Below are 72089 nucleotides of genomic sequence, written 5' to 3'. Positions count from 1 at the left end.
AAGTGTTGCTATCTATCCTAGTGACACTCACTATTCATCACAAAGTGTTGCTTCTATCCTAGTGGTACTCCCTGTTCATCACAAAGTGTTTCTCATATTTGCACTCCCTGTTCATCACAAAGTGTTGCTCCTATTGGTACTCCCTATTCATCACAAAGTACTATGTCTTGTTACTCACTGTTCATCACAAAGTGCCTCAATCTATCCTATCCTAGGGCTATACTTGAGTGTATCCTCTTGAGTAGTTTCCTAATTGGCAACGTATGTTCTATCATAGAATTGTCAATCCTAGCCCTATCTACTATCCTAGTCTTCCCTAGAGGACCTGCTTGAGTGTATCCTCTCAGCAGCTTATCCAATCGATAGCGTATGTTCATCACAAAACTGCCGATTTGACCTTGAAGACATAAATGCACTTACAAACTGCACAAACACACTTGCTCTGCATAGACACGCCTGAAATACACAGACGTGCCTATGCTCTGCACAGACGTACCTATCGTAAACAAACATGCCCACATTGCACAAACATGTCTGGACAACATAGATGTGTTCGCATTTGACATAGACACTGCTAAATTCATAGACGCACCTGGCACAAATGCAGACGCGCCTAGCCAACATAGACACGCCTACACGTTTTTGACATTTTTTGACATTATCCTAAAAGCACATTTATTGCACTACATAGCATGCATTTATGACAACAATTAATGCGACAAAATACAAGGAGGTTTTGTGGTACTTACTGGCTCTCCTGCATCTACTGGTCTCTAATATCGGCGAATGCGATCGAATCTATGCACCAATGCCATCGCTGTTGACTATTGCTGCTCTATTCTCTCTCTGCACTCTGATCTCTTGGATGTGTGGATGACAATGAGGATGTATTCCCCTCATGGTCTATCTTATAGACTGCCCTAGCCCTCATCTCCCGAGTCAGTCTTCTTTATCCCGTGACTCTGTCACTCTATTCTATCTGGTCAGTCCATTCTAGCCTTTCTTTCTTATCGAGAGATTGTCTATGATCTTTCCAGAAATTTTCATCCAATCTTTGGAGGGGGTATATCATTCCCATCTTGGGGCAACTTTGTATCAGTTCATATTATCTTCTTTGAAACAACGCGACAAGCTGCATTGTCTCAAAGAGGGGCAAACTGTAGACACCTAAAATTGCCATGTCTAATTAAATAAATATTTTTATTTATTTAATTATTTTAGCCTAATTCTTCTATTAATTAAATAAATCTTTATTTATTTAATTAATTCATTTATCCTCTTCTAGCCTTATTTCTCATTTAAATAAATACATTTATTTATTTAAATTATCCTTTTCTTAAATTAAATAAATATCTTATTTATTTAATTAATCCCAATTCGTCTATTAATTAAATAAATCTTTATTTATTTAATTAATTCATTAGCTTTTTCTACTTATGACACATGTCATTCATCTCTTAATTCATACACTACCTACCCTCTTATTATTTTATTATTTTCTTTACCTACCCTCTAATCATAGCCGACTGCTTTTACACCTCTCAATCTTATCCCTCCATTTCTTATAGTGTCTTCTATATAAGGAGATGCTTCCTTCATTATCAAACCCTAACTATGCATCCTGACTACTTGATCAATTGACTACACCACGCTTTGCACTTTCATATGCGATCCTACTTGCAACCACATTTCCGTTCTTTGTTGAGCTCTTGTGCACATATAAAATCTGAGAGCAAATATATCAAGCAAGATCAATGGAGATAGGAAGAATGGAGATCCAAACCCTATTGGACATGTGATGGTATAATCTTTGTGATTTCATTTGATTTGCATTGTCTTAGGTAATCTTCATATGTTATGGTGGATCTTTGTTGTTGTTAGGCTAAGGTTTTGTGGTTGAATTCATTTAGTCTTTCATCGTTGTTGTTATCCATTTTCACCGTATACAACCCTGATAAGTCTTTTAAGTTTTATTCATTATTGATGCATATTATCTTGTTTTATGGACGACCCAGGGGGTTGTGGCCTGAAGAATTCAAATTAAATTTTCATGGTAAAGATGGGCAAGAGCAACCAATACAATTATAGGTATCACTATGGGATTCTTGGTTCATGAGATCCCATTATGTCAAATTTGAAGAGTTTTTTGTTCAACCATTATACAGAGTTTTTGGGGTTTCTTGTGATGGATCATTTTTAGAAGAAATTAAAAGATTTCTTAGACCCCATGAGCATGGAGATACAAGGGTTAATCAAAATTGGGGTGATTGGTATGTATGCCATGAATTCTCATATGTTACAATTTTTGGATTCGAAGGTGCTCCCTATGTGCTACCAAAGCTTTCGCCAAACCGAATTGCTTACCTAGAGATTGTGAGACAAATGAGTGTCTCTAATGCACATCATTTTGGGAGTGCCCACAAGAAAGTCCTCTTACCTGGAACTCTGCATTTTGGTGATTTCACCATTTATCAACAAAGGCTTATGAAGTTATTGATAGAAGGTTAATAGAATATTATAATTTGTATGAGCGCAAAAGCATGAAAAATGATGGCCCGGAGGGCTATATACACCAGAGCAGAAAAAAGAAGAATCTTGGTGATTACTTTCATGACCATATTGAAGCCTTGGATATCTTCAGAAACAAATAGTCTGAAGAAGGCATGCAATTTTTTTAGGAATTAGAAGAAAAAAGATAGAGATTGCAGGAAATGGAGGAAGAAGAAGAAGTTGAAAGTGAATCAGGTGAAAATGAGGTTGTCTCAAGATTTAAAATGCCTAAAAAGGAAGGGGAACCCGAAGCACAAGACCAAATTGTTGCAAGGATGAACGCTGATTTGGATGCTAGGCTAGAAGAGCATACATTATTTTTGTCAGATGATAAATTTATTAGGTCAAAGGAGTTTAAGTCCTTCTTGTATCATTTCAAAGGAAAGAGGTTAAGAGAAGCAATGCCAAATGTGACACCAAAGAATGAGGCAAAAATACTCAGAAAGATGAAGGTGAAGATTAATTTAGAGTTAGAAGGCATGGCCTCTCAAAGGGGAAGGCAAATTCTTGTAGAGGAAGGAATCATTCTTTTTGTAGGTCAAAGATGAAGATGTGCCTTTGTGGGCCCTTTATCCTCTGAATAAGAGGTTAAAGATTATAGATGTGGACAAGGCCTTTGGTCACATGATGAAGTTAAAGGTTGGCGAAGTAGATCCCATGGTCACAACGGATATGGGAATTGATATTTCCAAATTAAATAAGGCACAGATGAAGATGTTGGCAAAAGAAGCAAGGAAATACAAGTCATTGTATGTAGAGCTTTTGAGAAGTATAGGTCAGCTTGTACCCCATATAATAGAGGAATCAAGATTAAAGAAGAAGTGGGAGGAATTGCATAAAGATAACAAGAAGTTGAAAGAGAAAATGCAGAACATAAGGACAAACACATCATGTGTGTTAAGTTAAATGGAGTTCTCGAAGACTTCTACACACTTTACCTAAAGAATATGGATAACAATTTATCACATAAAATAATTTCTGATAGATTACATATGCTCTTGCAAGATAAGAAGGCTAGTCAGACAGACAATGCAATTATTGAAAAAATTTAGAGACTCATGAAAAAGCATGAGAAGTTTGATGCTTCCTTGAAGGTTAAATATGATGATTCTCAGGAAATTGTGCACCATGATATTCCAAAGGTGATAGATGAAGCAGGGAAGATTAAGGACATGAATGTGTGGATTATAGAATGTCATTAATTACTTAATGTTTCCCTAGGTATTGCATGGGCAGACACCTTGGACATGGCAGAGATAGTTGACCTGTTGGAAAGATTTGTGACTATAGCGATGGTAGTGCGGGATATCATCCTCAACTCGAAAACTTACAAAGATGAGGCCTACCTTTGACATATTCAGAAATGTGGCTTGGTCTTGGATGGCCAAAATTAACTTGTGTCAATCGTAATATGTTTTGTAATATTGTTAGTTGTTATAGCAGTTAGGGAGTTATTAGTTAGGTTTTTGTTAGTTTTTAGTTTGTACTAATGAAAGGGTGTGTCCTTTCATTTGTGTATTTTGAGTCACATATGTATAGGAGTCATTTTTGTATACAAGGACACAATTGAAAAAGACTCCTATCTTTCAAATTGTTTTGTTGGGAATAGTAGTGTTATGTAAAGTAGGTCTGTAGAAATGAAGTCATTTTGTGAAAGGAAGAATATCATGAAGTACCCATGAGTCTGTAGCTTTAATATACCTTTTTATCCTAAAATTAATATATAAGATTTGTTGTCTTTATCTTCAGATCATTTTATACTACATGATGTTGATGAATCAAGTTCTTTGGATAAATCTAATTAACATTTGTTGTAGTGTGCCATCACATGTAGTTGTGTAGGAAATAGAATTATTTTTATTATTCTTGCAACACATAATGAAACCTTTGCATTGATAGTCTTGCATATTTGTGAGTTTTTGTGAGTAAATTTGGCATGCATAAGGTCCTCATCAAGGATACATACTTCTTATTCCTATCAATATTGTTTTTCATAATTACTTAAGGTTCCGACAACATTCTTTTATAAGCATTCATTAACTATTAATTACATGCAAGTTTTCAGATTAAAGCAAGTTAAAAGCACATAATAAAGCATAGTTGCAGGAAACATTTTGCCATTCTTGCAAAATAGTTAAATTGATAAGTTTAAATTCAATATAAAGAAGTCTCTTTGTGCTTTGGAGATTAAGGTATACTCGCCTAGGTCTAGTGGAGCCTAAAGTGCAGAGGAATTTGGTCTTTGACCATTCTTGTTTGTTGGCCAAGGATGATTGAGAAATCAGTAGGAGATTTGGCAAAGCTCTAGGATTTTGAATCTTTGGTTATGGGAACCAATAGATTGGCGACTCTGTTGGGGAGTTGTCATAGGAAGTGTTCATAATCTTTGGTGGTTTGTTTCAGACTCTAGTGGAGGAAGGAGCCGAGAAGATTAATAAAATATATTATTCCTCTTAGGAGGAGGCGACTCTACATCTAATTCATGAATAATAATTGGTATTTTGAGAAAGTAAGAGAAACCCCTAGGAATTTATCAATAAGATTAATGCAAGGGAGAAGGTCTCTGCACAAGGGACAAGATAATCTTGTTCAGTTGAGTCCAAAGAAAAGATACAAAGAAAAGAAATCAACACCATGTATGGAATTTGAGGTTATAAAAGGTTTCCTAGTAGAGAGGATGGCTCTTCATCTAGTGATAAATTTGAAACTTTGGAGGAAAATCCTTTCTATACCTTAAATAAAAAAGATAATAATGGCGACCGAGATGAAACCCCATCTGTTGAGGAATAGGAGGAGAGGTAGTGAGATGCAATTATACTTAAAATGGTTTACTTAAATGGAGATGAATCCAAAATGGCAAAGGCTCTTAAGAGACAACTAGATTGGGTATTGCAGAAGCTCAGACTAGAAAGAGATGTTGTTCAAAGCCCTAAGTCAAGCATGACTAAAGAAGAAAAGGGAAGAGGTGAGAGAAGTAGACTAACTACCCCTAGGTATAGTCCCCCTCACATGAGAAGCATGAAACAACTATTTAGGATCTATAATAATCCATTGTCTGATGTTTTGGATAATAATTATGAAAAAGGGGATAAATGGAAAAATATACCCTACAATGAGAATAAAAGAATGTATAGTAATAGACAATGCAATAATCATAATGATGAAAGAAGAAATAGAAGTGGGTGAATGACTAGTAACTAGAATAATAGAGATAGGACCAACAATGTAAGTAATAATAGAGGTAACAATGGTAATAATGAAAATTATGGCAACAATGGTAATGGAAACAATGGAAATGGAAATAACAATAATCAAAATGGTGGTGGAGGCAACAATGGAAACAACGGTAATAATGGAGAAAATGAAAACTATCAAATTAACAACTATGGTGGTAGACCACCTATGACCATTGAAAGGTATAAACAATTGGATCCAGTGGGATAGTTGGATATCTGAATCAGATTTCAAATGATTTAAGGTCAGCCATCCCTAAGTTCACAGGAAATGGAACTGGTTCTGTTGAACAACATGTAATAAATGTAAAAAATACCATAGTGTTGGCATATGTGCAGAGTATGTTGACATGATTATATTGTGTTGTCATTGGTGTCAATATGCTAAAAGAATGAACTGGTAATATGCTGAAGAGTGAACTGGTAATATGTTGAAGAGTGAACAGGTTTATTAAAGTTAAGCAACTGGAAAAGTGAACCGGTATATGTGCAAAAGGTGAAGCGGTACGTTTGTCCAAGTGAACCGGTATATGGAATGTTTTCTATCAAGGTTTAATATGGTATGACTACCGGTTGGTAGTCTCAGCTTCAGGGTTTCTGCTTGAAGTGTTTCGAGCCTGTGTGATTCAACCGATGGCATTGTGTGATGAGTTAGCATTGTAATGGAGATCAGATCATGTTGCCATGTTAGCCTTGTGCACGCGAAGGATCTTGCATGAAGGGGATTGATCATATCTACCTCAAGAATGTGCGAAGTCCCTACAAACAGTGAAGAACGCGTGATGGGTTATCGCCTCCTAGAAGCAGTGAAGAATGAACAATGGAGAATGTATTGAGATCTATTCAAGACTGTTGTATTCAAATGCAAAGTTTTTCATGGTCAGGATTGAACTGATTGAATTTCTCAACCTAATTGTTTAGGGTTTAGGTTTTATGTTACCGACCTATCTGTTTCCTATAAGGTTGATGTTGTGTTTCATATTGAAGTTGTTGGCAAATGTTGTGTGTGTATATAAGTGCAAAGATACACGATTCTTGCCAGACCAGATAAGAGGGTTGATACCTATAGAGTGTGTATGCAAAAGAAAGGAACTAAAGCGGGTTTGCATTGGCATTGAGTGCTATTACCAGATCATTGTAATACCTATTGATCTCTAATCACTTCAACAATTGGAAAATCCCTTAATAGGGTAGCTTTAACTAGCTTGTTGTAAATCCTTTAATAGGGTGACTCAAAGCCATTGAGTTCATAAAATCCTCTAACAAGGTAACCTTTAACAGGGTTTAACCCTTAACCGGGTATTCTAGCCATCCCTGAACTGGGTGATCCCTAATAGGATCGGTTCCTAACAGAACCTATTGTAACAGTCTTTAATCGAAGAAGGCTCCTAATAGAGCGGACTTCTAAAGAGTTCAAAAGCAACTTGCAGGTACTCATCCCCACCATGGTTTTTCCCAATTGGGTTTCCACGTGAAAAATATGTGTGTCATATGTGATGTCTTTTTCATGTGATGCTTTGTTGTTTTCTGTCAAGTGGTGAATCATGTTGATCTAGCATGTTATTATATTTTTGAGGATAGAATATCTATTTATGCACAAGGATAATGTGGAAATGAGGGTGTAGGTTGTGTGGTAAGATAAGTATTTCCAGTTTATATCTTTTACAGTCTCATTGTGCTTAATCGGTAGTATTTTGGTTTATGACTGGTGTTAGTGATTGCCAGTCAAGTTCACTATTTGCAGTCAAACCAGTTCAGGAAAAGTTTTTGTACCTATACTGGTTCACCCTTCCCCCTCTTAGGAACTGGTTTGGTACTCACTATTCATCATTGTGTTATCAATTGGTATAAGAGCGTCCTCCAGGTCCTCTATGTTGTAAGCTTAACCATTTGAGGGAAAGATCCTATTGTAATGATGAAGAGGGAAGGTCCAAAGTTCAATAGAGATAACTTTAAATATGGAAGGACAAAATGAAGATATACATCAGAAGCATGGGTGCTCAACATTGGAGCTATGTTGAGAATGTTTATGTTATCCCTACCGGTACTCTCACCGATGACCAAAAGAGAGAGATTTAGGAGAATGGGAAAGTCATGGAAGCCCTAATTAGTAGTTTATCTGACATTGAGTTTATTGATGTCTAGGATAAAGAAAATCCCAAAGAAGTATGGGATATTCTTGAGAATATCTATGACGGTGATGAGCATGTGAAACAAGCTAAGGAAGAAAGCCTTAGAGGAAAGTTTGAAGACATGCAGATGGTTGAAGGAGAGACCATTCAACAATATGGAATAAGAATCAAAACTATTGTTCGAGATATCAAGAGTGTAGGTGGTAAAATGGAAGATTCCACTATTGTTAGCAAAGTTTTGAGATCCTTATTACCGGTCTATGCAATAAGGGTTGCTGCTATTCAGGAGTTGAGGTCAATAGACAAGACTAAGGTGTCCCTATACTCCATCATCGCAAAGTTGATAGCCTATGAGATAAATGGTTTTGATGGCAATGTTTAGAAGACTGAATCAGCCTTTAGAGCATAAGTTACACCTTCTAGAAAAGGCAAAGAAGCTAGTACCAGTGGCGAACCAAGACAGAGAAGAGAAATGGATGATGAGGAGATCCTGATGGAATTTGAAGCTCGTCTTGCGAAGAGACTTCCTAAGAGAACCGGTAAATACAAAGGTAAGCTTCCTTTGAAATGGTTCTCTTGTAACCGGATAGGACACATTGTTGTAAACTGTCCTAATGGTGATAGCAAGGACAAATCAGAAAAGTTCAAGAAGGTCAAAGGAGGAAACCAGAGAAACTATTTTGTAGCAGTTGATGAAGGTGTCACTAATGAGGAATTAGAAGATGAAGAAAATGAGGATATTGTGTTTGTATCAGTCAAGGAAGATGTGTCAGACAAGAAGGCTCTTGTCTCCTACTTTGATAATTCCAATGAGTGGATTATTGACAGTGGCTGTTCTCAACATATGACTGGTGATTGGAGTAAGTTTCTTTCTCTGGAAGAGTATGATGGTGGTGTGGTTCGTTTTGGTAATGATGCACCATGTATGGTCAAAGGCAGAGGGTCCATCTCTCTGAATGGAAAGAGCAGTGCTGACAATGTGTATTGGGTGGAAGGTCTCAGACACAACATTGTGGAAAAAGCGAGACTAGGCCAACATGTCCTAATCCTACCTTTTGACACACATTGCGGAATACGAAAGAGCCTAGAGGTATCGCACAATTGGCTACTTCTTTTTGGTGAAAGAGAGAGCCACGGGCTACCTATTAGGGTTTCTATTCCTTTGTTGTAATTGAAAGGTAAGATTATGCAAGTTCAATTCCTAACCCCAAAATGCAAGTATGAACTAATAACAAGATTGCAGAATTGAACTTAAACAATGGAAAGCTGCAAACACAAGGACAAGACAAGAATGCAGATGCATACCCAGAGTCAAAATCTGAGTGAAAATGTTCGGGACGGGGGCGCGGGCACCACTGTCCTAATTCTGTTCCTGAAACTACACCTAAAACTGCCACTTTGCAACCCGGAAAACTGTCGGAAATGCTAAAATTTGCTATCTGTTAGGAGGACCAGGGTGCCCAGTGCCCCTGTCCCAGGGACCAGGGCGCCCAGCGCCCCTGTCCCAGGGACCAGGGCGCCTAGCGTCCCTATCTTGGCAGGACCAGGGCGCCCCACGCCCCTGTCCTGGTCTTCTACTCTGAAACTTGGTGTATGGTTTAGTCTCCGTCTGCTTCTTTCAGATCTGCAACTTGCGGCGTCATCTGAATCCCGAAATCTATACTTATATATGAAAAGGTGTTTGGCTGGCTATATAGGGTTTTGCCTTAGTCAAACCCCCACTTTGGTGATTTCCACCTCCACGAATAGCCAAGTTGTATTGTAAAAGTAGTGTGTGTGCAAGATCTAAAATGCAAGTAAGCAAACTAGAGCAACCTAGAAAGTAAACCCTAATTGCTTGTAAATGACAATGTAGATGCTCCAAATCAAGATGTAGAGTGATCTAAAGCATGAATACAAATGATGTAAGGAAGCTTATGCAAAGACATGAAAACAACATGAAATCATACCCAACCCCAAGGGGGGGGTACAAGCCAATCTTCAATCAGTGATCCCTTATTGCTCTTCAATGCCTTCAAAGCCCTAAATGGATGAATGAAATTGATGGATGCTTGATGGATGGATGTTGAATGTTGTTGAAGTCTTCAAAGATCTGCTCTTTCATTGCATAGAAGGTTCCTGAAAACAAAATTTAGATCCTTTCCAATGAAGAAAGAGAGGTCTTATATATGAAACCCTAGGTCTTAATTCCAACTTTTGGCCGACCTAGAGATTGAATATCCCGCCAATTTCTTGGGGTTAAGCTTTATTTTATGATTGGATCACGCTCCTAAAATTTCAGGAAAAATGTCCGGGACCGTGTGCACTTTGGGCGCCATGGTCCCCACAACTTTTCACCAAATTTTTAGGGCCGTCAGATATGATGATTTTAGAGAGAATCCTAAATTTTCAGGTGATTTCGAGATGTTTTGACCCCCGAAATCAAGCCCCCAAGTTCAAAATAGGGCCTAATTAGGGTTTTTGATTAAATGACGTATTGGAGGAATAAAATGAAAGGGGTACACTTTAATGAAAGGGCCCAACTTTATGATGTGGAGGATGATGAAATAGGACCTTAGACCTAATTAATTTGATTAATTAAGTGCTAAAGGAGAAATGCAATGCAAAATGCAAACTGCGCCAAGGTGGGTGCTAAACTAGGTGTGAAATTGTACTGCTTTAGCAAGTGCATACAATTTACGATGCTACATTTAGCCCCCACTTTAGCGATCATATGAGTACTACATGCATATGCAAGCTAAAGTACAGGAAAGTAAACATTATTTGAAAAAGGATATATCCATAAGTTCATCGAACGAAGCCCCCAGCGGTATCTGCAGTACATAGTTAGGAACCGCACCCTACAAAACACATGTTAGATCACAAAATCACCTAATACTTACTAAGAAAGTGATGAAATTTGTGAGTAGCTATATGCCTCCCCTGTTTCGGCTTGCTTATTAGGGAGGTGAAACGGGGTAGCATGTTTACTTACAACAAATTATGTGAACGATTATTGATGAGAGATGTTCACTACAAAGGCTTCATCAGAGCACATTTTGGAACATCAAGGGAGTAAGGGAATGAAAATACAATTCCTACACAACAAACGGTTCGAAAATCACATCTCCCAAACTCAAGTTATGATGAAATAAGTGATAGAGGAAAATTAGGGTTTTGAAAGTAAAGGTAAAGAAATGAAAGTATATACCTTGAAAGTGACTATTGCATTTGTCACTTTGTTGATTCTGAGTATTGTTCATTGTAGCAGAGCCCACATAGCCATCATCATACCTTCATGATGATCGGAGCATCCCACGAGGATTGAGATCATGCGACAGGCCGTGATCGACGACGAGCCACTATACGAGGTGAGTTGACTGAACTTTGACTTTCTGCATTTCTGTTGACTCTGATTTTCTGTGATCGAATGTGGGCCCTGGAATCTGACCCTGGGTCCCACTCAGGGCGCCATGGTCCTTTTAGGGTGCCATGGTCCTTCCAGGGTGCCATGGTCCCTGTGGGGCGCCATGGTCCTTTCAGGGCGCCATGGTCCCTGTGGGGCACCATGGTCCCTAAAGGGCGCCATGGTCCTCTCAGGGCACCATGGTCCCCTCAAGGCACCATGGACCTCTCAGGGCACCATGGTCCTAATCAGGACTTGGCGAGGGTGAGCTTTCGATGTTCGATAGTTTTTGCTTTTGGCATAGATGATTGTGATGATTGATTACTGATTACACTGATGTTTTCTGCATTGCAGGTTCTCCCATACATGAGAGAGCATACGGCGGGGCAGATTCTTCATAGTTTGCGAGATCAAATTCCCCAGCTGACTCAGGAAGAGAGAGACACATTATCTATTGTAGGTTTGTGGTATATGATTCTTATGCCGGCCATTCGATTTCATCTTGTGATGCTGATGGCACTCATGGAGCGATGGAATCCTAACACATGCACATTCCAGCTTCCAGTAGGGGAGATGATAGTGACACTTGAGGATGTGTACCGCATACTTCACCTACCAATCAGAGGAGCTACCGTGACATATGCGACCGATCGGTCAGCAGAGGATCATCATAGGGAGCAGGTATACTGCATAGGGAGAGTCATGCCGAGTGAGACGAGAGGTCACATCATGGTCAGCTGGCTCTTGTATCCTACAGGAGAGGTGCCCCTCATGAGATGTCTTATGATTGCCATCATTGCACTAGCCGTCTACCCTAATGGGTGAGGTACACACATGCATGGGGGTCTCAGATGGTGCATCAGGGCTATGGAGAGACATAGGAGAGTATACGCCTGGGGTCGGAGTATGCTTGCACATCTCTATCACGACCTCGAGGAGTATGTTTTCAGATAGGGTTGCAGCTTGATGACATGCACACTTCTGCAGGTGTGGATATTTGAGCACTTTACATGCACCAGGCCTGTCGGCTATCCGATGAGTGTGGCTAGCGAGCAACCTAGGGTATTTTATTATCCACTTACCAGCGAGTGGAGATTTGGGGATCTACTGTATTGGAGAGTGACATTTGATAGATTGATAGCTGAGCTGACTATATGGAGACCATATCTGCGGATGCACAGATGGGATGGGATGGAGAGACAGTTAGCATGCTTATAGAGGAACCGCCTACTGAGAGGAAGATATCCACATATCATAGTCCCATTCTACTTTGACCGAGTACGGAGGTAGTTTGGGCTAGAGCAGTGTGTTCTAGCCGATGTACCCATCTACACTCGACACTCACGAGTCCTTCCCAGACCCAGAGCAGTAGCAAGACCTACGATAGATGATATCGAGATCACAGATATAGAGGGGTTTGACCAGGATGCGGTCACTGATTATGCTGCAGATCTGGGGGCATAGCGCAGGTATCTCTCATGGTTTATGAGGACATACCCGGGGCCTATCTTTCCACCAGATCACCCGACAGGCCATCCAGGTCCATGGAGACATGGAGACCAAGATGAGGATCAGGGATCCAGATCGGAGGAGCCAGAGGAGGGAGAGGGTCATGAGGAGGCAGGAGGGCCTGATCCACCCATAGGAGATCAGCCTAGAGCCAAGGAGGAGGAAGGAGAGGAAGATGACATAGATAGAGATGATGATGAGGAGAACGAGGATGCGGATGAGGATGAGGATGACAAGGAGGAGGAGGATAGAGATGATGAGGAGGAGTCAGATGCAGCTCCCCATCATTCAGGAGATGATACCATAGCCTTAGATCCTCCCGTTATACCCCAAAAGGGGGAACACGAGGCGATACGGAGACCTGTACCCATCGCACACAGATCATTCGAGCATGGGGAGCCTAGTAGTTCCCAGTCACAGATGCTACCATATCACGATCCCTACTGGTGTGAGGGAGATCCAGGTATAGTAGGTTTATATTGATTGATTAATGTTTTGATGATATAAAATGGTACTAATACACAATCTTTTCTACTGCTACAGCTAATGTGCAGGAGTGGCATTCTCTGATCCAGCAAGCAGTGACAGATATTTCCATGATAGCATAGATCCCTAGCTCCTCACAGGTTGCCTATAGACCTCAAGGGAACGCGGGTCGGCATGATGACTTGTTTTCCCCATTTCGAGTACAGGTGGAGATATGGAGGGAGAGAGAGCGAGCTCTATCAGAGGACCTTCAGCGGGAACAACATGATCTAGCAGCAGCTCAGGCCGAGGCTACCTTGTATCGCATGATCCTTATGGATAGGGATCGTAGGAGTTCCTCTCAGAGTCACTCACAATCTATATCATGCTATACACCTATGGGTCCACCTGCATGGCTGGATCAGGAGGGAGCGTCTAGTCATCACTCTCCAGCCACCAGCCCTAGGGATAGGAGATGATCTTATGATGTAGGGTAGGTCACATTTTGGATGTATAGTGACCTACCTTTGTATATTGATTCACATATATATATATATATATATACATGCTTCTTTGTCTCAAACGTGCTATCTTTAATGCCTAAAACAATGTGTATTTTGATTAAAGTTAATACATTTGGTAGATGTATATGTATGTTCTGAATTTAATTTCCATGTGATTGATTTCTCAATGCTCCATGATTCAATTGATACATGTGTGACTTAATAAAAATAAAATATTTAATGAAGTACTACATTTATGATAGAGAAGAAAATATGTGTTAAGCCTAAGAATCATATAAGTAACATGATACAACTCTACTTAACACATAAAGACATTGTATAATATGCCATCATAATGAAAATGTAAATCTTTTACAATTTACATAAGTGAATTCAAGACAAACCATAAAGTAAAGAAACACGCTTGTCAGGAATGAAGCAATATAGATTAAACAAAACATCATTTAATTCTATTTGCTCTAACACAGATATGCTAACATATTATCCAATTTTGAAGAAGTGCAAAGAAGATACATGAAATAAAAGATAAGGAATGAGGAATTAAGCATAGTATCTATGCAAGTGCATAGCATTTATAGGTTCTTTAAGGGGCGTACCATCTACACCCACTATTTTATAAGCACCTGATCCATAATCTTCAATAACGATATACGGTCCAAGCCAATTAGGACTAAATTTTCCCTTTTCTTCAGGTAAGGCATTCACATTGCGCTGATTCTCATAGAGAACTAAGTCACCCACTGAGAAGGAATGTTGAATAACCTTATCATTATAGCTTCATTGTAGAGTTTTGTGATACGCTTGAATATGCTCAAGAGAATTTATACGCTGTTCATCAAGCATCTCAAGCTGCTGAAGTCTTTGTTCTCTATAAGCGTCATCATCTACTATACCTTTGAGAGAAACTCTAAGTGATGGAATCTCTAATTCTAAAGGCATAATAGCATTAGCACCATAAACAAGATTATAAGGGGTGGTTCCTATAGCAATTCGTACACTGGTCCGGTAGGCCCAAAGAGCATAGATTAGCTGAGTACTCCAATCTTTACCATGCTTATTCACGGTTTTATGAAGAATTTGTTCAATTATCTTATTGGATGATTCGGCTTGACCATTTGATTGAGGATAGTATGGTGTAGAAAATCAATGTTTGATATGATACTTCTCGAGGAATTTCTTCTGTCCCATTATCGGAGATTATAGTGGAAGGTATCCCAAATCAAGAAATAATGTTTTCTAGAAGAAATCGACAAATCACTTCAGCAGTAGTAGAGTGAAGGGGAAAAGCTTCCACCCATTTTGTAAAGTAATCTGTTGCAGTTATAATTAAAGTATGTCCTTGAGATGAAGGAGGAGAGATTTTACCGATAAGATCTAGCCCCCATGCAGAGAAAGGCCAAGAAACTACATGAGAACAAAGTTCTTGGGCAGGAGCATGAATCAAATTATTGTGTTGTTGACATTGATGACATTTGATAACAAATGAAAAAGAATCCTGCTGCATAGTTTGCCAATAATATCCCATACGAAGCAACCTTTGATCCAAGGATTTGCCTCCAAAATGCCCCCCACAGGCACCTGAATGCGCCTCTTCAAGAGCAATAGGGATTTCCGATTTGTTAAGACAATGAAGGAGAAGACCGTTATAACCCCTTTGGTAAAGAACATTAGAAAGAATGATATATCTAGCAGACAGCTTGCGAATTCTAGCCCTAGTGTTCCTATTGGCGGAATCAGGAAAGGTACCATCGGTCAAGTATCTTACGATATGCGAATACCATTCATCTGAGTCTATAAAGTCACAACATGTCACCAAGCTAGAATCATCTACAATAGCTGGAGAAATAAGGTTGTGAATAACAAATTTAAGATCAACCACAGGGTCCTCTAAAGATACCAGAGAAGCCACACATGCCATTGCGTCCGCATGTCGATTATCTTTTCGAGGAATAGGTTCCATGGTGTAAGAATCAAATTTTTGTAACAAAGAGATAGCAAGGTCTTTATATTGTGATAATTTGTCTTGTTTTTCTTGATACAGTCCTGTTACTTGTCTTATAATCAGTTGAGAATCTCCAAAAATATGTACGTGTTTTACATTCAAAGCCAAGGCTGCCTTTATTCCTGCTATAAGAGCCTCATACTCAGCAATGTTATTGGTACATAGGAAATTGAGATGATAAGATAAGGGAATGGACTTCTTTGTAGGAGAAATCAGAACAACACCTACCCCCGATCCCGTACGACACTTAGAGCCATCAAAGTATAACTCCCAAGTTTCATCTTTCTCTTTACAAAGAATGAAGTCATCAGGAAAAGACTCAGGGTTAGGGAAGGAGAAAGGTGAAGGGGCCTCCACTAGGTGATCGGTCAATGCTTGCCCTTTAATTGCTCTTTGTGAAACAAATTTAAGGTCAAATTCAGTTAACATCATAACCCACTTAGCTAGGCATCCTGATAAATCAGTTTTAGAGAAAAGATGCTTCAACGGATCAAACTTTACCATGACGTGGACTTCTGAATTTAAAAGATAATGTCTCAATTTTTGAGTCGCAAACACCAAGGCCAAGCATTGTCTTTCTATCGCAGAATATCGGGTCTCATAATCGAGTAAGGTACGACTTATATAATAAACCAGACACTCCTTACCATCTTTATCATGTTGTGCCAATAATGCTGTGAGAGCATGAGAGGAAGCAGCTGTATAAAGAAGAAAGGGTTTAGAAGGTTTGGCAGGTTGAAGGATAGGAGGATTAGCCAAATACACTTTTAAATCTTCAAATGCTTGCTGACAATCTTCATTCCATTGAAAAGTGATATTCTTTTTGAGAAGTTGAGTAAAAGGAAAAGTATGATCCACAAGTTGAGATACAAACCTACGAATAGCTTGAATCTTTCCTTGTAAGCTTTTGAGTTGAGACACATTTCTAGGAAGTGGCATGTTGACAACAGGATCTATTTTCTTAGTATCCACCTCAATCCCACAATGCGAAACTATGAATCCTAAGAGTTTTCCACTATCCACACCAAAAACACATTTTTGGGGATTCAAGCGCATGTGATATTTATGAATCCTTTCAAAGATTTGATGAAGGATCTTAATATGATCTATGCGGAGAATGGATTTGGCTAAAACATAATCAACATAATCTTCTAAAATCTTATGCATGTAATCATGAAAGATAAGGGTCATCGCTCGTTGATAAGTTGTGCCGATGTTTTTAAGTCTGAAAGGCATCATTACCCAACAAAATGTACCCCAAGGAGTGGTAAAAGTAGTTTTGAATTGATCTTGAGGATTAATGAAAATTTGATTGTATCCTGAAAAACCATCCATGAAGGATAACAAAGCATGTCCTGCTGTAGAATCAACTATCATGTCAATGTTTGGGAGGGTAAAATCATCTTTCAAAGAAGCTTTATTTAAATCTTGAAAGTTAGTACACATTCTTATTTTATTATCTGATTTAGCCATAGCGACAATATTTGAAATCCATGGGGAATAATCAATAGGGTGGATAAATCCAGCCTCCAATAATTTTTCAATCTCAGCCTTAACAAGCAAAGCTACCTTAGGATTCATTTTTTGAATCTTTTGTTTCACAGGCTTAGCATCAAGAATTAAGACAATATTATGAGTGACAATCTTAGGATCTATACCAGGCATGTCAGAATATGTCCAAGCAAAGATCTCAGGGAATTCACGCAATAAATCTTCATATTGTTTTTGTTCCTCTTCGTCCAGACATTTTCCAATTTTAATAACTTTTTCTTCATTGCCAGAATCCATCTTAACATCAATGGTGTTGCTTATAAGAAGATTACTTTGTTGAGGAGTATCCTTTAACTGAGGAAATTCTTTCACAATCTCATCGTTATCAGTCTCTTTTCCAAAATAGGCTTCAGTGTTCAAACAATAAGGGAATCCCCTATTGTGATGATAACGAGGAAGAGTATCATATGCTCCTAAAAACTCAGCTAAAGCATCATTGGTAGGAAAAACATCCAAAGCACAGGCACACGAAGGATCAATATACTCAGGGTGTCTCATTGGTAGAGATGTAGAAATAACATTAACACTAATACATGGTCTTTTAGAAGCTTTAGTGCGCTTGCAGGGATTATAACCAAGTCCAAAGGCATAATCATAAAGATTATTCTCTAGAGGAACCTTTATTCCTTGTTCATGAGCGCCATAGCCATTTCCATTATACCCATGCTTAGCTAGAATACAAAAACCACGACCATAACAATCAGCCATTTCAGAAAGAGAAGGTGGTTTTTCATAAGACAAAGAATCAAACCCTTCAGAATTAGAAGTGTGAGGAGAAGAAGTCTGAGAAGCAGCCAAGAAGTTATTGCTCATAGGCTCAGGTAGTGTTGATTGATTTTTAGCTTCTTCCTTCTTTTCAACTTTAAGCTCTCTAGAAGGAACCTTATATTCACCTACAAAGGTGGGATTAAAATCAAGAGATCCCCAATCGTCTTCTGCGAGAACCTTCTCAGGATCAAAATCCTTCTTATGTGTAGATTCAAGTCGAGAAGAATCTTCTTCAGGAGCTCCAGATTCATCCAAAGAATTTTGATCATCAGAGAGCGAGGATTCATTGATAGGTATCTTGTTTAAAGAGTCATCACTAGACGTGGAAGGCTTAGAAGAACCCCCTTTGGAAGTAGATGTCTGTAAACAAGCTTGGAAGTTAGTATCACCTATCAAGGTATATGTCTTATTATTATAAATAAATTTAACTTGTCTATGCAATGTAGAGGGGATGGCTTGCATACTATGAATCCAAGGTCTCCCCAATAGCAAGTTGTATGTTAGATTTCCTGACATAACATGGATAGGAGTAGGAAAAGTAACAGGCCCCACTGTGATGGGTAAGGTGATAGTACCTAATGAAATTTTAGCCACATTATCAAAGCCTCGAATAGGATGAGAGTCAGGCTCAATTAGGGATGTATCCACATTCATCTTATGCAAGAGATTAATGCTACACACATTAAGACTAGAACCATTATCTACTAGTGTTCGTCTTATAGCAGTATCATTTATGATAACCACAATCATCAAGGGACCATATTGATGTTGAATTTCACTAGTAGGCAACTCATCTTGAGTAAACACAATATGAGCTTTAGGATTCATCACAGAGTTAACCAAAGACACTATATTACTAGATGTATTCGGTGGAGGAACATTCAAATCTTTCAGAGCATCTTGTAACATTCCGTGATGACTAGAAGAAGTTTGAATCAAATCCCAAAGGGATATCTTAGCAGGGGTAGCTTTAAGTTGTTCTATGAGATCATATTCCTTACTAAGAACTTGTGAAATACGTGGAGCTTGTGGAAGAATTGGTTGAGGATTAGGAAGAGAAACTAGAGTAACAGGAGGAGGATTAGGCTGCCTATTATTTCTAGTATGATAAGTATGGGCAACCGCATGATAACTCTCTCTAGTTAATTGCTTGGCATAACTATAAGGACTTATAGGCTTTCTTCCTTGCACAGTGATGATAGGTTTATTCAGAGTAAGAAAGGAATCATACCCCCCTTGGACAGTAAGGAGAGGTGATTTAGGAACTTGAAAGGTGGGAGAAGGACAAGCACCTTGGACTTCAAAGAGAGGCTTATTATGCTCATTCAGGTTTATCATGTTAACTAATTTAGAAGTTTTGTTCTTGTTTAGAGATTTCGATAAAGCCACAAAGTCATCAAGAGCATCATCCAACAAAGCATGATCATATCTATTAAAAGGTTTATCTTTTGATTCAAAAGGAGACATCTCTTCATAGAGGGGATCATTGAAAACAATCATGTTACTAGATTTAGTGGAAGAGTTGATAGGAATGTACCCTTGAGAGGAATCATTCAACTTATCTTTCTCATCACAATGAAATGGCATAGTAACAAGGTTTATGAGTTTTTGGTAAAATGAAGGTTTGGCCTCTTTAGGATTCAAAAACTCATCTAAAGCTTCATCTAATTCATCTTGGCTATACTCATAATCAGCATAATTGCATACATCATCATAAATATGAAGATCTTGCAAATAAAAATCCGACATTTTGAAATGAAAGTTGCATAAAACTTAGACACACAATGCAAAGAAACAAACAAATACACTCTTTTTTTTTTTTCTCTTCCTTTTTTTTTTTGAAAATAAAACTTAAATGAAACACACTAAATCTAGATCTAGATCTAACAAATGCAATGCGAGAGAAAGAAATAATTCGTTTCACGTCGGGTTCACCAAAATGTGTAGGGGAAAAAGCGAGACTAGGCCAACATGTCCTAATCCTACCTTTTGACACACATTGCGGAATACGAAAGAGCCTAGAGGTATCGCACAATTGGCTACTTCTTTTTGGTGAAAGAGAGAGCCACAGGCTACCTATTAGGGTTTCTATTCCTTTGTTGTAATTGAAAGGTAAGATTATGCAAGTTCAATTCCTAACCCCAAAATGCAAGTATGAACTAATAACAAGATTGCAGAATTGAACTTAAACAATGGAAAGCTGCAAACACAAGGACAAGACAAGAATACAGATGCATACCCAGAGTCAAAATATGAGTGAAAATTTTCGGGACGGGGGTGCGGGCGCCACTGTCCTAATTCTGTTCCTGAAACTGCACCTGAAACTGCCACTTTGCAACCTGGAAAACTATCGGAAATGCTAAAAATTGCTGTCTGTCAGGAGGACCAGGGTGCCCAGCACCCCTGTCCCAGGGACCAGGGTGCCTAGCGCCCCTATCCTAGCAGGACCAGGGTGCCCCACGCCCCTGTCCTGGTCTTCTTCTCTGAAACTTGGTGTATGGTTCAGTCTCCGTCTGCTTCTTTCGGATCTGCAACTTGCGGCATCGTCTGAATCCCGAAATCTACACTTATATCTGAAAAGGTGTTTGGGTGGCTATATAGGGTTTTGCCTTAGTCAAACCCCCTTTTTGGTGATTTCCACCTCCATGAATAACCAAGTTGTATTGTAAAAGTAGTGTGTGTGCAAGATCTAAAATGCAAGTAAGCAAACTAGAGCAACCTAGAAAGTAAACCCTAATTGCTTGTAAATGACAATGTAAATGCTCCAAATCAAGATGTAGAGTGATCTAAAGCATGAATACAAATAATGTAAGGAAGCTTATGCAAAGACATGAAAACAAAATGAAATCATACCCAACCCCAAGGGGGGGGTACAAGCCAATCTTCAATCGGTGATCCCTTATTGCTCTTCAATGCCTTCAAAGCCCTAAATGGATGAATGAAATTGATGGATGCTTGATGGATGGATGTTGAATGTTGTTGAAGTCTTCAAAGATCTGCTCTTTCGTTGGATAGAAGGTTCCTGAAAAAAAAATTCGGATCCTTTCCAATGAAGAAAGAGAGGTCTTATATATGAAACCCTAGGTCTTAATTCCAACTTTTGGCTGACCTAGAGATTGAATATCCTGCCAATTTCTTGGGGTTAAGCTTTATTTTATGATTTGATCGCGCTCCTAAAATTTTAGGAAAAATGTCCAGGACTATGTGCACTCCGGGTGCCATGGTCCCGACAACTTTTCACCAAATTTTCAGGGCCATCAGATATGATGATTTTAGAGAGAATCCCAAAGTTTCAGCTGATTTCGAGATGTTTTGACCCCCAAAATCAAGCCCCCAAGTTCAAAATAGGGCCTAATTAGGGTTTTTGATTAAATGATGTATTGGAGAAATAAAATGAAAGGGGCACACTTTAATGAAAGGGCCCAACTTTATGATGTGGAGGACGATGAAATAGGACCTTAGACCTAATTAATTTGATTAATTAAGTGCTAAAGGAGAAATGCAATGCAAAATGCAAACTGCGCCAAGGTGGGTGCTAAACTAGGTGTGAAATTGTACTGCTTTAGCAAGTGTGTACAATTTACGACTCTACAATGTCTTATGGCTAAGTTTGATGATAGTTGGATATGGCATAGGAGACTCTGCCATGTAAACTTTGATAAAATTGTGAAGGCCAGTAAGATCAAGGCAATTAGAAGACTGTCGATGCTGAGAAAACCATAAAATCATCTGTGCAGAGAGTGTCAATTGGGGAAAATGTCTTCCTCAACCTTCAAAGGCAAATCTTTCACTGCAAACAATTTACTTGATCTTGTGCATACTGATTTGTGTGGTCCTATGAAAACTAGGAGTGTGCAGGGAGATAGGTATTTTATGATTCTTACAGATGATTTCTCAAGAATGATGTGGGTCACATTCTTGAAGGATAAGTCTGAAGCCTTTGGAAAGTTCAAAGCTTTTAGAGCACTAGTAGAAAAGGAAAGCAGTAGAAGAATCAAATGCCTTAGAACTGATCAAGTAGGGGAATTCAATTCCGGTGAATTCAACAAATATTGTGAAGAGAATGGCATCAAGAGGCAACTGTCTTCCCCTCAAACTCCATAGTAGAATGGCTTAGCAGAGAGGAACAACTAGACTGTGGTTGAAGTGGCTAGAACCATGTTAATCCAAGAAAAGGTTGCTCACACTTTTTGGAGAGAAGTGGTGAGCACTGCAGTCTACACAATGAACCGGGTACTCATCAAGAAAGGAAAGGATAAGACTCATGAGCACTGGACTGGTAAGACACTAGTGGTAAGCTATTTTAGAGTGTTTGGTAGTAAATGTTATATCAAGAGGAATGAACATCAGAGCAAGTTTGATGCAAAATGTGATGAGGGAATATTCCTAGGGTATTCCACAAAGAGCAAAGCTCTCAAATGTTTCAACAATAGGACTCAGAGAATTGTTGAAAGCATCAATATTAGGGTTGATGAAAACTCTGAGAAAATTGAGGAAACTGGTAGAGAGCCTATAGGAAATAAAGAAGAAAAGTAGGAGGAATCTATTAAGAATGTACCTAGGTATGTAAAATTCAACCATGATCCAAAGTAGATCATAGGAGACAAAGATGTAGGAATTCTTACAAGAAGAGAGGTCAGAGAAAACTCATGTATGATCTCTGAATTTGAGCCTAAATCATTTAAAGAGGCACACAAAGATGAAGACTGGATCAAGGCAATGGAAGAGGAACTTGATCAGAAAGAGAACAATGGTACATGGTCTTTGGTACCTAGACAGGAGCATAAAAATGTCATTGGAACCAAATGGGTCTTCAGAAATAAATTGAATGAGGATGGCACAGGGGTAAGGAACAAAGCCAGACTAGTATGTAAAGGATATTCCCAAGAAGAAGGAGAAGACTATGGAGAAACCTTTTCTCCAGTGGCAAGATTGGAAGGAGTTTGTATGCTTCTTGCATATGCAGCTTTTAAAGGATTCAAGGTATACCAAATGGATGTAAAATTTGCATTTCTAAATGGAATACTTGAATAGGAGGTGTATATAGAGAAACCAAATGGGTTTTCCCTATCAAAAGACAGTGACATGGTGTGTAGGCTATATAAAGCCTTGTATGGTCTAAAGAAGGCACCTAGAGCATGGTATGAATGCTTGCACTCCCATCTTGTGAAGACTGGATTTGAAAGAACAAGTGAAGATAGCAATATCTACTTGAAATCAGAAGGAGATCAGATTCTAATCTATGAAGTATTTGTTGATGACATAATCTTTGGTGGATATGACAAGATGAGTCATGACTTTGCAGATGAGATGAAAAAGGAGTTTGAGATGTCACTCATAGGGGAGATTAAGTTCTTGATTGGATTGCAGATTCAACAAATGAAAGATGAAATATTTATTAATCAGTCGAAGTATGTCAAAGAGGTGTTGAAGACATTTGGCATGGAAGATAGCAAACCAATTGGCACACCAATGGTGACCGGTTGTAAACTATCAAAAGAGGATGACTCAGCATTGGTAAATGAGAAGGAATAGCGATCAATGATTGGTAAGTTGCATTATGTAGTGCATAGCAGACTAGACATTGCACATGCAGTGGGTATTACCACTTGGTTTCAACAAAGCCCAAGAGAATCCCACTTGGTAGCAGTCAAGCAGATTCTTAGATATCTAAAGGGAACTATTGACTATGGATTATGGTATCCATACAATGATGATTTCAATCTGAAAGTGTTCACAGATGCCGATTGGGCTGGTAATGTGGATGACCGGAAGAGCACAACCGGTGGTGCATTCTTTCTTAGTGGTAGACTGGTCTCATGGATGAGTAAAAAGCAAAGTTGTATCTCTCAATCTATAGCAGAAGCGGAGTATGTTGCAACTTTTATGAACTGCACCTAGACTATTTGGATGAAGCATGTATTGACTGGCTTCAAAGTTCCTTTATCTGAACCGGTAAGTATATTTTGTGACAATACAAGTGCAATTAACATTTCCAAGAATCTAGTTTTACATGCTAAAACCAAGCACTTTGAACTCAAGTATCATTTCTTGACGAAAAAGGTTTAGAACAAAGAGGTGGTATTAGAACATGTTTCCAATAAGGAGCAGTTAGTAGACATATTCACCAAGCCTCTCCCGAAGGCTACCTTTACCTATCTGAGAGGTGAATTAGGGGTGCTGCCCCTTCAAGAGGTAATCTAAAGGTTTCTGCTCCACATCAGTCAGATCTTACTTTGGTATATCTTTTTAGGATTGATGTGTTGAAGGATGCTAGTCCTCAAGGGGAGCAGCATAGCGGAACAAGGAAGCTCGTGCCTCCACTTTGGCATTGTTGTCAAAGGGGGAGAAGATGTGAAGCAAATAAGATATTTGCGGTATTAAGGAGAAGATGTGATGTAGAAAGAGAGATATCTTTGTATATTTCCATCAATGCCAAAGGGGGAGATTGTTGGCATATGTGCAGAGTATGTTGACATGATGATATTGTGTTGTCATTGATGTCAATATGCTGAAAGAATGAACCGGTAATATGCTGAATTGTGAACCGCTAATATGTTGAAGAGTGAACAGGTTTATTGAAGTTAAGAAACTGACAAAGTGAACCAGTATAATGTTGAGAACTAGTATATGTGCAAAAGGTGAAGCGGTATGTTTGTCCAAGTGAACCGGTATATGGAATGTTTTTTATCAAGGTTTAATATGGTATGACTACCGGTTGGTAGTCTCAGCTTCAGGGTTTCCAGTTGAAGTGTTTTGAGCCTGTGTGATTCAACCGATGGTCTTGTGTGATGAGTTAGCATTGTAATTGAGATCAGATCATGTTGCCACATCAACCTCATGCGTGTGAAGGATCTTGCATGAAGGGGATTGATCCTATCTACCTCGGGAATGTGCAAAGTCCTTGCAAATGGTGAAGAATGCATGATGGGTTATCGCCTCCGAGAAGCGGTGAAGAATGAACGATGGAGAATGTCTTGAGATCGGTTCAAGACCGTTGTATTCAAATGCAAAGTTTTCAATGGTGAGGATTGAACTCATTGAATTTCTCAACCTAAATTTTTAGGGTTTAGGGTTTATGTTATTGACCTATCTATTTCCTATAAGGTTGATGTTGTGTTTCATATTGAAGTTGTTGGCAAATGTTGTGTGTGTATCTAAGTGCAAAGATACATGATTCTTGCCAGACCAGATAAGAGGGTTGATACCCGCAGAGTGTGTATGCAGAAGAAAGGAACTAAAGCAGGTCTATATTGGCATTGAGTGCTATTACCAGATCATTGTAATACCTGTTGATCTCTAATCACTTCAATAGTTGGAAAATCCCTTAACAGGGTAACTTTAACTAGCTTGCTATAAATCCTCTAACAGGGTGACTCAAAGCCATTGGGTTCATAAAATCCTCTAACAAGGTAACCTTTAACATGGTTTAACCCTTAACTGGGTATTCTAGCCATCCCTTAACCGAGTGATCCCTAACAGGATCGGTTCCTAACAAAACTTGTTTTAATAGTCTTTAGCTGGACAAGGCTCCTAGTAGAGCGGACTTCTAAAGAGTTCAAAAATAGCTTGTGGGTATTCATCCCCACTATGTTTTTTCCCAGTTGGGTTTCCACATGAAAAATATGTGTGTCATATGTGATGTCTTTTTCATGTGATGCTTTGTTGTTTTCTGTCAAGTGGTGAATCATGTTGATCTAGCATGTTATCATATTTTTTATGATAGAATATCTGTTTATGCACAAGGATAATGTGGAAATGAGGGTTTAGGTTGTGTGGTAAGATAAGTGTTTCTAGTTTATATCTTTCACAATCTCATTGTGCTTAACCGGTAGTATTTTGGTTTATGACCGGTGTTAGTGATTGCGAGTCAAGTTCATTGTTTGAAGTCAAACTGGTTCAGGAAAAGTTTTTGTACCTGTACTGATTCGCCTGCCCCCTCTTAGTACCAGTTTGGTACTCACTGTTCATCATTGTGTTATCACATAGAAGAATTTGAAGTCCCTTATGAAGATGTTTTTATGAAACTATTTGTTCAGTCTCTAACAGAGGATGTAGGAGAATGGTATAGAAATCTTCCTGACAAGTGCATTGACAGCTGACAGGAGTTTGGAGACCATAATGATACTTCATTTGCATCTCATGATTTGACAAGCATAAAGAAGAATCAAAATGAATCACTTTGAATTTAATAAGAGGTTTAATAAAGTGCTTAATAGAATACCAATGGATATTAGGCCCGTTGATTCATTTTTGATTGACTTTTATTTGAGTGCTTTTGATAGCAAGACTCATTATGATATTCTATCTCATAAGCCTACCACCTTGCAACAAGCATTTAAGACAACCACTACCATTGAAAATAACATAAAAGCTGTTGGGAGAATTGGCAAGAGAGATGATCCAAAATTATATAATCCCAGAGCAACGAAAAAGGATGAGTTTAGCCAAATAATGGACATGCTGAAAGATATGGAGGGTAAGTAGAATCACAATGAGAAGCCAACCCCATATAGAAGCAACAAGCCAATGAATTACAATAGGTCAAGATTGCACGACATGCCATATAACACAAACAGGAAAGAGGGTAAGCCAGTGAATGCCAATCTAAGCAAAGAAACTCAATAATGGACATGTTGAAAGATATGGAGGGTAAGTAGAATCACAATGAGAAGCCAACCCCATATAGAAGCAACAAGCCAATGAATTACAATAGGTCAAGATTGCATGACATGCCATATAACACAAACAGGAAAGAGGGTAAGCCAGTGAATGCCAATCTAAGCAAAGAAACTCCTGATCCATTGAAGAAAGTAAACAATTTTGTAGAGGAATATCCATGGTGTGAAGTATGCAATTTACCCCATGTTGAAGAACAATATATGATTTCTCAAGGTTTTGTAGAAGAAAAGGACCATGAGGATGAGTATGAGCCTGCAGTGAATGTACTTTCATCAAATCCATTTTGGGGTAGGGATGAGGATTCATCTGAGGATGAGTAGTCATCAGATATACAATGGAGGAGACAGAGCCAGTAGTACAATATACAACAAGTTTTCACTAATGATGATGTGGACACCCCAGCCTTGAGAATATTGTTCCATGATGAAGAGTCAGTGCATTCACTCAAAGGTTTAATAGATGAAGAAAAGAAAGCTTATACTATGGTAGGAGTAGCACAAGCAAAAAGCAATTATCAACTAAGGAACAAAACAGTGAACCCAAAGCAAGGTAAGCCATCCGGGATATTTGCAAAGGTTCCTAAAGCTAGTGGAAACAAAGACACCATCGCCAACAAAGAAAAGGGAGGTGCAACAGAAAAGTTCAAACAAATAGAACCTCCTAAATTGACAAAGCCTATTGAAAGGAAACAAATTAGTAAGCCACTTTCAAATTGTAGATCATTTATGTCTCAGGCTTTATCGCAGGTGAAAGTATCTTTGCCCTTGCTTGAAGTAATGAAATTTCCTGATTACACAAATGAAACAATCAAGATTTTGTCTAACGCTGGTGAAGTTAATAAAGAGGATCATAGGCCAAGAGCTGAAAATCCACCTGTTGTCTATTTGAGAACTTCTATCATTAAGAATCTTACCAAGTTAATCCTTTTTATCTAACCTTGTTGATTAACAATAAAATGGTTAAGAATTGTATGATAGATTCAGGTGCAGCCGTGAACATATTCCCAGAAGATGTCATGAAGGAAATTGAGATGAATGTAGACACTCCCTATGGGAAATGTTATACTATGGATAAGTCCCAATTATTGGAATTATGAAGAATGTGGAGTTTTGATTTCTAGCATGCCTAGATGCATCATATAAAATAGACATCACAGTTGTTCAAGTGCCTCTAAATTATGGGATGTTACTATCAAGGCAATGGTCAAACTGGGTAGGGGGATATGTGTAGTTAGACATGTCATATGCAACCATCCCGGTAAAAGGGGCAAATGTAAGGATTGATAGAGAGCCAAGATCATTCTACCTGATAGAAGAAGTTGATCCAAATGAGACAACATGTTTCCTCCAAATAGATATAGATAAATTTTAGGTAAGTATTTCTAAACCCATTTAATGCAAAACTAATATGCTTGAAGATACTATTGAAGCACATGAGGATAAAATTTGGAAAATGTACTTTGATGGTTCTTGTAGTAAAGAAGGAAATGGATCTGGTGTTGTTTTTATTTCTCCTAATGAGAGATCATTCAAATATTCTTTTTTGTTAGCCTTTGAATGTACAAACAATGTTGTTGAGTATGAAGAACTCTTGTTAGGTCTTAGAATAGCAAATAAACATGGTATCAAACTACTAACAATTTATGGTCATTCAAAGTTAGTTGTATCTCAAATAAGCAAAAAGTTTGCTACTAAAAATGTAAGGCTTTGAAATTACAAAAATGAGGTGTGAGACTCTATTGAATCTTTTGATGCATTTTCCATAACATGGATTGAAAGATCTAGCAATATTTTAGCTAATGTTATGGATAACCTAGCAATTAAACATAATGATATTCCTTTTGATGACATTACCCAAGTTGAAATAAAAAACTAGACCTGCAGTACCAGATAACATAAAGAACTGGCAGATATTTGATGATGACAGGGATCTTCTGAAGTTCTTATTTTGTGATCAGTATGAGAGCCAATACATGGATTTGAATGCATATGTGGAAGAGGAGAATGGTAAGGGTCCTCTATTCGGGAAAGACATTCTCCAACTTAAAACAAACAAGATTCCAAAGGGGTTGGTGGAACTAGAGAGGTTGTTTGATAATAAAGACATGGGAAATTTCAAGCCCAACACTGGAAGTTGTGAAGAAGTAGAGAAAATAAATTTGGGAAGTGAAAACAATCCCAGAGAAGTTTACATTGGGAAGGAGCTTACACCAAAAATTAGAACTGCATTGGTCAATTTGTTAAGAAAATATAGACATGTTTTCACTTGGTCATATGATGACCTTAAGACATACAGAGAGGATTTGTTCTAGCATGAAATCCCATTGAAGTCAGATGCAAAACCATTTAGGAAAAAGAAAAGGCCTATAAATTACACATTGGCTCCCAAAATGAAGGAAAAGTTGATGAAGATGAGGAACTTAGGGATCACAGAACCTATAAGGCACTCCACATGGGTGTCAAACTTGGTGCCTGTTAGAAAGAAGAATGGTGATATCAGATTATGTGTAGACTTTAGAAACTTAAATATATCATCTTTAAAAGATAATTATGCTCTGCCTAACATGGAATCTTTGCTACATAAAGTAACAAGGAATGAGCTACTTTCTATGATGGATTGATTCTCTGGTTACAACCAAGTGAAGGTCAAGGAATCAAAAAAATACAAAACAAATTTCACTACACCATGGGGCACATATGTGTATGCCAGGATGCCATTCGAACTTACTAATGTTGGAGCTAATTTTCAAAGGGCCATGGATGTATCCTTTGAAGGCCTCATTGATTACATTCTAGTTGTATACCAGGATGATTTGACAACATACTCCAAGAAAGCAGAAAACCACTGTAATAATCTAGAAAATATTTTTATGAGAGAACTAGAATATGGTATTTCTCTAAATCCAAAAAAGTGTCACTTTGGAGTCATTCAAGGTAAATTTTTGGGTCATATTGTGCCTAAAGATGGAGTAAGGATTGACCTTGAGAGAATTGCAACCATTGATAAAATTTAGATTCCTAAAACAATCAAATCCATTCAATCATTCTTTGGACAAATTAATTTGGTGAGAAGATTTGTGTCAAATTTTTCTGAGATTATAAAACCTATTGCAAAGATGTTGAAAAAGGGTGCAGAGATAAAATGGACTAATGAAGCAATTGAGTCTTTTGTGAACATTAAAAAGGCCATCAAAGAAGCTCCTGTACTTAAATCTCCTGATTTCTCTAAACCTTTTCAAGTATTTTCTTTTGCTTCATTTCATACTATTGTTGTGGTTATGTTACAAAATATTGATGAAGGTCATGAACAACCAGTGGCGTTCTTTAGAAAATACTACAAGCTTCTGAGTTAAATTATGATATAAATGAGAAACAAGCATATGCCCTAGTAAAAGAAGTAAAAACTTTTAGACCATATTTAGTGGAAGCTAATGTCATTCCCTATGTTCCTATTGCAACAATCAAGGATATTTTCAGGCAGACTAAAATTACTGGGAGAAGTTGTAGATGGATCAATCAAATCCAAGAGTTCAACATTAATATCTAATTACTAAACTAGCAAGAGGTCAAGATTTGGCTAAAGTGATGACATAATCAAATTTGGAGGCAACGCAAATAAATCAAGTAGAGTTGGAGGAGGCTCAAATAAGAATTGAAATGTGTCCTTGGTACAAGAATATTGTTTATTATTTAAAACACATGAAGTGTCCAGAGGATTTAAATGATAATCAAAAAAGAACACTTAAGCTTCAAGCATATAGGTATCTATTACTTAAAGGTGATTTATATTAGAAAAATAGGGATGATATCCTTTTATTTTGGTTGGCTGTTCATCAAGCACAATCTATTTTAAAGGAATTGCATGAAGGTGTATGTGGGGGAAACTTTTTCGCGAAAACCATTGCCCATAGAATACTCAATGCCGGTTACTATTGGCCACAAGTCTTTAAGGATTGTCATACTTATATTAGAAAATGTGAGGCTTGCCAAAAATTCTCAGGAAAGCTTAAATATGATGGATCTCTTCCACTTAGACCCATGCAAACTGAAGAACCTTTTCAGATGTGGGATATTGATTTCATAGGTGAAATTGCAAATAAACCCAATAGAGGAGACAAATGGATTTTGGTAGCCACTGATTACTTTACCAAATGGGTAGAGGCAATTCCTACAAGGCAGGCTACAAGTAAGGTGGTAAAAAATTTCTTTTGGAAAATATCTTGACAATATTTGGCGTACCCCACAAGATTGTTGTAGATAATGGGATGTGTTTTAGATCCAAAGAATTTGCTGATTTTTGTGAAAGTTATGGAATCACTTTGTCATATTCATCACCTTATCATCCCCAAGGGAATTGTTGGTGTAAATAATTATTCATCATGGATATTATTACACCTTTCTTATATTTACTTAGGAAATGCATTTAATAGTAGTTTGGGTATGAGACACTTGGGTGTTTGTTCCACATGGGGATAGTGTGTGTAGGATAATATCCACCTTTTGTGGACTTATCTTGTTGTTACATTCCACATTCAATGGGTGATCCACCTCATGTGGCCTACCCTTGTTTCTTATTGAGCCACATGTCATGTTTGTATACTCACATATCCATATAGCCTTGCCTATATAAGCAGGCTCATATTCATTTTATTTATCGATTGATGATCCAGTTGATCAGTATTTTCATCTTGATAGAATACAGTTTATTCCTATCATCTATTTTGTTCTCTCTTATTTATGCTTTCCATTGCCTCTTGATCTTGGCAAAATATCACATGGTATCAGAGCCATTAGAGTGTCATTGGTTTGCTAATTGAGAGAAATTTGATGCTATTTGGAGTTTGCATTTTGGAGCTTTCTATTCCAGGTTATTATTGAAGATTGATGGGTCAAATATGAGGTTACCATTGGATTGAGGAGGTCCAAGAAAGTTAGTTTTGCCTTTTGTTTCATCCAAATCGGACTTCAGAGGCCAAATCTAGAGGCATTTGAAGTTTGAAGCTGCGACGAAAAGTTTCTAGAAATTATAATTTTGTAGGAAATTTTCAAATATTGATATCTCACTCATCCAAACTCCTGTTTTTGAGAATTTTTTTTTGTTTTGGGGTAGAATTTCATGATCTATATAGTGGTGTATGATTTTTCTAATTTTCGGGTACAAGTGGTTTTGAAATTGTGAAATCCTGATTTTTACAACTTTGGAGGCTTCATTTGGGCTCATATGAACTCCTCTTCAAGTGCCGTTTTTTTTTAAAGTGCAGAATTTTTCATCTATTTTCATAATTTGCAATTTGTTTGTAGTGATTTTGAGTAGAAATTGTACTTTCAGTATTTGGTCATTTTTGGCCTATTTGATACTTGTATTTCGCCTGGATCTAAATTTAGATCACTAGCAGTATTTGTTGAAGTCTCTTATATCTCATTTTGAGAAGTTGTAAATTGAAATTAGATGTCCACTTTGCCTTGTTTTGCAAGTGGCCCATTGTATATGCACTAAGTATAAAGTGCCAAATCTCCATTTTGGAGGGGGTTTCTTGATTGAGTATTTTGGGAGGGTGTCTTGTGTGATTGTGTTGGCATATGGACACTCCAATGAGACATTGTATGTGATTGAAGGTTTTGTCATTGATGGCAACCTTGCAATCCTATGGCACTGGCAAGACATCATACCGGCAAAGCATTACATAGGCCAGACAGTGCACTGACATCAACAACATCACTCTACACTGGCACCGACATCGACACAGAAGAAAAGATGTACACCGGCATAGAGGCCGACAGGATTTTTGAAATGTAATATTTTGTTTATTATTGTAAGTTGACTTGGAAAATTGTAAAATGACTCTTGTATATAAAGGAGATCATTGTAGACATTTAGAGAGGTAATGGAGCGAGTATAAAGAAAATTATTAGGCAGACCTAATATGTGAATTATAGGTCAAGGGTATATGTAAAGAACAAAGTTAGAACCGGTACTGAATCTAGCATTGGAGATGCTATTGTAAAGCAGTACAAGTCATTGGATTAGTATAATCCTCATTGTAAGTCAATGTGACTTCTCATTGAGCAATGAGCTCTAGGCAGTTGGCCTTCCTGCATGTGCAGGCCCCTATTGTAAGTAATATTCTCTTATTGGCTAGTGAGTGAATATTGTGGGTCACAAATCCCACTGAGGTTTTTCCCACACTGGGTTTCCTCATTAAACATCTTGTGTTATGGTGTTCTTTTCATGTGGATGTTTCTAATTTTGTTTATTGCATTAATTCTTGCATACTGGTATACTACTATTTTATGTTCTGCATGTTTCAAATTAAGAAATACTCATTACTGGTTAGATACTGATTCACCCCCCCTCTCAATATATGTGGGAATCCTAACAATTGGTATCAGACCCTGGTCCTCTATTTTCAGAAGCCTAACAACTTGAGGAAGATCTTGACACCGATAAAGATGGAAAATCTGATGAAGCAACTTGAAGGAGCTCTTACTGACTATGATGCAGAGAAGTTGAAAAATATCAAATTAGAAGATGATTTAAGAGTAGCTCAAGATATCATTCAGGCACTTCAAGAAAATCTTACTGTTGCAAGAAATAAGAGAAGAGAACTTTGTGAAAAATTGCAAAATGAGAATGATGAAAAGGAATCACTTAATGATATGTTAAGCAAGCTAAAACAAGAGATCATGACAACAAAAAATGAAATGTAGGATATGACTATGAGATTTTGCAAAGAGATTGAGGATAGAAAGAAGAATGAAGAAGAATTGACCAGAAGACTAAGTGATGCAGCAAATGAGAACACAAGACTTAGCTATGAAAATGACATGTTGAAGACAGATCTGATGCATACTCAGAATGACTCAAATGAACTAATGAGACAAAAAGAAATCTTAGAAAGGGAATTGGAAACTGCAAATCAACATAAAGAAAAATTCAAGAAAAGCTCAGAAGAACTTGGTACCTTATTGAAGAATCAAAAACCTAAAGATGACACTTCTAGAATTGGCTTTGAAGTTGGTGAAAGCTCCGGTACTGCAAATACTCAGGATCACAACAAACTGGTAAGATCACCTAATGCTTATAAATTCAATGGAAAATGCTTTAACTATAATAAGTATGGTCATAGGGCAAATGAATGTAAATCTAGGAATTATCAGAATATCAATACACCCACCGATCAATGTTCCAAATGCAACAAAGTTGGCCATAACTCTGAAAACTACAGAATGAATGTGAAATGTTATGTTTGTGGAAGATTTGGACATTTATCTAATCAATGCAGAACACAAATTGGCATAGGTTATGGGAAAGCTATTCAGAAAAATAATGTAACTTGTTATGCATGTAACAAGATTGGGCATATTGCTAAATTTTGTAGAAGTAATGGTACACCGGTAGACAACAAAAGTGCTAGCTTGAAAGGAAAAGAAAAATTTGAAGAGGTTAAGCAAGAATTCTCAAAGCAATGGATTAGAAAAGTTGATCTAAATATTGAGAATACTCCTCCACTGGTAGAACCAACAAATGCTTCACTGGCAGGACAGAGCAGTGCTCCACCGACAGGAAGTTCTTCATCTAATTGAAGAAAATTTCCTCGAGGGTTTGGCAGTCTAATGATACATATGCTATTATTCCCTCGGTTAGAGATAAGAAGTTGAAAATTACTCATTACCGGCAAACAATGTTAAGTGAATACTTAACCGGCATGCAATTAATTTGGTAGATGGTGAAAAGACATTATAAAAATAAGGTTTTGGCTCCATTTCATTTCACCATGATTTCAAACTTTTAGAGAGCATGAAGATTCTAAGCTAAGGCATTTCGAACAAGAAGCAAGCACACTCCAAGCAATCATCCATCCAAGACAAAAAAAAAAGGTATTTAATCATGGAATCCACCTCTGCAATTGAATACATAGCAAACCCTACTGTCGTGGAAGTAATTAAAAGACCTAGGCTTGTATTTCAATTAGTCCCTGAAATAGCAAAGAAGGATGATACCTTAGGTGCATTTTCTCAAATCCCTAAAGGTGTTGTATATGCTAAAGACCCTAGAATGTACATCCATTGCAACATTGAAGAGTTAGGAGATGAGGAAATCAAAACCTTGTATAAAACCGAGATATGTGATGATACCGACAATGTTAAAACTAAACACAAGATTATTGAAACCTCAGTATTCATTGAAATCCTTAGCATCCCTGAATTTCCTAAGGATGTGATTAGGATAGTGTTAAGCAGAGTTCATGGAGAATTTTTCTAGTTAGATGCAATTCATAAGATCACCAAGGAAGCCGTAAAGGCTGTCATAGGGTTACCGACCATGGGTAAAAGACTAGACAAAAACAAGAAGGTTTCAAATGATTTAGTCATAGACCTAACAGGTGCAACATTTGATAAGAGATCTTTAAGGGTTAACGATGTAAAGGATACAAATGTGAGATTCATAAGCATGATATTAGGTTACAAAGCCACTCATGCTAATAGACTTAACTCAATTTCAAGTTTATGCATTAAGAGTGCTTATGATATGATAACAGACAATACAAAAATTGACATCTATGAATGGTTAAAGGATGAACTGATAGACAACCTTGGAAAGATAAAGAAGGATAAGAAAGGAACTTTCAGATTTGGAAATCTATTAGTATGCCTAATGCTTCATATAACAAAATAGGTTCCCGATATAGGATATAAAGAACTAGGATATGACATACTGGTAGGAAAGCAATTGACAGAACTGTTTAATTCCATGGGTGAGAACAAGGAAAACAACATTCATGACTTTTTCCAAGCACTGAAGACAAAAATGAAGAAAAGGATAAGGTTATCTTAGACAATTGTAGATAAATACAAAGATGATATATGCTTTGTTATTAAAAAGGATGAAATATGGATGGAAGCAGTCATCCCAAGGACAATCTGGGTAACCAAAATGGGTTATGAGATAGATGACCACATAGTTGAAACTTATGCTAAAGCACTTCTGGAAGCCCCCAAAGAACCTAAGGAAGAATTATTTGGTAGTGCTAAGACCATAGAAATCCAAATAAAGTCTAAGAAAATAGTGAAGAAGGTAGAGGCATTTGTGAGGAAAGGATCCAGACAAGCAAAGGCCATTAAGGAAGATGTATTAAAGAAAATTGACATAATAGAAGATGAGTTGGTAGCCCCACAACCTGAAGCTCATCTATCACCGGTAGGTACTTCTTCAGAAGGTGACATGCCAACAACCTTTAAAAGAGTTATAAGGAAAAGAGATCCCTCATTGGCAGCCACTCCTTCACCTAAAAGGACAAGGCAGAAGCAACAAGCTGTGAGATATCCGGTCAGAAAGGTCACACCTAAAAAGAAGCTAACTCCTAAGAAAAAGAAAAAGACAAAAACTGACTTGGCACCTCTAGACATTTTGCTAAATGAGATCATAGAGGAAGGGAAACTAAAAAACATAGGGAAAATTTATGACACTCTATCTACTGATGAGAAAGGGAAAGTTGAGGAAAGTGTAATACTACATATGGACATGTACAAAAAGTTTTTGATGGAAGTAATCAATGAAATTCCTGATGATTTGTACAAAAGACTTGAGGCCAAAAGGCAAGGAGTGATTGAATTAGACAAGAAAATAAAAATAGAAAAACTACTTGTTGTATATCCGGTAAACTCTCCAAAGGAAATTGATGATCTGATTGCTCAGGCAAGTCGGACAGTTTTCTCCACTGCACACCGACATATTTTACTGATGGCAGGAAGAGTTATAGAAGTTGCAGAGGAAACAGAAGATGGTTGGGACATATTCTTGGTTGAAAAGGAAAATCAAGAAGAATATAGGAATCCCAAGCCTATTAAGGTATATCAGAAGGATAAGGACAAAGGGAAAGGAAAAGTTGGTGGACCTCCAAGCATAAAGGTTAAAGACAACCTACCTCCACCTATGAAAATTACAACCATTGAAGACCAACCGGTAGCAGAAAGCATGGATGTAGAGGATAACAATCCAAATCCTGAAGTCCTATACATTGTAAATGTTGATACCCAAAAGATCAACATAATAGTTGATAAAGATACAACTAAAAAGTCAGATATGGCTAAAGAACCTCTGGTAACAAGAGATATAGAGCAACCAGTAGAGGATACAAGGAAAAAGATGGAATCTGAGGCACAAATAGAGAAACCAACAAAGCTAAAGGCTCCAAAATAGGCTCACAAGGAAACAATGCCACCAGTAAGAAATGAAGCAGGAAAACTAGTGCTAAAAGAAGTGCAAACACAAACTGACCTGCCAGAGGTCAATACAAGTATGATTATTTCCACCGACACTCAGACTCTTGGATCATCATCAACATTCAAGTCAACTAATGTGACTGAGGTATTACTTGAATCCATTAAGAAAATAACTGACTGTAGTTCACAGGCTTATAAAGCAATAGATGATTCAATACCAATTTTGAAAATAATTGCTCCTGATTGTAATTTAGATAATAAAGATTCTTTAGGACAATTGGATACATTATGTAAATACATTTCTGGAAATATTGAGAAAATAAAGGAAGAATCAGTAAAGGACATGGTAGAAAAGGAGAAACAAAAATTCTTTGATGAAGAAATAAAGAAGTGTAACAGAGACTTTGACACAGTTCTACCGGAACTATGTAGTTTGCTGAAAGAGTATAAAAATCTGTATAAAGACACATGCAAAACAAACTTCTTGATTGTAGATATTGACAAGAAAATAAGCAAGACAAAGGATGAGATAAATAAGCTTGCAGACAATTTTGTCAACTCACCGGATTCACTATCTATTTTTGAAGATAAGTTAGGAAATTTTGAGGAAGAATTGCTTAAATAGGAAAGAGAGAAAGAGAGAATAATAAACAAGGCAAAACACTTGAGATCTAAACTGAGTCCAAGATTGGACTATCTAGCATCTCTGTGGAAGGAAATCTCAGAGGCATTAGCATAGGGAAATAAAACACTGGCAGAGCAATTGCAGCATCTCACTGGTACTGTGAAGAGGACTGAAACAACAATAAAAGATAGCAAAAAGTTTATGGATAGTATAAACTTAATTTTGGGTGATCTTTTTCAGATAATAACTACCCAACTATAGGGTTGAGGATATGGACAGATGTAACTACAAACTCTACTAACATCTTGACAATCTTGTCATTGATGCCAAAGGGGGAGTAATAGGATGAGAAAGTTCAAAGACGGGAATCATATGCTCAGGGGGAGCCCTTCATATTTTTGGTAAAGATTCTTTTTGGTAAATTTTTTTTGGACTACACATTTTGGACACTTTTTGAAATTTCTCATGAGTGTTGCCATCAATGCCAAAGGGGGAGATTGTTGGCATATGGACACTCCAATGAGACATTGTATGTGATTGAAGGTTTTGTAATTAATGGCAACCTTGCAATCCTATGGCACCGGCAAGACATCATACCGGCAAAGCATTACATAGGCAAGACAGTGTACCGACATCAACAAGATCACTCTACACCGGCACCGACACTGGCACAGAAGAAAAGATGTATACCGACATAGAGGCCGACAGGATTTTTGATATGTAATATTTTGTTTATTATTGTAAGCCAACTTGGCAAATTGTAAAATGACTCTTGTATATAAAGGAGATCATTGTAGACATTTAGAGAGGTAATGGAGCGAGTATAAAGAAAATTATTAGGCAGACCTAATGTGTGAATTATAGGTCAAGGGTATATGTAAAGAATAGAGTTAGAACCGATACTAAATCTAGCATTGGAGATGCTATTGTAAAGCAGTACAAGTCATTGGATTAGTATAATCCTTATTGTAAGTCGGTGTGACTTCTCATTGAGCAGTGAGCTCTAGGCAGTTGGCCTTCCTACATGTGCAGGCCCCTATTGTAAGTAATATTCTCTTATTGGCCAGTGAGTGAATATTATGGGTCACAAATCCCACTGAGGTTTTTCCCATACCGATTTTCCTCGTTAAACATCTTGTGTTATGGTGTTCTTTTCATGTGGATGTTTCTGATTCTATTTATTGCATTAATTCTTGCATACCAGTATATTGCTATTGTATGTTCTGCATGTTTCAAATTAAGAAATACTCATTACTGGTTAGATATTGATTCAGCCCCCCCTCTCAGTATCTGTGGGAATCCTAACAGATTGTGCCTCTCTCTATCGTGTTTTTTTTCATTTTGGTGCTATGGGTTCTCCTAAATTTCCACTTTTAACTCCTCATAATTATGCATCATGGAAGATTAAGGCATGGAGTAAACTAATGGAAAAAGGACTCATTCATTATGTAACTGGAACTATTACAACACCACCCGATCCTAATGCTCAAATTTTATGGCTTACTAAGAATGCTACAAAACTTGGAACTCTTAGAAAGTATATATCAAATGACCTCATTTTTCACATTGATAAGTGTACTACAATTGAAGAGGCTTGGGATATTTTTCAGAAATTCTATAGTCAAGTTGATGAGATTAAGGGCTACAAGCTTGATAGTGAACACACAACTTTGGATCCCAAGGATTTTGATACAATCCAAGATTATGTCACAAAAGAAAATGAGCTAAGAGCAAAGCTAAAGGATTGTGGAATTGACAAGGATGCAAAATTGGTTTATAACTTGTTAGACAAGCTTCCTTCAGAGTATGCAACCTTTGTATCTAGCTTTCACACCCATAGGTTAGCTCAAGGTTCCTCATACACTTCTCCCTCATTTGATTCATTCATGGAGATGTTGATACTTGAGAAATCTAAGTTGACCATGATGGGGATTCTCAAATCTTCAAAGTCACAAGCTTTAGTGGCTAATAAAGGGAATCAAAGCAATCAAGAAAAAGGAAAGAATCAAAAGCAACCTAAGTCAAAACCACAATAAGATGGAGCACAATCTTCCTCTCCACAACAAGGTGATAAACCATTCTCACCTAAGAGGAAATCATATAAGGACAATCTTTTTTTTGGATATTGCAAGAAGTCAGGACATGATGAACATCATTGTTATAAGAAGGATATTGATGAGTTGAAGAATCTTCTTGAGAAGAACAAAATCAACCTACCTTCCAGAATGTCTCCATCGGCTTCATCCAAGGATAAGGATAAAGGAAAGGATCACTCTTTTGGGACATATAAAGGAAAGGGACAAGCTCTTTTTTCTACTACAAGTCATGATTTAGGGAGATGGCTTCTAGATTCAGGGGCTTCTCATCATATGGCATCTTTGCAGTCTATGTTTTCTACATTTGAGCCTTGCCACATGTTACATATTTTGATGGGAAATCATATATACATGGATGTTATTGGGAAATGTTCTATTGCCATTGGGGATAACTCCTTCAATGATGTGTTGTGTGTACCCCACTTGACAAACAATCTTCTTTCCATCTATCAAATCACATATGGGGCAACTAGGAAAATTGTGGAGTTCACACCTAATTCAGTTATCATTAGAGACTTGAAGAGTGGAGCTATCATTACAACTAGGGTGGTTGATCATGCATCTTCATTGTACTCTCTTTCACATTTTGTTCCTATTGATGAGGTTGATACTTCCTATGTTGATGATTCTGATTTTGAGAACTTTGGGCATTTGAACTTGGAGATTCTCACATGTGACCCCATTCTTGGGCCTTGCATTTCATCTCCTTCTCTTGATATCACATCACCTATTGATGTAGCTAGTGTGACCATTTTTCCTTTTTGTGATTCAGTGCAGCGGGATATTCCATGTCTTCCAGCTTCAATTGATTGGGATGCCTACTTGACAGACATTACAGGTTTGGTTGTGGAGTCTGACATTGCAGATTTGGGAGACATCATTGATGACATTCATCTTCTCTTTGATGAAGATGATCCTTCTTCAATTGTTGTGAGGGATCACTCTGACCCTCTTGTGCATTCTCTACATGATCAATCTTTAGAGGTTGACATGATTGTGGATAATTTTGTCCAGCAGTTGGAGGAGGTCTCTTTATCTTTTGAGGAGACATGTGAGTCTTTGGTTATTGTTCTACATTCTTCTCCACTAGATCTTGAAGTGCCTTTTTCAGCAGTGTGGTGCAGTTTACCACCTTTGGAGGGGGTAACCTTCAACATTGACATGGGGACACTTGAGCAGTTTTTAGAGATTCCTTTCATCATGAGTATTTTTCCTACATATTCCCTTCATGATTGAATGGACTTCATGGATACACCTTTTCTTTTGTTTCTTCCTAAGGGGAGGAACATTGTTTGACGTTCGTGGAGCAGTTTCTTCATTCATCATCAAGCTTCCATCATTGGTGCAGATTCCACATTAAGGGGGGGCTTCCTAGTCTCTCTTCTTCTTCTCTCATATGGGGGGGACTTTTTCCTCATATGGGGTTTTCTCCTTTGCATACTTCTATGAGAGTTATTTGTATCTAGTTTTCATCTCTCTTTTGGGGGAGGGTTTTTTCCCATTGGCTTTTTCTCTCTTTCCCCACTTTGTGAAAGATTGCATTGCATTGGTTTGCATGCATTTTCATTTGTACATGGGTACCTAACATGGCCTCATAGCTAGGACTCATCTTGCATTACTTAGTTGCATTGTAGACTTTAGTGCATTCCCCTAAGTTGCACTTAAGGGGGGGTGTTGGTGTAAATAATTATTCACCATGGATATTATTACACCTTACTTAAGTTCACTTAGGAAATGCATTTAATAGTAGTTTGGGTATGAGACACTTGGGTGTTTGTTCCACACTGGGATAGTGTGTGTAGGAGAATTTCTATCTTTTGTGGACTTATCTTGTTGTTACACTCGACATTCAGTGGGTGATGCACCTCATGTGGCCTACCCTTGTTTCTTATTGAGCCACACGACATGTTTGTGTGCTCACATATCCATATAGCCTTGCCTATATAAGTAGGCCCATATCCATTGTATGTATTGATTGATGATCTAGTTGGTCAGTATTTTTATCTTGATAGAATATAGTTTATTCCTATCATCTATTTTGTTCTCTCTTATTTGTTCTTTCCATTGCCTCTTGATCTTGGAAAAATCTCACAAGAATGGACAAGCAGAATCTAGTAACAAAAACTTGTTGAAGATCATTAAAAGGATATTAGGTGACAACAAAAGGCCATGGGACTCAAAGTTGAATCTAGCAGTGTGGGCAGATAGGGTAACAATCAAGAAGTCTACAAGGTTTTATCCTTATCAACTAGTTTATGGTAAACAAGAAAGGTTGCCTCTTAATAACCTACTCCCAATGTATAAATTTGTCTCTGAGGAATATTTAGAAGAAATTTATTTCATGGAAGACAGGATGGTCAAGTTGGCTGAATTGGATGAATATAGAAGAGAGGCTTAGGAATAAAATATACAGAGGCAAAAAATGGTAAAGGCATTACATGACAAGAAAGCATGTGATAGAACTTTTAAAGAAGGAGAGTGGGTGCTCAAGTGGAATGCAAAAGACTAGGACAAGGGTAAGAACAAAAAGTTTGAAGCATTTTGGTTAGGACCATACATCATCTTGGAAAACGGAGGAGAAAATTCATATTTCTTGTAGAACATTGATCGGGAAGAGGTGTTTCAAGTTATGCCAATACCCGATGAGGAAGAAAAGTTGGGTATAGAGAAGGAGACTTGATCAGGATAAGTTACACCAATCGAAGTCGAATTCATTGGGATATCATCATCTCATCGGGAGGAGACATTTTTTCATTACACCAATACCCGATGAGAAAGAAGAGATGGGTGCAAGAAAGGAGATCTCATTGGGGAAACATATGCTGATAGATCAAAGAAGTAAAAAGATACACAAGTATGAAGTCAATGTCATCGGGTCATCAAAGAAACATGAAATGAGTTATTTCGATACTTGATAAGGTGACATGATGTAACAAACGAGATGCAAACTATGAAGGATGAATCATCAAAATAACTTATAACTATCAGAGGAACATATTTGGAGCTATGCTGATACCCAATGGGAAGAGAGCCATGGAGGAATAGAAGGAGGGTAAATCAAAATGACCTACACCGATGTGACATAAAGGTGAAAGTAAAACCTAGCTAGAAGGTGGAGCCATCGGGGAAGTTACAACCATTGGAATGAGGGAAAATGAGCTACATTGATGCCCAATGGAGTGATCAGGGAGACCTATACTAACCAAAAGGATGTGTGGAGCCAAGTGATTGAATCATTGGGAGGAGTCATGTTGACTAGCTTTTGCAAAATCTAAGTTTAACGAATCCACCCGCCATTATTAAATATAGGCAACAGATAGGTTTGTGCCTCAAAAAAGTCTAAAGGTGGAGAAAATATGCAAAAGTGGAAGTTAAATCAAGACATGATTGACCAAATGAGCTGACTAGGAGCCAAGTCCCGAAGGTCTAAGGGTAATTTACCTATCCGTGACTAGCTAGAAGATGATTTTAAGGAAATTGGTGATGTCTGGACCAGGGTTAGAGGTCACGAATTGTTCTTATATTATTACTCATGAAGGAGTAAGCTGACCCCAATCTCAAACCCATGGACGACTGGATTGGGTAAGCTATTAATCCCTAATGTCTTGGTAAATATTCAATTGTTGAAAAATCTGGCTAGGGCTTATAATTCCAAGAAAAGATATATCCAATTACCAAATGGGGATGCATTCATCCGTCTTTCAGTAGTTATAATTCATGAGATTTTTGGTCTTGGTTTCAAATCCAATATGCCTCTATCTTTTGAGAAGATGGAAAAAGAATATACAGAGATGGATACTATGTACAACAGGTGGAATTTAGCCATACATAAGGCTAAGAAAGGGAAGTTGATAGATGAAGATGGTCCCCCGTTCGACATAAACATTTTTCAGCCTGTATTTGCAATATACGTACATGGCATGAGGTCAAGTGGGAGGAGTTGAGGTTCCAGATGTGGCTCGAATAGGACCTTAAGTACTTGCTATAGATACACAAATGCATGAGCCAATACAATTTGATTATGCTTCCTACATTATGAAAAAATTGCATGAGGGTTTCTTAAATCTTTAGAATAACCTTGATAAGTCTTTTAAGTTTTATTCATTATTGATGCATATTATCTTCTTTTATGGATGACCCACGGGGTTGTGGCCTGAAGAATTGAAATTAAATGTTCATGGTAAACATGGGTAGGAGAAGCCAATATAATTATGGGTATCATTGTGGGATTCTCAGTTCATGAGATCCCATTATGTCAAATTTGAAGAGGTTTTTGTTCAGCCATTATATAGATTTTTTGGGGTTTCTTGTGATGGATCATTTTTAGAAGAAATTAAGAGTTTTTTTAGACCCCATGAGCATGGAGATACAAGGGTGAATCATAATTGGTGTGATTGGTACGTATGCCAAGACTTCTCATATGTTAGGGTTTTTGGATTTGAAGTTGCTCCCTATGTGCTACCGAAGCCTATGCAAGACCGAATTGCTTACCTAGAGATTGCGAGACAAATGAGTGTCTCTAATGCACATCATTTTGGGTGTGCCCACAAGAAAGTCTTATTACCTAGAACTCTGCATTTTGGTGATTTCACCATTGTATCAACAAAGGCTTATGAAGTTATTGACAGAATGTTAATAGAAGATTATAATCTGTATGATCACACAAGTAGGAAAAATTATGACCTGGAGGGCTATATATATAAGAGCAGAAAAAAGAAGAATCTTGGTGATTACTTTCATGAGCATATTGAAGCCTTGGATATCTTAAGAAATAAGGAGTCTAAAGAAGCCATGTGAATTTTTCAGTATTTGAATAATAAATTGGAAGAAAAAAGACAGAGACTGTAGGAAATGCAGGAAAAAGAAGAAGTTGAAAGTGAATTAGGTGAAAATGAGGCTATCGCAAGATTTAAAATACCTGAAAAGGAAGAGGAACCTGAAGCATAGGACCAAATTGTTGTAAGGATGAATGTTGATTTGGATGCTAGGCTAGAAGAGCATACATCTTTTGTGTCAGATGATGAATTTATTAGGTTGAAGGAGTTTAAGTCCTTATTGTATCATTTTAAAGGAAAGAGGTTAAGAGAAGCAATACCAGATGTGACACTAGACAATGAGGCATAAATGCTTAGAAAGTTGAAGGCGAAGATTAATTCAGAGTTAAAGGCAACTTCTTGTAGAGGAAGGAATCATTCTTTTTCTAGGCTGGGACCTTAGTGCATCCTTTATTTTTGATAGCGTATTGCATTCAGATAAGAAAGATTTCAAGTTAAACATGCAGGGCGTAAGTGATATTTTTATTGGTTCAAGATATGATCCAGATGATGAAGCTATGATTTTGTGGACCCTTTATCCTCTGAATAAGAGGCCAAAGATTATAGATGTGGACAAGACCTTCGGTCACATGATGAAGTTAAAGGTTGGTGAAGTGGATCCCATGGTCCAGTGGATATGAGAATTGATATTTTTAAATTAAATAAGGCACAGATGAAGATGTTGGCAAAAGAAGTAGGGAAATACAAATCATTGGATGAAGAGATTTTGAGAAGTAGAGGTCAGCTTGTACCCCAAATAACAGATGAATCAAGATTGAAGAAGAAGTATGAGGAATTACATAAAGATAACAAGAAGTTGAAAGAGAAAATGCAGAACATAAGGGAAGACACAACATGTGTCTTACTGTCAAAGGGATTTAAAAAGTTAAATGGAGTTCTCAAAGACTTATGCATAGTTTACTAGAAGAACATGTATAACAGTTTGTCAAATTTTTGACAGATTACATATGCTCTTGTAGGATAAGAAGGCTAGTTGGACAAATAGTGTAATTATTGAAAAAATCTAGAGACTAGTGAAAAAGCATGAGAAGTTTGATGCAGCCTTGAAGGTTGAATATGATGATTGTCAGGAAATTGTGCAACACAGTATTCCAAAGGTGATAGATGAAGTAGGGAAAATTAAGGACAGGAATGTGTGGATTACAGAATGTCAATCATTACTTAATGCTTCTCTGGGTATTGCACGGGCGGACACCTTGGACATGACAGAGATAGTGGACTAGTTGGAAAGCTTTGTGACTATAGAGATGGTAGTGCGAGATATAATCTTCAAATCCAACACTTACAAGGAAGAGGCCTACCTTCGGCATATTCAAAAATGTGGCTTGGCCCTGGATGGCTAGAATTAACTTGTGTCAATTGTAATATTTTTTGTAATATTGTTAGTTGTTATAGCAGTTAGGGAGTAATTAGTTAGGTTTTTGTCAGTTTTTAGTTTGTACTAATGAAAGGGTGTGTCCTTTCTTTTGTGTCTTTTGAGTCACATATGTATAGGGAGTCATTTTTGTATACAAGGACACCATTGAAAAAACTCCTATCTTTGATAATGTTTTGTTGGGACTAGTAGTGTTATGTAAAGCAAGTCTACAACAATGAAAAGTCATTTTGTGCAAGAAAGAATATCATGAAGTACCTATGAGTCTATAGATTTTGTATACCTTTTTATCCTAAAATTAATATATAAGATTTGTTGTCTTTATTTTTAGATCATTTTATATTACATGGTGTTGATGAATCAAGTTCTTTGGATAAATCTAATTAAGATTTGATGTAGTGTGTCATCACATGCTGTTGTGTAGGAAATAGAATTGTTTTTATTATTCTTGCAACACATAATGAAACCATTGCATTGATAATCTTGCATATTTGTGAGTTTTTCAAACTGTCTCCAAAGTTGATTACAAATATTCATCCACTAAACAACATATAAGTTGTCAGATAAAGCACTGGTCTATTGTTAGTTTTTGTGAGTAAATTTTATATGCATAAGGTGCTCATCAGGGAAACATACTTCTTATTCCTATCAATATTATTTTTCATAATTACTTAAGGTTCTGACAACATTCTTTTATAAGCATTCATTCACTATTAATTACATGCAAGTTTTCAGATTAAAGCAAGTTAAAAGCACACAATAAAGCATAGTTGCAGGAAACATTTTGCCATTCTTCTAAAATAGTTAAATTGATAAGTTTAAATTCACTATAAATAAGTCTCTTTGTGCTTTGGAGATTAAGGTATACACGCCTAGCTCTAGTGGAGCCTAAAGTGCAAAGGAATTTGGTCTTTGACCATTCCTGTTCGTTGGCCAAGGTTGATTGAGAAATCAACAAGAGATTTGGCAAAGCTTTAGGATTTCCAATAGTTGGTTTTGGGAACCAACACATACATCACACCCTAGAGAGGACAAATATGTTTCCATTCTTCTACTCCAAAAGGCATAGTTGACACCATCAAACATAGGGGATTTTGAGGAGGCTGATTCATTTCTTGCCATTGTGAACACCTGATAGTATCTACCCAAGCTAGCAAAAACTTTGAGAAAAGAGGGTACCTAGGCTCTGATACCAATTGTTGGACACAATGGATCATTGAGAGGGGGTGAATCAGTGATTTGAACAAAAAAATTTTAATCAGAGATATACCAGTTGGATATGAAATACACAAGATGCGGACCGGTTACCAAAGCAATGCAAATAATGTGTGTAGGGAAATAACTAAATGGTTAATACTTCACACACATGAAGATGCAACACATTACACCAGATGTATGAGGAAAACCCAATGTGGGAAAAACCTCGATGAGAATAGTTGCTAGAGATCTTCTGCTCCAATCCAGCCTCATAATGAAAAGATCTGGTTACAAATTTTAGGGCACCAACCCAAGGAGCACCAACCCCTAATCTATGAGCAGCAATTCAAAGGAGAACCAACCCCTGCACAATTTATAGACTACAACATAAAGGAGCTACAACCCCTACACTAAGCACCTACTCAATGTAAACAATACAAAACACTCAGATACATAATTGGAATCCTTGTTGCAAATAAACTTTTCAAAGTGTAAACAATACAAAACACTTAGATACATAATTGGAATCCTTGTTGCAAATAAATTTGTGCAACCTTTCAAAGCTTTGCATTGTTAGTTTCTACCTTACTAGTTTATACCAACTTAACACACTCTGTAACTTAGCCTTCCTCCTTGTACTAACTCTCCTTAATCTTGTCTCCCTCTATTTTGCTAAAATCAAATCACACTTGGTCACTCTCTATCAGGTACTGCTTCTTACAATTTGTCACCTCTGAATTCTATGCTCACTCTTCTGGTTTGTTCCTTACACCAGTTTACCCTACTTCTCCTTACTGGTACAATCTTCACTTACAAAAACTTCAACTGTCTTTCTCTTTGGCTCTCAGAAAACAAATTTCACTCACTTCTTTTTCCTTTAGCAGCAATAACTCTATTTGTCTTAGGTCACCATATTAAATCTTAAGATTTCCCACCAAAAACTAATTCAAATAGAGGGTGGCTAGGGTTTCCTTCTTCTAATCAAATTTGCATCCAATCTGATCCAATTCACCTTGGATCGCACACCTGCATTGGAGGAATAAGCCATCATGCATTTTCCATCTATCCATAATATGTTTACCAAGAATAGAAAACCTGGTCATGATTTCTGACCTTGAAATCTGTCAACTCACTTATGACCCAACTATTTCCTTTTCGAGGTCCTATTGCAATTTGATTTCCTTGCTTTGATCCAGGCACCAACAACTCTCTGATCTTTCTCTATCATTAATTCTTCCTTGAGCCACATCAATTTTTTATTGACCCATGATTTGTGGTTGTTTCATTTAATGTCGACTAACTACTCCAACAACCAAGTCGATGGAAACTTCACTGACATTTGCATACTCGCCACCTCAGCTCCATGTGGAATCACATCAGCATACACTCAACTTACCGACAAAAAGTCAGTTTAAACTTGAACATTCAACAAACTCATACCGACACATGCCCTTACCACTAAGACCTTCTCCTTCTACTAACCGAAAGTGTACACTACACCAGTGGCACAACTTACCCTCTAGTGATTTGTGATCTCTTTGTCACTCTGCCTCTTTATCACAAATATTAATACAAGCAAACAACCAACCTTTATACTAGTTACAACTTGTCATGCAACACACAACTTTATACCACCTCTTACCGATGATGTCACTAATAGTCTCAATACCTACTTGTCTTCCACCATACTAGTTGACAAGCCTTCATGTTAATCTTCCTTATGCTGGTTCAATCTTCTTCATATAGGGTTGACATACCCTACTGGTAGCTTGTAATGTCGATTGACATCAATGACAACTCAATGCCAATAATTAAAATGATACTGGTAAAACAACCAAAACAACTAGTGTTGACATCAATGACAAAACATCAATGCAACACATAGTCAATTCCTCCAAATGGCCAACAATCTCCCCCTCTAGCATTGATGTCAACACTAGATGTGAATAACATCAAAGTGCTAAGAAATGCCAAACAAATCTCCCATACAATAATATAGCAATGAATTTCTTATCTATACTCTCTGTACAAGATATATTAGTTAAGTTCTACAAATTTCTCCCCCTAATGTATATATCCCTTAAGTTTTTTACATTAATGTCTCTCCTCCTTTGACATCAATGCCAAATATCTGACATAAATATCAAAGCAAAAATAAAAAACCACTGAATCACAAAACTAACTACTCCCCCTGAGTTGTATCATCACCACATCAACTCGGAATGAATAATATCTCTGATAATGCATACAAAACTGATGCCAAGAAGCATAAATCAGTTTTCTATTGGAGGGGCAGAAACCCCTAATATGTCTCTAAGGTACTCAAATGATTCTTTAGGAAAAGGTTTAGAGCAGATAACTGCAATCTAATCTTTAGTGTTCACATAAACCATTATAACTTTATTTTCTTCCACCTTCTCCTTCAAAAAGTTATACTTGATAGATATGTGCTTTGTCTTAGAGTGAAATACCAGATTCTTTGATATGTCTATAGCAACAGAGTTATCACAGTGAATAACTACCGGTCCATTGCAATTCTCCCTTATGCCCTTCAACATTTGCTTCATCCATAGAACTTGTGTACAGTTAATAGCAGCAACAATATACTCAGCTTCAGTAGTAGATAAATAAGTACATGATTGTTTCTTGTTGATACATGAAATAAATTTCTTTCCAAGAAAGAAAGCTCCACCGAAAGTACTTTTCCGGTCATCAACATCACCTACCCAATCTGCATCTAGATATCTACATAAAGTAAAGTCATCATCCTTAGGGTACCACAAACCATATTTAGATGTACCTTGGAAGTATCTAAAAAAAATTTCATTGCACTCTCATGATTTTCTCTAGGATCGCTTTGATATATTGATGCAATGCAAACAACATTCATTATATCAGGCCTAGTTTGAGTCAAATATAGAAGACCTCTGATCATAGACTTGTATCTAGTAGGGTTTGCTAGTGTATATTCATCTTTCCTTGTCAATTTATCATTGGTAACCATAGGAGTACTTACCAATTTGGAGTCTTCCATACCAAATTTCTTCAACATTTCCCTAACATACTTAGTTTGACAGATGAAAATACCTTTATCAGTCTAAGTAATCTGCAAACCTCAGAAAAATTTAATTTCCCCAATCATAGACATTTCAAATTAATTCTCCATATTTTTAGAAAATTCCATGCACAACTTATCCTCACCTCAAAAAATAAAGTCATCAACAAAGACCTCAATAATTAGTATATCATCATTAGTGACTTTATAACATAAATTACTATCAACATTACCTTTAGTGAAACCAAGCTTCAAAAGATATTTATCTAACCTTGCATACCAAGCTCTAGGTGCCTGTTTCAATCCATATAAAGCTATTCTTAACCTACAAACCATGTTTTTATCATCTGAAAATGAAAAACCATCAAGTTGCTCAATATAAATTTCCTCATCAAGATCCCCATTCTAAAAAGCACACTAACATCCATATGATAAACCTTGTAGTTTTTATGTGCAACATAGGCAAGAAATAATCTTACAACTTCAATCCTAGCTACAGGTGCAAAAGTTTCACCATAATCAGTTCCTTCCTTCTGAGAATATCCTTTACAACTTGTCCATCTTCATTTAATTTGTTTCTAAATACCCATTTAGCTCCAATAACATTCTTATTTTTAGGTTGGGTAACTAAAGTCCATGTGTTATTCTTCTCCATCTGATTTAATTATTCTTCCATAGCTTTCATCCAACATTCATCTTTACATGCTTCAATTATTTATACTAGTTCAACTTGAGAATTTAAACATACCTCATTAGATGCCGATCTCCTTCTTATCATCACTCCATTGTTCTTATCCCCAATGATCTAATCTTCTGAATGATTCAACCTTACATGCCTAGGAGTCTTCTGATTCTCTGTTCCTCTTTCTTGTTGTTTAGTTACTGTTAAATTTTTTGATACTGCCGGAGTAACTGGTTCAACATTTTGTTTTAGTAAAGGTGTTATCAGTTCAGTTATGATCATTTTCACTATCGGGTCTTGCTCATAAACTCCAATTTGACTTTTATTTAGCTCATCCAGCTTGAAATTTACACTCTCCACAATTCTCTGCAATCTCTTATTATAACATCTATATGCTTTGCTTTCATTAGAATAACCAAGAAATATTCCTTCATCACATCTAGGATCAAACTTGCCAATAAAATCATCTCTCTTGATATAACATTTGCTACCAAAGATTCTGAAATGCTTAACTATAGGTGTATTGCCAAACCATAATTCATAACGTTTCTTACTGGTTTCTCCTTTGATATGAACTCTGTTGAATATATAAATTATTGCGCTCACTACTTCTCTCAAGTAGATATGAGGTATATTAGCTTCCATCATCAATTCATCATGGTTCTAGAAGAATCCAAGATAGTTATGTTCTTCCTTTCCACAACTCCATTCTTCTGAGGTGTCCTTAGAGCAAAACATTGTCTCCTTATGCCATGCTTCTCACAAAAGTTATTAAAATCATCGGATGTGAATTCTCCACCAAGATCTAACCTTAAATACTTAATCTTCAATCCTATCTCAGTTTCAACTTTAGCTTTAAATATTTTAAATGTTTCAAAAGCCTTAGATTTCTCCCTTCGAAAAGTAACCCACATCATTCTAGAATAATCGTCAATGATTAGCATGAAGTATCTATCAGCTTAAAAAACTTTTAATTCTAGCAATGCCACACAAATCAATATGAATAAGATCAAGAACATCATTAGATTTGTCTTTTATACTCTTAAAAGAGGTTCTGACCTATTTTCCTATTTGACATTCTTTACATACTGGATTATCGGGCTTCACAATCTTAGTATATCTCTAACTGCCTTAATTGAACTGATCTTTGCCATGTAATCAAAATTTAGATGACATAGGCTTCTATGTCATAGCCAACTCTCATCAATTTGTGCAATCAAACATGTCTTCTCAATGGAATTTAAATGAAATATATTACCTTTTGTTTGAGTACCGGTTGTAATCTCCAATCCATATCTATTAATGATTTTGTATTTTCCATCCTTGAACTATAATTGAAATCCCTTATCCACCAATTGTCCTACACTCAAAAGATTATGCCTTAAACCTTCAACATAATAAACAATATCAGTATTGTGCTTACCATTTGATGATATAGTTCCTTTTCCTTTGATCATACATGCTTTGTCATCTCCAAATCTAACCAGACCGCCATCAAATTCTTGCAAAAATAGAAACTTCCTTTTATCTCAAGTCATATGATGTGAACATCCACTATCAATTACCCATCCATCCATATCTTCAATTTTAGTAGCCAGGGCTTTCTATTTAGGTACATTATCTTCCAATGCCAAAACATCTTCCTTGATATCCAAGAACGCCTATTCCATTCCATTTCCAGAACCACTAGCAAAGTCTTGTGTCAGTTCATCATCAGAATCAGTCAAACCTTCCTCATCTGCAATGTAGCATGATTTATCTCTATTTTTCTTGTACTTATACTTGTTCTAATATCCAAGGTTAGTCTTAAAAGATCTTCTAGCTCTTTCTTCAAATCTTGAATTCCTTTTAGGACATCTAGATTCAAAATGACCAATCTTATTACATGCAAAACATTTAAAAGGCGATTTTCCTTCATACTTACTTTCTACCAGTCCTTTAGGTACTCTTCTAGCAAATAGGGCTTCAAGTTGCTCAAATTCTTCATCTTCTCTTTTCATATAATCCAATTCCTTTGCATACAAAGCTTTCCAATCTTGCTTGCTGGTTGATGATGTAAATGCATGAAAAGAGGGCTTAGACTTCACAGCTCCATAAGGTCCAAATTCTTCAAGGTCAAAAATAGATAATTTCCTAACAAAGGTATCTCTATTGACAGAAGTATTATCCATTGTTCTCAACTCATTAATTGTAGTAGCCTTCATCTTATAAGCCAGTGGCAAAGCTCTCAAAACTTTAGAAACTATTTCTGATGAATAATGATGAACAAGAAATACCCTAACTGGTACTGAGAGACACGCGGGGGGGGGGGGGGTGAATCAGTACATACAAAAACTTCTCCACAACTTATCAAGTTAAAACACTGCTAACCGAATGTCTTCATTATTGAACTTAACCATGGCAATACTGGTTAAACACAGTAAGACTTTAGACAACTTAAACCGGTAAAATTGAATACTTCAAATATCATTCAATACTTGATAACTACTTCACCCATAAACATATGCATGTGTTGTATCAGTAATATCATAACCATTAGCTCTGCATGCATATTCACCTAAACAAAGAATACTTAATCATCACATGAAAAATGCACAATTCATGACACACAAATTTGTCACGTGGAAACCCAAATGGGAAAAACCACGGTGGGGATGAATACCCACAATATTGTTTTGAACTCTTTTGAAGCTTTCTCTGTTAGGAGCCTAGTCCGGTTGAAGACTTTACAATAAGGTTCTTCTAGGAACCGATCCTGTTAAAGATCACTCGGTTAAGGGATGGCTATATACCCTATTAAAGGTTACCTTGCTAGAGGATTTAAAGAACTCAATGAACTTGAGTCACCTGGTTAGATGATTTACAGTAAGCCTGTTAAAGCTACCCAGCAAAGGGATTTTCCTTATGTTGAAATAGTTAAAAGTTAACAGGTAAAACTCAGATATGATAACAACACTATATGCTAAGGTAGAGCCTTTTTAGTTCCTCTACTCAGTATTCACACTGTAATTTTCACTCACTGGTCTGGAAAGAATCTCATCACTTGGATACACACACAACTTTTGCCAATAAAAACAATATCAAAACTCATCGACCTTATAGACAAGAATTAGGTCAGTAACATAAACCCTAAACCCTAAGAATTTTAGGTTTACAATTACAAGTGGTCCAATCCTAACCATCCAAACACTTTACATAGAATGAAACAATCTCAAATAGATCACAAGTCATTCTTCATCGTCAATTATTCATTGCACATAGAAATCAGTAACCCATCACACTTTCTTCTCAAATAGCTAAGAAGAATGTTCATTCCCGAGGTAGACATTTAATGCAGTCGATCTTCACATGCAAGATCCTCAAGGAAATCCTTCATATGCACAAAAATGATGTGGAATCTTGATCTAATCCTTATTTCTTGGCTAAGTCATCATAGAATATCATCGATTACATCGCACAAGCTAGATTTCTAAACCAGAAACCCTAGAGCTGAGACTACCAACCGGTAGTCACACTTAGTGAAACCATGACACCGTTTCACTACATCTCTTCATACTGATTGACCTGTACCGCTTCCAATCTTTATACCAGTGCATATCGGTGTACCTTCTTAAGCACATATTGACATCAATGACAACATACTTTGTCACCACTTCATCATATGCCAACAATCTCCCCCTTTGGCATTGATGGCAATACTCAGTGTAGCATTGCAACTAAAAACATCATAGACTAGTGCATCTAAAATATCTTCATCAGATATCTTCTCCCCTATCATATATCTTCTCCCCCTTTGACAACAATGCCAAAGTGGAGGCACAAGCTTCCATACTCTGTTGGCATATGCACACTCCAATGAGACATTGTAGGTGATTGAAGGTTTTGTCATTGATGGCAACCTTACAATCCTACGGCACCAGAAAGGCATTTCACTAGCAAGATTAGACTCTACACTGGCACTCAGACCACCAGCACCAGCAGAAAAAGGAAGCATACTGGCACAGAGGCCGACAGGATTTTTGTTATATTAGATTTTGTTTATTATTATAAAATCTTTGTAAGCCGACTTGGCAAGTTGTAAAATGACTCTTATATAAGAGAGATCATTATAGAACTTTTGTAAGTAAGAGGAATATATTTAGGTGAAATAAGGCAAACCTATTATTCAAATTATAGGTTAAGGGTTTATGTAAGAAGTAGAGTAGAAACTGGTACTAGATCTAGCATTATAGATGCTATTTTGAAGCAGTACAAGATACTAGATTTATATAATCCATCATTGTAAGTAAGTGAGACTTCCCATTGAGCAGTGAGCCCTAAGTAGTTGGCCTTCCTGCATGTGTAGGCCTCTCTTGTAGCAGTAATATTCTCTTATTAGATAGTAAGTGAATATTGTGGGTCACAAATCCCACCGAGGTTTTTCCTACACTGGGTTTCCTCGTTAAATCCTTGTGTTATGGTGTGTTTTTCTTGTGGATGCTTTTAATTTTGTTTATTGCATTATTTCTTGCATACCGGTACACTGTTATAATATGTTCTACATGTTTTAAGTTAAGAAATTCAATTCACCGGTTAGATACTGATTTACCCCCCCCCCCCCCTCTTAGTATCTGTGTGATTCCTAACAATTGGTATCAGAGCTTGGTCCTCTATTTTTAGAATCTTAATAGCTTGAGGAAGATCTTGACACCGGTAGAGATGGAAAATCTGATGAAGCAACTAGAAGCAGCTCTTTCAAACTATGATGCAGAGAAACTGAAAAATATCAAACTAGAAAATGATCTAAAGGCAGTTTAGGATATTATTTAGGCACTTCAAGAAAATCTTACTATTTCAAGAAACAAGAGAAGAGAAATTTGTGAAAAGATACAAAATGAGAATGATGAAAAAGAAAATCTTAATGATATGATAAACAAGCTGAAACAAGAGAACATGACAACAAAGAATGAGATGCAGGATATGACTATGAGATTTTGTAAAGAAATTGAAGATAGAAAGAAGAATGAAGAAGATTTGACTAGAAGACTAAGTGATGTTGCAAATGAAAACACAAGACTCAGTTATGAAAATGATTTATTGAAGACGGATTTGATGCACACTCAGAATGACTCCAATGAACTGATGAGGCAGAAAGAAGTCTTAGAAGTGAACTAGATACTGTAAATCAACATAAAGAGAAATTCAAGAAAAGCTCAGAGGAACTTGGTAACTTGCTGAAGAATCAAAAACCTAAAGGTGACACTTTTGGAATTAGCTTTGGAGTTGGTGAAAGCTCTAGTACTCCAAACACACAGGATCATAGAAAACCGGCAAGACAACCTAATGCTTATAAATTTAATGGAAAATGCTATAACTGTAACAAGTATGGTCATAGAGAAAATGAATGTAGATCTAGAAATTATCAGAATATCAACACACCCACTGGTCAATGTTCAAAATGCAACAAAGTTGGTCACAACTCTAAAAATTGCAGAATGAATGTGAGATGTTATGTTTGTGGAAGATTTGGACACCTATCTAATCAATATAGAACAAAAACCGACATAGGTTATGGGAAAGACATTCAGAAGAATAATGTGACTTGCTATGCATATAACAAGATTGGGCATATTGCAAAATTCTATAGAAGTAAAGGATCACCGACAGACAACAAAAGTTCTAGTTTGAAAGGTAAAGAAAAAGTTGAAGAGGTTAAGCAAGAATTCTCAAAAAAATAGATTAGAAAGTCTGACCTAAATATTGTTGGGAATACTCCTCCACCGGTAGAACCTATCAATACTCCACCAGTAGGAAGCTCTTCATCAAATTGAAAGAAAAATTTCTTGAGGGTTTGGCAATCAAATGAGACATATGCTATAATTCCCTCAGTTAATGGTGAGAAGTTAGAAATTACTTCTATACCGGCAGACAATGTTAAGTGACTATTTAACCGACAAGAATTAAATGTGGTAGATGGCAAATAAAAATTATAAATTTGTGGTTTTGGCTCCATTTCATTTCACCGAGATTTCAAACATTTGAAGAGCGTGAAATTTGCAGAGCTAAGGCATTTCGAGCAAAGAGGCAAAGCACTTTGGCAATCAATCCATCCAAAGGTAGAAAAAGGTATTTATCTTCATGGCATCCTCCTCTGCACCTGAATTCATAGCAAGCCCTATAGTAGTCGAGGTTATAAAATGCCCTAGGCCTGTATTTCAGCTAGTTCTCGAGGTAGCTAAGAAAGATGACAATGTAGGTGCTTTTTCCCAAATTCCAAAAGGAGTTGTTTTTGTAGAAGATCCTAGAATATACATTCATTGCAACATAGAGGAATTAGGAGATGAAGAAATTAAAAACATGTATAAGACTGTTATATGTGATGACTCCGAAAATGTAAAACCTAAACATAAAGTTATTGAAACCCTAGGATTCACTGAAATCCTCTGCAGTCCTAAATTTCCCAAGGAAGTGATTAAGATAGTTGTAAGCAGGGTACATGGTTCATTCTTTTGGCTTGATTCAATTCAGAAAATTACAAGGGAAGTTGTGAAAGCAGTAACAGGGTTACCTTCCACCGATAACAAACCAAACAAGACTAAGATGGTCTCCAATGACCTAGTAATGAACTTAACTGGTGCAACATCAGACAGAAGGTCTCTGAGTGTTAATGATGTGACCGATATAAATGTGAGATTTGCAAGCATGATCTTAGGATACAAAGCAACTCATGAAAATAGACTTAACTCAGTTTCCAGTTTATGCATTAAGAGTGCTTATGACATGGTTAAAGTCAATGTAAAAATTGATGTATGTGAATGGTTAAAAGATGAGTTGATTGATAACTTAGGAAAAATCAAGAAGGATAAGAAAGGAACTTTTAGATTTGGAAATCTACTTGTATGCTTGATGCTACACATAACAAAACACGTTCCCGGTATAAGCAATAAGAACCTTGGATTTGATATACCGGTAGGAAAATAGTTAACAGACCTATCCAACAACATGGGTGAAAACAAAGAAACGAATATTCATGACTATTTTCAAGCACTAAAGGTTAGGATGAACAAAAGAATCATACTATCATAGAAGATTGTCAACAAATACAAGGATGAGATCTGGATGGAAGCAGTCATCCCAAGAACAATTTGGATAACAGAAATGGGCTATGAGATTGATGATCATATAATTGAGACTTATGCTAAAACACTTCTAGAAGAACCAAATGAACCTAAGGAAGAAGTATTTGGTAGTTTTGAGACCATAGAAAGTCAAATTAAATCTAAGAAGAGAGTGAAAAATGTTGAAGCAGTTGTGAGAAGAGGTTCTAGACAGGCTAAGGCTATTAAAGAAGATGTACTGAAACAAAACAATATCACTAAGGATGAGTTAGGAACTCTACAGCCTGAGACTCACCTATCACTGGTAGCTACTTCTTCGGAGAGTGGCATGCCTGCACCTTTCAAAAGAGTTGTGAGGAAAAGGGATCCTTCACCGGCATCCACACCCTTGCCTAGAAGGACTAGACAAAAACAACAGGCAGTGAGGTCTCTGGTTAGAAAGATAACACCAAAGAAGAAGAAGACTAAACAAAACATGGCCCCTCTTGACAAATTGCTAAATGAAATCACAGAGGAAGGGAAACTCAAGAACATAGAAAAGGTATATGATACACAATCAGTAGATGAAAAAGAACAAGTTGAAAACAATGTTATTTTACAAATGGACATCTATAAGAAGTTCTTAATGGAAGTGATAGATGAACTACCAGATGAATTGTTCAAAAGACTGGAAGCAAGAAGAAAAGATGTTGTAGAGCTTGATAAGAAAATCAAATTTGAAAAGTTACTTGTTGTTTATCCAGTAAACTCACCTAAGGAGATAGATGACTTAAATGTGATAGTTCTGATACTTAATATAAGTACAGATCCAATAGCCAACAAGATGAGAGGGGGGGTGAATCATACAAACTTAATCTTCCATAAAAACATTAGATTCAACCTCAGTAACATATATTTAAGTAATATAATCAAAACTGTTAAACATGCAAACTCAAAAGCATATGAACAATATAAACCTCATAACACCAGATTTAACGTGGAAACCCAAATACGGAAAAACCACTGTGGGATTTTGGACCCACTAAGAAATATACTCTTCTAGAGTATGCTTGGTTAAAAGCAAATCATGTTAAAGATTACAAACACATTGCTAGATGTGACCCGGTTAAGGGATTTCCCTCAGATCTATTAGGATCTTCACTTTGTTAGAAGTGACCTTGTCAAAGGATTTCAAACACTCAATCAGAATGCCACCTTTCTAGAGGGTTTACATATAAGATTGTTAAGTCCACTTGGTTAAGAGATTTTCTGTCACTTTCCAAAAATAACAGTAATAAAAATCTATCTACAACTTCACATCTAAAATGCTAAAGTAGATTCTTATTTGTTCAATACAATCTAGACATAGAACTAATCTTGTCTATCTGCTGGGCTTCTATACTCTGTTATTCTAATAGGTCTTCAAGCTTCTGCGCTCAGTAATCACTATGTAGCATCCCTGTGCATACACTTTATCGCATGCATTGTTTATCAATAGTTTCCTATTTATAAACAATTAGGTAACCGCTTAATCTCCTTGATCACATTTCCCATGATCAATCATAGCCATCAGATCTTTAATCTTGTCCAGGTTCAATGCATCTTTCAATCTGAAAATGTTTTACCCCACCTTGGAACTTGCATAATAGTCTTGGAACTTGTGCCAAGGTATTGCGGTTCAATCTGAGCTGTAGATCTCCATGCCGACTTTCCATTGCCTTAGATTTGTCAACAAGCTTCTTCCACTGCTTACCAATCATTTAATCCGCTCCAGCTCATCAGCTTCCTTCATTAAATACTGCATGTAAACATTTAATGCATTATGTTATTGCTCAGTTACAACTTGGTAACAACTCAATGAATACTAAACTCCACTCGGTAGACATTCCGTCTTCATTAACCGATAGCGATAACCTTAGGGTTTACTGACTTGGTTCCTTAGGGTTTACCGACTAGGTTCTTTGCTTGATAACATAGTATAGTATTAACCTTTATATTTACAACATATGTATGATGTTTAAAAAAATCTAAACATCATGATTTCATCATTGTCTGACTCGGTACTAGTTGCCCATTGAATACCTTATTCATCCCCTTATTCATCATATTCTTTCCTGTGTCTTTTACTGACATTTTTATAATCTTCATATCATACTTCTCAAGATATGGCAACATCATACTGAATTATAAAATCAATTTCTTGACATCAATGACAAAATAATAATATCAAGATAGTAAACATCTTAGTTAGTTATATCCATAATCATCAACAACCTTCTCAATATCCTTATGAAATGCCAACAATCTTTCATTGTCTGTTATAATGCAATATTGCCAACAATCTCCCCCTTTAGCATTGATGGAAAAACCAATTGATTTGACCTTAAAAGATTCGGATTGTTGTGATTCTGAAATGCTAAAATGCTCTCCCCCATACATTAGACTTCTCCTGTTTTCAGTCTTCTTTCCAATATATAGTCTGCTTAGTTTTCTTTTAGTCTTCTCCCCTAATAGGTCTTCTTCCTCTTTATAGTAGTCTTCTCCCCCTTTGACAACAATGCCAAAAAAAAGAACTAAAACATAATTTCTTTCTGTGAGAAGTGATTTCCTGCTGGTGTGTATCAATTGAGTCTCAGTCAGAGCATGTGTCTCCAATTCCTGTTCCCTGTAATATTTCTGTATACCTTTAGAAAACATCCTAAAGTGTATAAATTGACATCAACTCCTAAAAGATATTCATTAGAGTCATCAGATTGATGCTTTCACTAAACTCAGTCAGTGAGTAGAAGATAGGGGTAGGACCCCTAACTTACTTCTGAGATATTCAAAAGTGTCCCTTGGTAGTGGCTTGGTGAAGATATTTGCTATTTGCTCCATTGTGCTAACATATTCCAACACCACATTCTTCTCTTGAGCTTCTTCTCTAAGATAATGATATTTGATAGATATGTGCTTTGTCTTAGAGTGCATAACAGGATTCTTTGAAATATTAATGGCACTGGTATTGTCACAGAATATAGTTACTGGCTTGGTAACTTTCTTATTTATACATTCCAATAGTTGTTTGATCCATGCAATGTTGGTACAATTCAATGCTAACAATGTATTCAGCTTCTGTTGTTGACTGTGAAACACATCCTTATTTCTTGCTAAGCCAACTCACTAGTCTTTCTCCTAAAAAGAAAGCTCCTCCACTTGTTCTTTTTCTGCCATCAATGTTGCCTGCCCAATCAGCATCAGTATAAACTTTTAAATCAAAATCATTTCCTTTCTGATATACTAAGCCATAATCCTCTATGCCTTTCAAGTATCTAAAAATTCTTTTGATTGTTGTCATGTGTGTTTCCTAGGATCTGCAGAGAATCTTGCAACTATACCTACTGCATGTGCTATACCTGGTCTACTGTGAACAACATTTTGTAGCTTGCCAATCATGGATCAGTAAAGTGTCTCATCAATAGATGCAGATTCATCAGTCTTAGATAATTTACAGTTGGTAGTCATAGGAGTACGTACTGGTTTTTAATCATCCATTCCAAATTTCTTCAATATTTCCTTTATGTACTTGGATTGAGTAATGAAAATCTCATTTTTCATTTGCAGTATCTATAAACCTATAAAATACTTTATCTCACAGATTAATGACATCTCAAATTCTTTGCTCATTTCATTTCCAAAGTTCTTGCATAAAGAGTCATTTCCACAAAATATAATATCATCAACAAATATGGCTAAGATCAATATTCCATTTTCATCATTTTTCATGTACATGTTGTTGTTCTCACTTGTCCTTATAAAACCAATCTTAATCAAATAAGAGTGCAATTTACATACCTCATCTTTATTCTTGTCTTCAACAAATCCTTCAGGTTGTTCAATGAAAACTTCTTCTTCTAATATTCCATTCAGAAATGCAGATTTGACATCCATTTGGTATATCTTGAAATTTTTGAAAGCAGCATAGGCCAACAATGTTCTTACTCCTTCAAGTCTAGCAACAGGTGCAAAAGTTTCACCATAATCAATTCCTTCTTCTTGAGCATAACCTTTGCAAACTAGTCTTGCTTTGTTTTGAATGACTTAACCTTTTTCATTTAGCTTGTTTATGAAAATCCACTTTGTATCGATTACATTTTTGTCCTTCGGTCTTGGGATTAGTGTCCATGTGTCATTCTTCTTGATTTGATCAATCTCTTCTGTCATAGCATTTACCCAATCTTCATTGTTAAATGCCTCTTTCACTATTCTCGGTTCAAATTCAGATATCAAACATGTGTTCTGTCTCAGTTTGTTCCTTGTCATCACTGGATCATCCTTATCTCAATTTGACTTGGTGCATGATGTCTTCTATCATACTTGGCTAATATAGGCTCGGTAGGCTCTGTATGATCTTCTTCATCACTCGGTAACTAGATATTCTCTTCATTTTCTTCAATAGTCTTCTCAGTAGGACTTCTCGGTTGAACATAGACAAATTCATCATAGTCTTCTGGTTCCTTGGAATTTCCTTCATCATTTCTTTCTACAAATTCATTAATTTTCACATTTGCACTTTCTACTATTTTGTTAGATGATTTGATCAGACATTTAAATTCTTTGCTTCTAGAAGAATAACCTAGAAATGATCCTTCTTCACTTTTCTGATCAAATTTGCCATTTCTATCACCTTTATGAACATAGCATCTACTTCCAAAGATTTTAAAATAACTAACATTAGGTTTCTTATCATACCAGATTTCATATGGTGTCTTCAAAGTACCTTTCTTCAATTGAACTCGGTTCAAGGTGTAAACTGTTGTGCTTATTGCTTCTCTCCAAAATGTTTGTGGCACCTTCTTTTCAATCATCAGTGTTCTCGCACAATCCACAATAGATCTGTTTCTTCTCTCAGTTATTCCATTCTGTTGTGGAGCTCTCGATGAAGAGACTTATCTTTTAATACCATGATCATTGCAAAATAAGTTGAACTCATTAGATGTGAACTCTCCTCCTCTATCTAATCTAAGACATTTCAGTTGTCTTCCTATTTCATTTTCAAATCTTGCCTTGTACCATTTAAACATTTGAAAAGCTTATGATTTTTCCATTAAAAACATTACTAACATCATCCTTGAATAGTCATCCACAAATAGTATGAAATATTTATCACCATAATAACTTTGAACTTTCATAGGACCACAAAGATCAGTGTGTACTAGATCTAAAATTCCCTTAGAAGTGTAAGACTTAATTGTAAATCTTGATCTTGTCATCTTACCCATCTGGCATCCTCGGCACATAGCATTCTCAGGTTTTTCAAGACTCAGTAGACCTCTTACTCTGTGCTTCTTACTTATTTTGATCAGATTATCAAAATTAACATGACAAAACCTTTTATGCCATAACCAGGTATCATCTAACTTTGCATGCAAACACTTATTCCGAGTTGAGTCAAGGTGAAACGTATTACCTTTTCTTTGTGTCCTGATAGCAGCTAACTTTCCATTCTTGTCATGAACTTTGACAATTCCTTTCTGAAATTCTATTTGGTAACCTGTATTGTTTAGCTGTGCTACACTCAACAAATTGTATTTCAAACCTTCAACCCAATAAACATCATTGCATCTTGCATTATCAAGAAGTGTTATACATCCTTTACCTCTTATCGGACATGGTGCATCATTACCAAATCTAACATAGCCTCCATCATAATATTCTAATATAATAAACTTGTGTTTATCTCCTGTCATATGATGTGAGCATCCAATATCTATATTCCAAGAATCATTAGTGTTTATGTGAGATATTAGGGCTTTTTCTTCATACCTTTCTTCATCTGAGCCATCCTTGATAGCCACATAAAATACTTCCTCTGTATCAGTCTAATCTAATTTATCATCATTAGATTCCTCATCATCTATTAAGCATGTCTTTCTATCTCTTCTTCTGAAGTCTCAGTCTCCTCTGTGATGATTATCTTTCTATCTGTTATCTCGATAATCTCTATTTTTAGTAAAATCTTGTCAGGACAGTTAGAAGCCATATGTCCTATTTTATCACAATTGAAACATTTCAAAGGTAGTTTTCCTTTATACTTACCTTTGCCTCTCGGTAACCTTTTGGCTAATAATGCTTCAAACTCTTCTTGCTTTCTGATTTCCTCATATAGTTTGTGTACTTCTTCCATGTTCTTCCGAAATCTTTCACTTGCTCCACTGTGATCTCCTTTAGAGTACTTATACTTTCTTTTATTGTAATCATTAGATTCATCAAGATGAAAAGAACTAAATGCAGATTCAACTTTATTTACCGAAGATCCACTGTTATCAAAATTAATTAACTCAAATGCATGTAGCTTACCAATAGTAGCATCCAAAGAAATTGGCATATTAGGTACAGACCTCAATTCATTGATTGCAGAGACTTGGATTGTATAAGCTGGTAGAAGGGTTCTCAACAACTTACTTGTTATATCCTTTTCTTCAATAGTTCCACCTACTCCTTTGATTTGATTGACAATCTCCTTTAGTCTTGTACTGTACTGAGTTATGTTCTCACCTTCATTCATCCTCATAGATTCAAGTTGTCCTCTCATACTGTCTACTTTTTCTCTTTGAACATGTTCATCTCCTCCATATACTGATATGAGCTTATCCCACATTGCCTTTGCATCATTGCAGCCTTCTAGATCATTAAACTCTGAATCGGTCAATGCAGATGTTATTTCAATCATTGCTTGAATATGTTCTTGCTTCGCCTTTATCTCTTCCATAGTCAATGGATAGGTGCTCGGTGTAACAAAATCATTATCTAGATAGTATATAACATATTCTCCAACTCCTGATAGATGTAGCTACATCATTTTCTGCCATGTAGAGAAACTTGACTTGTTCAACTTTGGTGCATCCCTCTTATACATCTTTGGATCTTTTAACTCAAGTACCTTTAAACTTTCCTTTCGGAGTCCAAAGCTCTGACACCAATTGATAGTTTTGATAGTTAATATAAGTACAAATCCAATAGTCAACAAGATGAGAGGGGGGGGGGTGAATCATACAAACTTAATCTTCCATAAAAACATTAGATTCAACCTCGGTAACATATATTTAAGTAATATAACCAAAACTGTTAAACATGCAAACTCAAAAGCATATGAACAATATAAACCTCATAACACTAGATTTAATGTGGAAACCCAAATATTGAAAAACCACTGTGGGATTTCAGACCCACTAAGAAATATACTCTTCTAGAGTATGCTCGGTTAAAAGCAAATCCTATTAAAGATTACAAACACATTGCTAGACGTGACCCAGTTAAGGGATTTCCCTCAAATCTGTTAGGATCTTCACTTTGTTATAAGTGGCCTTATTAAAGGATTTCAAACACTCAATCAGAATGTCACCTTGCTAGAGGGTTTACATATAAGACTGTTAAGTCCACTCGGTTAAGATATTTTCTATCACTTTCACAAAATAATAGTAATAAAAATCTATCTGCAACTTCACATCTAAAATGCTAAAGTAGATTCTTATTTGTTCAGTACAATCTAGACATAGAACTAATCTTGTCTATCTGATGGGCTTCTATACTCTGTTATTCTAACAAGTCTTCAAGCTTTTGTGCTCGGTAATCACTATGTAGCATCCCTGTGCATACACTTGCCCACATGCATTGTTTATCAATAGTTTCCTATTTATAAACAATTAGGTAACCGCTTAATCTCCTTGATCACATTTCCCATGATCAATCATAGCCATCAGATCTTCAATCTTGTCCAGGTTCAATGCATCTTTCGATCTGAAAATGTTTTACCCCACCTTGGAACTTGCATAATAGTCTTGGAACTTGTGCCAGGGTATTGTGGTTCAATCTGAGTTGTAGATCTGCATGCCAGCTTTCCATTGCCTTAGATTCGTTAACAAGCTTCTTCCACGGTTTACCAATCATTTAATTTGCTCCAGCTCATTAGCTTCCTTCATTAAATACTGCATGTAAACATTTAATGCATTCTATTATAGCTCGTTCACAACTTGGTAACAACTCGGTGAATACTAAACTCCACTTGGTAGACATTCCACCTTCATTAACCGATAGCGATAACCTTAGGGTTTACTGAGTAGGTTCCTTAGGGTTTACCGACTAGGTTCTTTGCTTGATAACATAGTATAGTATTAACCTTTATATTTACAACATATGTATGATGTGTAAAACAATCTAAACATCATGATATCATCATTGTCTGACTCAGTACTAGTTGCCCATTGAATACCTTATTCATCCCCTTATCCATCATATTCTTTCCTGTGTCTTTTACCGACATCTTTATAATCTTCATATCATACTTCTCAAGATATAGCAACATCATACTGAATTAGAAAATCAATTTCTTGAGATCAATAACAAAATAATAATATCAAGATAGTAAACATCTTTAATCAGTTATATCCATAATCATCAACAACCTTCTCAATATCCTTATGAAATGCCAACAATCTTTCATTGTCTATTATAATGCAATATTGCTAACAAATTGTAGAAGCCAACCGGTCAGTATTCTCTACTGCACACCGGCATATTGCATTAATGGTTGGAAGATTGAATGAAGTAACAGAGGAAACATAAAATGCATGGGACATATTCCTTATTGAGAAAGAAAAATAGGAAGAGTATAGGAACCCCAAACCAATAGAGGTATACCAGAAGGAGAGGGACAAAGGAAAAGGAAAGGTTGGTGGACCTCTGAGCATCAAAGTAAAAGACAACTTACTCCCACTACCTCCAATTAGATCACTGGTAACAACTACTGAAGATCAACCAATAGATGAGAGTATGGACATAGAGGATACAAATCCTAATCCTGAGGTACCATACACAATTGATGTTGATACACAAAAGGTCAAAATTATGATAGACAAAGATTCAACTGGCAAAATAGATATGGATAGTGAGCCACCAGCAACTGATAGCATTGACAATATTGAAAGAAAAGTTGAAGTTGATAACACAGAGAAATAGGTAGAGACTCAAACTGAGACTGAAACAAAGAAACAAATAGAGAGACAAGCAGAGCAACAGGCTCCAGAACAAGAACAGATTCTTATGGAAACAGTGCCACCGGCAATAGGAGAAGATAAAAAACCATTTCTTAAAGAAATGGAAACATGGACTGACCTACTAGAGGTCACTACAAGCTTGGTTACTTCCTCCACCGGTGGAATTCAGAATGTTGGTTCCTCCTCAATAGGCTACAAATCAACAAATGTAACTAAAGTACTTTTGGACTCCATCAAAAGGATAACAGATTGTAGCTCATAGGCTTATAAAGCTATAGATGACACAATTCCACTTTTGAAGATGATAGCTCCTAACTATAACATAGACAATAAGGATTCTTTAAGCCAACTTGACACTTTGTGTAAATACATCATTGAGAACACAGTGACTATTGAGCAAATAAAGGAAGAGGCATTGAAGGATAAGTTAGAAATTGAAAAGAAAAAATTCTTTGAAGAACAGATAAAGAAGTGTACTAGGGAATTTGACACACTTCTACCAGAACTATGTAACTTATTGAAGGAATTTAAAACTTTGTACAAAGATACTTGCAAGAAAAACTTTTTGACAGTAGCCATAGATAAGAAAATGAGCAAGGTACAAGAAGAAATCAATAAACTTGCTGACAATTTTGGTAACTCACCTAATACATTATCATTTTTTGAACAAAGGATAACAAGTTTTGAGGAAGAATTACTTAAGTTAGAAAGAGAAAAGGAGAGAATAGTAAATAAGGCAAAGAATTTGAGACTAAGACTGAGTCTAAGACTGGACTATCTAGCATCATTATAGAAGGAAATATCTGAGGCACTAGTACAGGGACAGAGAACACCAATAGAGCATATGTAGCACCTCACCAGTACAGTTCAAAGAACAGGGACAACAATAAAGGACAACAAGAAGTTTATGGAAAGTATAAACTTGATTTTGGGAGATATTTTTCAAATTGTAACCACCTAGTTACAAGGTTGAGACTACAACTCTACTAACATCTTGACAACCTTTGTCATTGATGCCAAAGGGGGAGTGGTAGTATGAGAAAATAACTGGCAAAAGACTTATCTACTCAGGGGGAGCTCTTATATTTTTGGTAACATATTTTTGGAAACATTTTTGGATTACAAGTTTTGGAGACACTTTTGAATTTTCTCATGAGTGCTGCCATCAATGCCAAAGGAGGAGATTGTTGGCATATGCAAACTCCAATGAGACATTGTAGGTGATTGAAGGTTTTGTCATTGATGGCAACCTTCCAATCCTATGGCACCGACAAGGCATTACATCAGCACTAGCAAGATCAGACTCTACACCGGCACTCAAACCATCGACACTGGCAGAAAAAGGAAGCATACTGGCACAGAGGCCGACAGGAGTTTTGTTATATTATATTTTGTTTATTATTGTAAAATCTTTGTAAGCCAACTTGGCAAGTTGTAAAATGACTCTTATATAAGAGAGATCATTATAGAACTTTTGTAAGTAAGTAAGAGGAATATATTTAGGTGAAATAAGGCAGACCTATTATGTGAATTATAGGTTAAGGGTTTATGTAAGAAGCAGAGCAGAAATCGGTACTGGATCTTGATAGTTCTGATACTTAATATAAGTACAGATCCAATAGCCAACAAGATGAGAGGGGGGGGTGAATCATACAAACTTAATCATCCATGGAAAAATCAGATTCAACCTCGGTAACATATATCAGTCATATAATAAAAAATTGTCAAACATGCAAACTCAAAAGCATATGAACAATATAAACCTCATAACACTAGATTTAACATGGAAACCCAAATAGGGAAAAACCACTGTGGGATTTCAGAACCACTAAGAAATATACTCTTCTAGAGTATGCTCGGTTAAAAGCAAATCCTATTAAAGATTACAAACACATTGCTAGATGTGACCCGGTTAAGGGATTTCCCTCAAATCTGTTAGGATCTTCACTTTGTTATAAGTGACCTTGTTAAAGGATTTCAAACACTCAATCAGAATGTCACCTTGCTAGAGGGTTTACATATAAGAATGTTAAGTCCACTCGGTTAAGAGATTTTCTATCACTTTCACAAAATAACAGTAACAAAAATCTATCTACAACTTCACATCTAAAATGCTAAAGCGGATTCTTATTTGTTTAGTACAATCTAGACATAGAACTAATCTTGTCTATCTATTGGGCTTCTATACTCTATTATTCTAACATGTCTTCAAGCTTCTGTGCTCAGTAATCACTATGTAGCATCCCTATGCATACACTTGCCCGCATGCATTGTTTATCAACAGTTTCCTATTTATAAACAATTAGGTAACTGCTTAATCTCCTTGATCACATTTCCCATGATCAATCATAGCCATCAGATCTTCAATCTTGTCCAGGTTCAATGCATCTTTCGATTTGAAAATTTTTTACCCCACCTTGGAACTTGCATAATAGTCTTGGAACTTGTGCCAGGGTATTGCGGTTCAATCTGAGCTGTAGATCTCCATGCCAACTTTCCATTGCCTTAGATTCATTAACAAGCTTCTTCCACGGCTTACCAATCATTTAATCTGCTCTAGCTCATCAGCTTCCTTCATTAAATACTGCATGTAAACATTTAATGCATTCTGTTATAGCTTGGTTACAACTCGATGAATACTAAACTTCACTTGGTAGACATTCTATCTTCATTAGCCAACTGTGATAACCTTAGGGTTTAGTGACTAGGTTCCTTAGGGTTTAGCGACTAGGTTCCTTAGGGTTTACTGACTAGGTTCTTTGCTTGATAACATAGTATAGTGTTAACCTTTACACTTTACAACATATGTATGATGTTAAAACAATCTAAAACATCAAGATCTCATCATTGTCTGACTCAGTAGAGTTGCCCATTGAATAACTTATCCCCTTATTCATCATATTCTTTCTTGTGTCTTTACCGACTTCTTTATAATCTTCATATCATATTTCTTAAGATATGGCAACATCATACTGAATTAGAAAATTAATTTCTTGACATCAATGACAAAATAATAATATCAAGATAGTAAAACATCTTTAACCAGTTATGTCCATAATCATCAACAACCTTCTCAATATCCTTGTAATATTGCCAATAGATCTAGCATTATAGATGTTATTTTGAAGTAGTACAAGATACTTTACTTATATAATCCATCATTGTAAGCTAGTGAGACTTCCCATTGAGCAGTGAGCTCTAGGTAGTTGGCCTTCTTGCATGTGTAGGCCCCTCTTGTAGCAGTAATATTCTCTTGTTGGCTAGTAAGTGAATATTGTGGGTCACAAATCCCACCAAGTTTTTTCCCACACCGGGTTTCCTCGTTAAATCCTTGTGTTATGGTGTGTTTTTCATGTGGATGCTTTTAATTCTATTTATTGCATTATTTCTTGCATACCGGTACACTATTATAATATGTTCTACATGTTTTAAGTTAAGAAATTCAATTCACCAGTTAGATATTGATTCACCCCCCCTCTCAATATCTATGGGAATCCTAACATACTCCACTACGCTTCTCCCCCTATGGAGTAGCATCCTTCAACACATCAATCCTAAAATATTTGTCATTGTAATACCTGACTGATGTGGAGAACACATCTTTAGTTTACTTCATGAAGGGGAAAAACCCCTAATTCACCTCTCAAATAGATAAATCTAGTCTTCGGTAAGGGCTTAGTGATTATTTCTGCTAGCTCCTCCTTACTGGAAACATGTTGTAATACGACCTCTTTGTTTTGAACCTTCTCTCTCAAGAAATGTTACTTGAGCTCAATGTGCTTAGTTCTAGCATGCAATACCGGATTCTTGGAAATATTGATTGCACTAGTATTATCATAGAAAGTACTCACCGGTTCAGATATAGGTACTTTGAAGCCATTCAATACATGCTTCATCCAAATTTCCTAAGTGTAGTTCATAAATGTTGCCACATATGTTGCTTCAACTATAGACTGAGAAATACAACTCTTCCTCTTGCTTGTCCAGGAGACTAGTCTTCCACCAAGGAAGAATGCTTCACCGATTGTGCTCTTCCAGTCATCCACATTAGCTGCCCAATCTACATTAGTAAACACTTTGAGATTAAAATCACCATTATATGGATACCACAATCCATAGTCAATGGTCCCTTTCAGGTATCTAAGAATCCTGTTGACCGCTACCAAGTGGGATTCTCTTGGACTCTTCTAAAAATGAGCTACTAAGCCCACTGCATGAGCAACATCTGGTCTGATGTGCACCACATAGTGCAACTTACCAATCATTGACCGGTACTCCTTCTCATTCACCAATGCTGAATCATCTTCCTTAGTCAATTTACAACCGGTCACCATTGGTGTACCAACCAGTTTTCTCTCCTCCATGCGGAAGGTCTTCAATACCTCTTTGACATACTTGGACTGGGTAATAAAGATACCCTCTTTCATTTGTTGAATTTGTAAACCAATGGATAACTTTATCTCTCCAATTAGAGACATCTCAAACTCTTTCTTCATTTCATCTGCAAATGCATGGCTCATTTCATCATCTCCTCCAAAGATTCTGTCATCTACAAATACTTCACAGATCAGAGTTTGATCACCTTCAGATTTCAGGTATATGTTACTATCCTCACTTGTTCTCTAAAATCCTATTTTCACAAGATGTGAGTGTAACCGTTCATACCATGCCCTTGGTGCTTGTTTCAATGCATACAGGGCCTTCTATAATCTACACACCATGTTACTATCTTCTGACAAGCCAAACCCATCCAGTTTCTCAATATACACTTCCTCTTCTAGGATTCCATTCAAGAATGCACACTTCACATCCATTTGGTATACCTTAAATCCCTTGAATGCTGTAAATGCAAGTAGCATTCAGACACCTTCTAGTCTAGCCATAGGAGAAAAGGTTTCTCCATACTCTTCTCCCTCTTCTTGAGTATATCCCTTGCATACAAGTCTTGCCTTGTTTCTTACAATTGTGCCTCTTCATTCAACTTATTCCTGAAGACCCATTTGGTACCTATGGCATTCTTGTGTTCTAGTCTAGGTACCAAAGACCATTGTGCATTCTTTTCTATCTAGTCTAGCTCCTCTTACATTGC

The sequence above is a fragment of the Cryptomeria japonica genome, chromosome 7 (assembly GCF_030272615.1).
Source record: "Cryptomeria japonica chromosome 7, Sugi_1.0, whole genome shotgun sequence".
Classification (NCBI taxonomy): domain Eukaryota; kingdom Viridiplantae; phylum Streptophyta; class Pinopsida; order Cupressales; family Cupressaceae; genus Cryptomeria; species Cryptomeria japonica.
The sequence above is the reverse complement of the archived record's forward strand: the minus strand, read 5'-3'. Positions refer to the sequence as shown.